The following is a 67,647-nucleotide window of genomic DNA, read 5'->3' on the forward strand; positions in this document are numbered from 1 at the left end:
ATTTTCTATTCTCGAACTATAAAAGTATTAATTTTGAAGTTTTCATGTTTAGAAAGAGAGTTCAGTCATTCAAAAATACATTTTTTTGACATGATTTAACCATCTTCACGCTGTAATAACGTCATTATCGTTTCAGTTTGTACCAGCTAGACACGAATCCTTGTTAATTACGGATAATTAATAGATTTTTTTTAATTACGCTTTTAAACGATGTCTTGATTAATAATTTTGTTTATAATCGTAATGGATCAATATTTTATATTATATGAAATTTTCATGACACTCATACGCGCACGCACGCACACATATGCACGTTCACACATGCATATACGCTCGTACATATGCACGCGCGCGCACACACACACACTTCTGGATATTCCATACGCGACATTCATACACTTTTCATCTTATCCTGTTTAACATGATCATATACTTTTTAGATTTCTAAGAATTGTACAAGGTAGAATATTGAGCACTACCACGCCAGTTATAGACGTACCTTCTCTTTGTTACGTACAGGTATATTCATTTCTTTTCTTTACATAGAACGAGGTTTAATAGTGAGAGATAAATAACATTCAACATGGTATAAGTAGTCTAGTGTATTTCCAGGAAATTCTCTGGTCAAAACAAAAACAGTGGAATGTTTTGATTTCCCTCAAGGATAGGAAAGAGGTCTTCATTCGTATACAGCATTTCGGCGAGTACAAATCTACGATAGCATTGGTTAATATTGATTTAATTACGCATTTTATTACCGAACATTTTTATTCTAATTTTACCAAGATTAATATTATAAGAAGTTTACTATTACATAGAATAATATAAAAATCTATATACTTTCTAGGTTATTCACCATTGCATTTATTCTTCTCGTCATTGTTTCATTTTAGAAAATGTATTAGATTTTTGTTAATAATTGGCTCTTGGTATTCAGCTACCTCCGAATGATAAGAACTTGAATCGATAATATTTGGAATATATCAAAATATGTATGGGAAATATCTATGAATAATATATCAAAATAAGTAATGCGATGCAAGTACTACATATACAAGCGAATATAACACAACATATCAATCGGTCGCAACTATTAATACAAAATTATTGATCGGATTTTATTTTTACGAATATCTTTTAAATGCAATGATACACAGATTTGCGAAGGCGGCCTCTTAAAAATCGCACATTTATTTATGGATTGGAAAAGGGTGTATGTTAGAAAAAATCTACTAATTATCTTTAATTTCTATTTACAGAAAATGTACATTTTTCTTTATAGAAGTTTCGTTTGTCATTCGGAATATGTATTGACTTCTATTGATTTTATACCAATAGTTCTGTAAACATTGATGATGATCATATGTTGTCCGATGCCACATTATCAGTTCAGTTTTTCAATTCACGCACACCGATACAAGCGCACATATACTTACATACGCATATGTAATTTATATAAGTATACGCAATGTAATTTGTACTTAATATAACCATACGCACTGATAAGATGAATCGAGAGAAGAGACAGGGTTTCCTAACACGCTTTTGGTTCATTTTTTTTCCGTATTCGTCTGTGAAGTCACAAGCGATACATTTTGAGCGATATTGAATGAACAGTTTTAACCTGAGCACTGTTAAAACACAAAATTAGTTACGTGATTAAGATTAATTATACAACTAAGAGATTACATAAATAGTCTTTAATTAATAATTATCGCTGGATATCGATTCGAAGAAGCGAGATCCACATGTGTGAGGAAAATATATACATATAATAGTTGGACTGTTTCAAAGAGAATGTTTTTGTATAACTATCTTTATAGAGAGCGCGTTTTATTTTTCCAAAAATTTGGAAAAAATCGGTATGCTATTCGCATCTAATCGTCAATTTTTCGACAGGGTATATTTACGTCGTTCGGAGCGAGAGAGTTAATCCGTAGCTCAACGATTGCACCACTTTTAATTACGGCTATTGGTCTTATTTTTTCTCCTTCTCTCTCTCTCTCTCTCTCTCTCTCTCTCTCTCCCTCCCTCTCTCCCTCCCTCTCTCTTCCTCTCTCTTTCCCTCTCTCCCCCTTTCCCCCTCCCTCCCTTCCTCTCTGCCATTAGTTTATTTTTATAGCTTGCGATTATTTATCATAAATTTGTTTTGTAAGCATTAATGAAGCTGGTTTAATCGATAGGCAATGTTCTTTGAGAAATGCAATTATTCTCGATTTTCGCAGGCAAAACAAGTCCGATGCAGAAAATATCTTGATTTATTCGTTTCCTTTGTCGAAACGTAATCGATAGTATCATAGAATAGCAATGGAGAAACCGCTGTTACAATTACATATATATAAGAGTACTTTGTGAATACCTATAAAGTACATATAAGAATAGACCGTGATGTCCAATTATTGAAATGATTATTCCTAAACAAAAAAAGTCAATATTTAAAAATTATTGAAATTATTTCAAATAAGAAAATGATCTAAGTTAGTAATATAATGATGATACAATAGTCGCAAATTTTTATCGAATATCTTGTCGAAAGTATGATGTTAGATCAAAAGAGAAAGTCAAAATGTCAAATCGACTATCTCGTATATGCCTAATTCATTCTTATTTCGAAATATCAAGATATTATGCATATAAGAGCAAGGTTAGCCTAAAAAAGTTTTCTTCTTCATTCGCAAAGAATTATCCATTTCGAAGAATGTAAAGATCCGAGGGAAAAACAAATCCTTTTCACGAATGATCGTAGATTTAAGATAATTTCATGAATGTCGCGCAACAAGAGTAACTACAAAAATCAATTAAAGGTAGATAGTAAATATAGATATATATACATTGTACACACGTATACATATATATACAGACAAATTTTAACAAAGGAACGACATACATTTTTTATATAAAAAATATGTAAGAAATTCATGAAAAATGAAGCGACAATTAAATGAATTTATAGTTATTGCGAGTGACTCGAAAAGAGAATCCGCAGCTTACGTAGAGTGACACCCTTGTCGTTCTTTTCGTAGGGGTTGCTATCGGTTCTCCTCCTGCAACGACGTCGGCGCGAACCAGCTCCTCCATAAGCGCAGGGGGTTACCGCGTTATCATCCCTCTCTCGGAGCTTCTCCAATGTATTTCTCTCTCCCTCTCTCTCTCTCTCTTTCTTTTTCATGTCCTTTACGTCGTCTATCTCCATCATTTTCTTTCCCTCTCTTCTCTTCTCTCTCTCCCTCTCTCACTCACTAACTCACTCCCTCCCTCCCTCCCTCTCTCTCCCTCTCTCTCCCTCTCCCCCCCCCTCTCTCTCTCTCTCTCTCTCGGCGCAAAACGCCGGAAAACGTAACGTGTTTTATCGATTTCGTCGTACGTGGGTCGGCCATGTTCGCGTTTGCCATCGGTCAGGCGCACTCGCGTCCTACCTACCTCCTCTGTAGAAGAGCCGTGCCACGGATAGATTTTCCACCGTTCTACCATCGTCGTGGATGTCGCAAGGGCGTTCGACGACAAAGACGAAGACGAGGTGGATGAGAACGATGCGTCTCTAAACGCGAAATAACATTTGTGCGAGTTATCAATCTTCTCCAATACCATCGTTTATAGTTTTTTCCTTCTTTCTCTGTCCGTCTATTTCTCTATCCATCTATCTCGGTCCGTCTACGTCGAGAGAGAATACAACGACGAAGTATCCACTACTACGATCTTTTCTTTTAACGTCATTTCGAATCGTGCGGCACAACGACGGGGTGGATCCTTGGGCTGGTGGAGATAACGCACTAAATAAAAAATCACGTTTGATAAGGAATATTAAATTACGTGAGTACATTTATTTTTATATCTATCTTTTCTCTCTTTTTATTTATTTAAGCCTTAAGTCTTTTAAACGAATCTTTTATTAATGTATTTTTTTGTATATCGGTTTATTTGTATAAGCGGCTATTGAAATGGTGACACGCCACGCTCCCTAGAATCGATTTCTCTCTTTCCCTACCTCTTCCTCTCCAACTCTCCCTGATTTTTCGACCCAAATTCGAGATCCGATTTCTATTCATTTTACACGAATAAAGTTTGATCAACCATGATCTCTCTCTCCCTCTCTCTTTCTCTCTCACTCCCTTTCCTTACTTTCCATCTATATACCTGAAGTATCAATATCCATTTCATTCGTAATTTTCGTTAGGATCGTGTATTTCGTGTACGAGCACAGTTGGCAACATTAGGCAGTTTCGAGAGTCTACCTCGGAACGATTTAGAAGCCCGCTACGAGGCTCTCCTTTTTTAGAGGATGAGACAAACTTCTCTACGATCTTTCTCTTCCTCTTCCTCCATTTTTCTCCATTTGTCTTCAAGTCGCGTAGTCTCAAATTTCTGAGGCTTCCATGGATCATTACCCCTTTGTCGTTCGATTCTTTCATGCAATATATCCAACCAACTTTATATTAACCGATTTAAAGAGGGCAAAGCAATAAGATATTTTTTGTACGATATAGTTACGCGATCTAGACGTGATTTCATATCCAACACGTGATTTTATCAAAGAGAGATCATCTTTTCTGAATGCTTCTTTGTAAGAAGATGGAGGGGGTGGTTTATTCATTCATGGTAGAAGGGCGTTGGATGTCTCCTGCGTGACGATCGTGACGAGGACGTCCTTGAGAAAAGGATGTGGGACAGTCGATAGTGTTAACGAATGACCGTTATCGTAAAAGGGGGGAACGCCGAGAGTTGGCGGAAGTATCAACGAAAAGAAAGACCGAGTGTTGTTGGAATTGAATCAAATCTTTTTTTTTTTTTTTCTTTTTTTTTCTTTTTTTACCAATCATCGTAATCTTTCGCTTCGAAAATCAACGCCATTTAAATGGCAGTTTTTAATCTCGCATATTTAATACGATACACGTGATATGTTTTGACTGCTCTAATAATCAATGGACGATATCATAAATGTTTTTCTTATCATTCAAATGTTAATCACTTTCATTTTGTAGGGATCAGTTAAATTCGCCTCGCGAGCTCGACGTTCGAGGAGCCTTTGAAAACGCGTGTAGACGGAAGTGTCGTTGGTAATATTATTGGACCGGCAGAGTCTATAACTATCCGCTTGGTATCGATTTACCTTCCAAGTATACTCATGGATGGGTACATACGTAGACACATACTAACGTAAGCGTACATAATACCGGGATGGACTCTGGTTAGTTCGCGCGAATTCAATCCCAATATCATTGTACGTTCGGCCAACGATCGTTACGTTCTTATTTTAAACTAGATCAAACGGTACATTTAGATAAAAAAAAAATTTATCGAAATAAAAATTGAAAATGTTTTTTCTCACATATATAAGATTCTTTAAATACTTATACATCGGCTTATGAACGCTCCGAGAAGTGAAGCTCAGAGAAATATTATATTTTATATATAAATTCGATCCTTAACATTTTATGGTTATTATCGGTCGCAGAAAAGAAGCACGAACCTGTAGATATAGGATAACCTTTGGCAGCGGTCGTAGCGTCAGCGGTCAGAGCGTTATGAACAAGTTCACCGGGCGGTGAAATAATCCTATTGAAAGACGTCCGTATCGATTTTACATATATTACGTGCCGCACAAGTAAGATGCTGTGCTGCTGCCTTTGGGATTTGAAAAAAAAAGAAAGAAAGAAAAAAAAAGAATATGTCAACGTTCACTTTGATTTAATCTTGTCTAAATGTAAAAGAGCTATTACTTAAACGTGACGGATAATGTCCTGCTCGATGGGGAGGGGAAGGGGACGGTGATACTCGGAGAAAGAAGGTTCGAAAAGAGAAAAAATAGTTCGACCGACTCTACCTATCCTAACGAAATGGGAAAGCTTATCAACGTCATGCTTGTCACTCATATCGTCGCGACGAGTGTTCCCCGTCGTGTTGTCGAATCATTACGCTCTCGCCACTCTCCTTCGCCACCTCTCAGCTTTTTAACCAAAGTGCTTTAACCATGCATGTATGTACACATACCTGTGTATACGTGTAGATATATATCGGCAACTATTCTAACGATACGGATTTATCTCATGAAAGAGACAACGTAGGACGATAATTCATCGGAAAAAAAAAAAAAAAAAAAGCTATGCTGCAGGGAGTCAGCTATAAGATGATTTTACACCGGACATCTATACTAGTGGGTACCTGGAAAAGAAATAGAAATCAATAATTTCGAAGGTCCTCGCCAGACTCAAAGAGTCCAGACGGAAGAATGGTTACTCTCCAACTTCTCTTTCTCTTTTTTTCTCTTCTCCCTTGTCGTTCTAACTGCTTTTGTGGAATAAGTGTATAGGATAGGAAAAAAAAAATGAACAGAAAGGTACTTGAAGTAGAACTCACGATATTACCGAGACATTGTACGAACGACGAGCGAAACGTAAGAAAAAAATATTGACTCCTCTCGATAAGTCTTGGCACCGTACCTAAATAATGATTTTCCTTTTTCTCTTTTTCGCAATAGATACTTCCTGCTTTTTCTCTATTCTACGATCCTTCTACTTCCTTTCTTTGTACCTTTCTCCAGTTTGCTCAACGTTTCCTCATGGATGGTGTACACCGACTCCCACGCATTGATCGATAACGTATTGTCGTGCGTGCTCGACTCTGAATTTCTCTTTCGCATCATCGTTCCTCCTTCTACGTACCGTCATTCGATCTTTTACTCTTTCATCCACTATCATTTGACATTTTTGTTTGGAACTTTCCATCGAAATATATGATGCTTTTACTCGATGTAATTGCTCGATTTGTAAGAGCGCGACTTTGGCCTCGAAATGCATTTTAACCACGATAAAAGAAAAAATTTATTTATCAGGACTCGCTGCGCGAGCGATACGCATACGAGTTTTGAATGCAGTGCCTTCCGCGGAAGCGGACAACAGATTAGGGAGAAGAACGAACGCGTACGAGCACGAGATTATTTCGAGTCGAGATATTATTTCCAGTTAAGAAGCAATGAAAGCTACTTGCTCATATTGTCGTTTTCTCTTTATTGATCTTTTCCAAACTTTCCGGACTGACGTAGACGTAGCTCGTATGATGTACGTGATAAAAAATATACATAGAACTATCTAATGGATAGTTTTGAATCGTCTAGAAAATGCCACCTGTTAAAAGAGAAGCACCATCAGAACCGGCGCCTGCAGCAGCTACCTCAGAAAATGTGGAAACGCAAGAGGAAACGTCGAACCTTCCGCAATTGACGTTGAAGGCGATGACGAGTACCGAGGAAGCAGTAAGAAGCGGTGAGTTTTCAAAATCCTCTATCTATTCGATTCCATTATTCTTGCCCTAACATTATTTAGAGAATCTTTCATTTTCTTTTTCCTTTCACCCAGAGACAGAATCGGAAGTCACGACGGAAAGTACGATGAAAAATTTAAAGGATCAACTCGGAACGTTATCGAAAGATTTGGCCGAAGAAATGGGAATACCAACGTGGGGCTTGGTCGCGATTTTAATAGGTATGGATAATAAATTTAGAGTTAAATGGTTTGCATTAAAATGTTGCCGGACTCTGATAGGACGAAACCTTTCTTGATGAAATTATTTCGGAAAACTGCTCGTATTTGCTCGTAATCGCATAAACTTTTTCACGTAAAAATGTAGAGGAAAGAGCCCGGCTTTGCATAGGCTATTATACATATTATATGTAGACATTTATTGCACTCGTATATAATCGGTGATCGAATTATTTATTTATCATGTCGAACGCAGCCGTCGGCGTAGTCGTTCTTGGAATTTGTTTCTGCTGTATAAGAAGATGCTGTCGCAAGAGACGTTCCAAGGATGGCAAAAAGGGCCTAAAAGGAGCGGTAGATTTAAAATCAGTTCAGTTACTTGGAAGTACGTATAAGGATAAGGTACGTAGTCGGTGTGCCGTGGTTATCTGTAGATATTAGAAATACATTCTACCCTCGTGGAATCCACTTCGATGTCCTTAGGTACAGCCGGATATGGAAGAACTCACGGATAATGCGGAAGAGCCCGACGAGGCTGAAAGCAAGCAGAGCGAAGTCAAACTCGGAAAGCTTCAATACAAGGTAGAAAAAAGAAAGAAAAATGAATAAATAACAACGGTACTCGATACCATCGTGTCGTGTATATACGTTTTTTTAGAAAACTAGAGTTACGTCTCGTCGTTAAAATTGCTCAATATTTCTATTAAATTCCTTATATCTTAGTTGCGTCGACTCGATCGCATCGATCAAAGTATTGAATTTTCAGCTCGAGTATGACTTCAATTCAAACAGTTTGGCAGTGACGGTGATACAGGCCGAAGAATTGCCAGCTTTAGATATGGGCGGCACTTCGGATCCTTACGTAAAGGTATACTTGTTGCCCGATAAGAAAAAGAAATTCGAAACGAAGGTCCACAGAAAGACGCTGAGCCCAGTCTTCGAGGAGACGTTCGTTTTTAAGGTCCGTTTGATTTTCATTTGATTCTTACATTTGGCATCGATCGATCATTGACCATTTTTCATTTCTCGTATTTTTATCGTTACAGAATGTACCGTACGCGGAGGCCATGAACAAGACTCTGGTATTCGCGATTTTTGACTTTGATAGATTCTCGAAGCACGATCAAATCGGTGAGGTGAAGGTACCGTTGTGTCAGGTCGATCTCGCACAGACCATCGAGGAATGGCGAGAATTGCAGAGCGTCGAAGGAGAGGGTGGACAGGTGAGCTCGGCTTTCCTTTCTCAAGGAAAAATAATTAATTATACTACAATTGTCGCACAAGACCTAAGAAAGAAAGCTGCCATTTTCATTTTTTTGTTTTTTCAATCGTTTCAAGAAAAAAAATTTTTCTAATTGTCTATTGCAGGATAACAAATTGGGTGATATTTGTTTCTCCCTGAGATATGTACCAACGGCTGGTAAACTCACGGTAGTCATCCTCGAAGCTAAGAATTTAAAGAAAATGGACGTTGGTGGCCTCTCGGATCCTTATGTCAAGATCGCACTCATGCAAAATGGCAAGAGGCTGAAGAAGAAAAAAACATCCATAAAGAAGTGCACTCTTAATCCCTATTACAACGAATCGTTCACTTTTGAAGTTCCCTTCGAGCAGATCCAAGTAAGGAATATAACATTTGACGATTCAGTTCTGCATTTCTTGCAATATCATATAATTTTAATATGTAGAGAAAGGGAGAACGAAAGAAATTGAAAGAGAGAGAGAGAGAGAGAGAGAAATCATATAACTTGTATTTTACAGAAAGTGCAATTGGTCGTAACAGTAGTGGACTATGATCGCATTGGTACTTCGGAACCGATCGGCAAGGTCGTATTGGGATACAACGCGAGTGGAACGGAATTGAGACATTGGTCGGATATGTTGGCATCTCCGAGGCGTCCAATTGCCCAATGGCATACCCTCAAGGATCCCGAGGACGGAGATAAGAAGGATTAAATTGATTAAAAGAATATCCAATCGAGGTAACGTCCTTCCTCTGCTACACCTAACCAAAGACATACCAAAACTTTCTATAAGATGGACTCAAGAGATATAGACGGCGCCTACACGCATACCACATCCACATTATAATTTCTTTCGAAACGAGATCCGAGAAAGCGTTCGAGAGATGCGAGAACTCTGACTGTCGAGAGAATTCGTTGGCAATAACTGATCGTTTCTTTGCAGGAATATATCGCACGAGAGAGACAGAATAAAAGGAAACAAAAATGTGTGAGAGTGAGAGAGAGAGAGAGAGAGAGAGAGAGAGAGAGAGAAAATTATGCAGAAGAAAATAACATGATTAAAAGAGAGAGAGAGAGAGAGAGAGAGAGAGAGAGAGAGAGAGAGAGAGAGAGAGAGAGAGAGAGAGAGAGAGAGAGAGAGAGAGAGAGAGAGAGAGAGAGATAGGAAGTAAGAAAAAAATACTTAGCAGATATTAAACGATCTATGATTAAACTAAATAACAATAAATACCACCAAGGATTTAGAATTAACGATATGTTCTCATGGAGTGTAGTGTCTTGTATATATACATGCATACATACATACATATATCTACTATACTTCTCTCCGTAGTTGTACACATTTGAATAATAATTTCCCGAATGAACACGCGTTCTCTTCAACTACGAGAAGCATTTTGAAAAAGGAAAGGAAAAGCACACGCAACATATATGTGTATATATGTGTGATGTGTGTGTATGCTACATGTATATATATATATATATTCGCACACACATACATTCATTCATACATACATATACAGACGTATATATTTATCCAGTTATCCCGAATAGAATTCTTTATAAAGCTAAAATAAGAAAGATAATAAGAAAAAGACTATTCTAAGGCTCTCACGGTCCCTTTGACGTTCCAGCGCAGATTTAATAAGACTCTTTGTAAAGTAATCGATATTGTTCGTGTTAAATACGTTGAACTGAATGAGAAGACACATAAACAACTGACATTATATACACGCATATGTACGTACAACACGCGTGTCACGAAAGGCGTGCACGTTGGGTAACCAATGTGTGAACATTTCTCGGGAGAATATAAGTAAATCGTAAAATATAATAAAAAGAACAAAAAGAAAAAAAAAGACATAGCGAGCTTCGTGCGTAATTAAGTAAAGTAATTAAGTAAGTAATCACAAGATAGTTGTCTTTTTGTGTACAAAATAACGAGAGAAAGAGAGAGAGAGAAAGAGCGAACGTGCAGAAGTGCGAACGTGCGAACGTGCGAACGAGCGAACGAGCAAACGAGCGAAAGAGAGAGAGAGAAAGAGATGAATAAACAAAATATAGAAAAGTAATATTTAAAAGGATGACAACGAAGCTTCCGTCGATCTTTCGACGCTTTTAATTCGCCACGTACCATCGACGCCTATGACATGTGGAGAGACCAAAAAGAAAGAATACGTAAAAAGGATAAGAAAGAAAGCATCGAGCGACGGCTTCCAGTTGTGGCTAAAGATTCTCGAAGAAAGATGTTAAACACAATGATTCAGAAAAAAAACAAAAGAAAGAAAAGAGAAAAAAGACGGCTATATCCGTCACAGAGAAGACGCGTTATCAAAGCAGACCAGAAGTGAAAGAGCTATGGAAGAAAAGGAAAACAAATTTAGAGAGACCTGGAGATGACATTTTTTGCTAGGTTGTCAAGATCGAAAGCATGCAAGGGTTGTTTCATGTGAAGGACTCGTGAAAACTTTTTCCTTCATTGAAGGAATGTCTGCTTTGATGAATGTCTTCCAAACTTTGTAAAGAGGATGCGACGAAGCACATATATATATGTGTATATATATATATATACACACACACATATAACATACACACGTATACATATATGCATATGTATATATACACATCCTACATAGCATAGTATACGTATAAGTAGCAACGCGCTCGCTCGTTCGCTCGCACTACGCATACTCATATGTGATACACTTACGATTTTCTTTCTTTCTGTACGTCACGTATGAAACGAGTGGGAAATAATTACAGAAAAAGAAAAGAGCGTAAGTCGTTTCTATGTTGTATACACGTGCAACGCGAAGGTGAGCGCGCATACGTATACGTACATACGAGTGTATATCACGTAACACATACACAAACACACAGAGATACAAATACCATAAGCTATATCCGCAGATATTGTTATTATTGTTTTACAAAAAACAAGAAACTATGAACAGGCCTATCCTATTGTATGTACGTGCTTGTCACACACATTTCGCCCAATAAATTATCTCGATCGAACGCGGACTTGAAAACAATAAAGAAGACAAAATGGCGAAGATAATAAAAAAATAATTGATTTAAAAAAATTTTAAAAAATATCAGTGACATGAAGAAAAAACGGATAATAAAGAGAAGAAATGGAAAGAGAAGGGGGGAGAGAGAGAGAGAGAGAGAGAGAGAGAGAGAGAGAGAGAGAGAGAGAGAGAGAAATACAACCTACATTCTACGCATTAAAAAATATTTTTAAATATTTTATGAATTATAAGGGTAGAACCGTATCGCCGTGATATCCGTCTTAAATGATCGTAATAGAATTTTATGGAAGAGGAGGAAAGTTGAAGGATTGAAAAGACAGTGAAGACAAAGAAAAAATAAAATAGAAAAAAGACAAGAATTTGTCTGACGTATGTTATCGGAATGTTGCAACTCCTCGACCATCCACAAAGAAAATTAAGACAAAACCGTCGTTTGGTTCTATCGTTTTCCATTCAGGACCAATTATCTCGCTAGCGCGTTTCAGATGAAGTACTCATTACTATTATTATGCAGCATTGTACTTAAATGAAAAGCAAAAAAAAAAAGAATCTTTAAAGCGAGTTCGTAAGTTTAACTGTTAAAAAGCGTCGCGGTTAGGACGATGACATCGATGAAACGACGACGAGAAAAAGAATATCAAATCGAGCTCCTCGTCGATTAATTCTCGTTAATTAGCATCCTTCTATCTTTTTCTTTCTCTTTCATACGAGCGAGAATAAGACGACGTTACGCTAAGGCATTATAACAATACAAGCAGTAGACATTTTGTTAAGACGTGGAGAAATTATACGTACTCGTTGCATGTTTAGAAGCTAGATTTTGGTAATATTCGAAATTATGGTAGGTACAGTGTGCGGTATAGCATAGGTCGGAAGTTGTGGCTCACACGGCGACAGTTTATTATTATCTTCATTATAGCCTTTTCTCCTCGTTTCGAAAATCTCTGTCTCGACGGAATTTCACAATTGCGGTTTTTCCGCGTGCGTGCTTTTTAGTAATATGTGACGTAACGTCTTTCTTGCGACAGAAATATTTAATGAAGGATAGGGCAAGAGGGAGGGAGGGAGGGAGAGAGAGAGAGAGAGAGAGAGAGAGAGAGAGAGAGAGAGAGAAAAGCGATTTTAAATAAAAGCGTACGCACCGGTTACCCCTATAATTTACGATGGTGGCGTGGACACATTAGCTATGCAATAAACGGCCGCCTTTCATTCCTTTCGAAATGATTTCCGCGCATTCGTATTGCGTATTCGCTATGTTATCGCAACCGATGATGATGCTGGTAATGGTTCATCAATGTCATCGACCACGTTTTTTCGCGACGTTACTTCAAATATTTAATTGAAGATTAGGGCGATGAGAATAAAAAATGAAAAAAGGAGGACGCGTTACAGGCGAAGTTTGTTGGTTTTGTGGTTAGTTTTCGCAAGGGAGGAAAATTGTCCATTTTTTACAGTAGATCCTGTGCGTTCTTTACATATAAGATAGGAGGATGCTTGTTTCTTGTTGTATAATATCTAAATTAAACGAATGGTGAAAAAGTGAAAAATCTACAAAAGCAACAAAAAAAAAGCAACTTTCCTGCGTTTTAAGGGGCCGATGCTTGATTTCGTCCGCAGGATCTACTTCTCTTTTTCAACGTAGACGCTCGCAGATTTCTTCAGATCTCCATTTAAGAAACTAAACAATTAATGAAAAAGAAAGGTAGAAAGAAAGAAAAAAAGAAAGAGTACGTCTTGAAAAGTGGGAGGAAGAAAAGGAAATAGTGATCCTGGCGGCAAGCATCTTTTTGAAGCGTCCCATCTGAAAAGAGAAATAATATATAAATATAGATATATATCCCAGATGCATATATATCTTCGAAGTAACGTGGACTTTTAGAACAGATAGAAAATGAGAAAGAAAGCAAGAGAGCGATAAAGAAACAGTTGAAACTCGTATACTTTGTTGTCTCGTGCAAATGAAATCTTTAAAAGAAAAAAAAAGGAAGAGATAGAAGAAGAGGAGAGGAGAGGAGAGGAGAGGAGAGAAGAAAAGAGAAAAGAAAGAAATGCATAAATGAAGTCATCAATTGAAACGAGGATTGTATCGGGAACTTGTAATCATTCCATTGCATATTATACATATTAAGGTTTAGTGCGACAATGTACTGTAAATCCATAGAAGTTATTATTATGTCCTTAATTATTATGTAATAAATATTGTTGTTAACATAAAATCATACGAGCATGTTCTCTGGTAACCAGGAACGATGTGAAATAAGGTAAGTGGGTTTTATATGAGAAATGCAATAAAACATTGTATAAAGCGCACATCACGCACGGATAAGTAAATATATTTGTTCGATCGTATTTCTTGAAAAATGTGAAAGACGTTAAATTCGAGCAATCGATCGATCGAACTTACGCAATATCGTTCGAAAGGTATCTTCATCGAATTGATTAATATTATAATGAAGCCGCACGACGCGACGTTAAAATAATCAATGAATAATTCATTAAGACGATTTCATAGATCGGCTTAAGAAAAAGAAATTACATCGTATTTATCATATCGTATCGTATCTCTGAAAAAAAAAAATATTAAAATTAAAAAAGTGAGAACAGTCTCGCGTGATTATTTTTCTTTTTATTTTAGCCAGCAGAGAAAAAAACTTAACGGAGCCATGGATCAAAAGAAAAGTATCGGATGTGAAACGCTATAAAAAGATGTTACGTCTTTATTATCGTACAACTAATTGACGAACGTGAGAAACTGAAGAGAGAGGAGAAACATAGAAGAAGGAGCGTAGTAACAGAGCGTCGTTCATCGGGCCGATGAACGCTCAGGCGATTAATGATATTAATGAATTAATTAATAAGTAGGTACACAGATTCGCTATTCTATAATTATATTGATAAGCTGCTTAAGCAAGCTTAATACTGGCGGTAGGACGATTGCTTCCGACTTGTCTGTCGCTGCTTTTTTGCGGGAAGTCCTCGGGCGTACGGTCTGTGTGCGTTTGTTGACAGATAGAAGATGCCTCGTGCTCTTTTCGAATGCAATCGATGAAACAAAAGAAAGACGATTAGATAAGAAATAATTTAGTGAAGGGACGTTCTAATAGAGAAAGGATTTATTTATCAAGAATTTCTAAACGATCTTCTGACAATCGCGTCGTTTAAATGGACCATCTTGAGAAATGTTTGTTTCTTTTTTTCAAGTATACTTTTCCAAAATCCCAAAGATTTCTTTACATTTTTAACGGTAATAAGATTTTTAAATAGCAATAGGATTAAGTTTCTTTTTTCTATTTTCTGTTTTCTTTTTTTTTTCCTCTCCAAAACAGAGATCGTCCGACGACACGACCGAGGTAACAGAAAAAGAGGCGTAAAAGCTCAGATCAATTGTGAAAACTAACGTATGTGGCGTGTCCTCTCCCATGAGAATGTACTTCTCCAACGGCGGATTGCACCAGCCGATCAGGTAAGAGAAAAGATTGCCGCAGGGTGCTGCCCAAAATCCTTTCTTCGTTATGATCGACTCGATGTAATACGGGGTCACTTTGGTGTGGTCGCAGGAGAGCGTTTCTAAGAGGTGAAACTTTTATTCGGCTCGTAATACCGATGGGTATAGTATGACGAATAATGAGGAATAATAATATATCGCGAGACAGACGGACTCTTTCTATTCTTTAAAATGATCTTTCTAAAAGATCTAATTATTTTTCCAATAAATGAAACGACTCGAATGACGTAAAGAAGCTGGCGATCGTACTCACGGAGCAGAGAAGAGGTCGCGCATCCGGGTTGGCTCGATCCGCCGTTAACGTAGAAATCCGCGTGTCCGTTCGGTCCCCATTGGCCTAAAATCCCTGCGCCGGTGTGTATAACGTCGACGAAATGGGCGTCCGTCTCGTCTAAATCCATCGAACGATTCCCGTTCATGTAGAAGAATATCGTCGGATCGAGGCCTATCCCACAAAAGACATAGACGGTTAGACGATTCTCGATTTCTCGAAACGAGATACTTTTCGACTTTGTCATTCGATTTTGTTCCTTTTCAATAGATTTTTCTTTCCGTTGAGTTCGACACGTGTTCTTTTAAACAAGTTTTCGTTTGGTAGAAACACTTTCCCAAATAAATGAACGGCCAAGTCCAATAACGAGATTCATATTGTATAAAGGGGACGCGAATGAACCAAGTGAAAGTAAATGCCGACGCGAATTTATACACGAAGAGATAGGAAAGCTCGAGTGAATCTCTCTTTCTGCCTTCTTCGAAAGCGTGCCGGACAACGATCGAAAGTGAAACGAATATATTCGAGGCGCAAATTTATCGCGTGGGAGAAAGGTTGGTTAGAAATGACATGCGAAATAACTACGGCGCGAGTAAAAGACTATAAGAAACAAAAAGAAAACGTATGTAATATTGGCGTATAGGAATAAATACTACATAGAGAAAAATAATGACGAAGAAGAATAGATAAGAATATTGGAAAATTTACCCGTTATCCTGCCGAGCTTATCATCGGGCAAATAATTGGCGATCAGTCCGGCGATGTGGGCGCCGACGCTGTATCCAAGGACATGAATATTCTCCGGCCTTGTGCCTCGAGGATGATCCCTCAAGTACCTCACCAATTGCGCGATACATCGCGAACAGAAATCTGGTCCCCATTGTATTTGAGAGAGACAGGGTTCGCGTACCAGCGTGCCGTAATCAACGATGATGATATTATAATCGCCTCGAGTGAAGTACGCTAAAACGTACGAGGAGTTTTATAACGAAGATCCCTTGTAATCCTAATAAATCAAGGGATTAATCGAATCGAAACTCGATTGGCATTGACTTGCATTTATACAAGGTGATATCAATTTTTTTCTTTCTTTTATCTATTTATTTATCTTTTTTCTTTTTTTTTTCTTTTTTTTTTTTTTTTTACCACGTCTAAGATCCGTACTAGGGGCCAAGTTTCTACCGCCACCGAAACCGTGAATAATGATTTTGGTTGTATGGGATTTATTGAATCTGGAATAGTAAAGCGACTCGAAGCTTCGGACGTCCAAGAGTAAAGGATCCTTTTGCGTCTCCCTGAAAGTTTTCAGACTTAAGTTAACCCGATCAAGTTCTCGATTACGATTTATTTAATTAATCATCGTTCGATTAAAAGTACAATCAGAGATTACATCTACGTTTAATTTATATCGCAAATATGCGTGTATTTTCTCATGCGTTTCACCGTAGTCAAGGTGACTGTGACGTAAGCAGGGTCAATGGTAAGTATTCGTATTAGTGTAGCGAACGTTGTTGTTCGTACAGAGCATAGCGTTCGTGTTTACACGAACGTAGATATCGGAGAAAGGTGAGCTACGAAAGGAGGACACTTTCGTTACGAGAGATGAGAAACGGTCGTGATCTTGAAAACGAGAGGAGTCTCTTTATCCGCGATAGCAAAGCTTCCTCGCGAGGCTTTTCAATACGAATACGAGAAGCTCCTTAATAATTTTCGCCTTCGCAATTTTTTCATAAACTTAGTAATTAGCGAATAACAAATTAGTGAATAACAAAACTTAGTAATAGCGAATAACAAAGGATCGCGAGAGGGAAGGAAGACGATATGCACGTTTATAAAGAATATAACAAGTTTACCTGGTGTACAGATAAAATTCGATTTGAGGATGTGGACACTCGAAGGGCGGCTTAGCGCAGGACGTGCTGTTGAAGAGATCCTTCAGGGTTTTGTTATCTGCGCCTACGTAGTCTGCGAACAAAATGGATAACGCGATAGGATGGAAGTGATAAAGGATTAAGTGACGGACGTATCAACGGAGTTATAAGTCTGAAAACTTAATCAAGTAACGGAATACGTACTTAATATCCAATGAATCGCGCAACCATTATTATTATTATATCTCTCGTTTTTATCGGATCGTTGAAGAACAGGAAAGAAAAAAAACGAGGCAAGTGGGTGAAGGTCGAGCAATCGTAGCCGAGCACGATCGACCTTTCGGATTTTTTCACGATTTTTTTGCCAAGATGTTACCAATCGATATCCTTGCAAGAGAGAAGAAGAAAGAAAAAAAGGAGAAAAAAGAAAAAAGCCAATTACAGGATCTATTAGAAAGAAGTTCACCTTTATCTCTCTCGTTATAACAGTTGTAATAAATTTGTTTAATATCAACGTGCGTTTTTGTAGATCGGTATATCGTAGAAATGCAAAGCCACGTGTAACGTCGCTATTACCGCGAATCAAAATATCCATTCGTTATCTCACATATAAGAAACGGGCAATTAGAGGAAGACGTGTAACGGATCATCGATTCGAAACTTTGTCTTCGCTTTCACGCTTTTCAAATACGTACGTACGTACGTTCGACTTAAGACGAATGGTAATCGTTCGGCTCGTGAAAACGCTTCTGGCGCCGATCCAAGATCGAGAGATATAGGTATTCAACCGAATCGATTCGGAAGTGAATTTTGATTTTACTCACGTTGACGGACGAAGATCGAGGAGAAGAGGACGAGAAGAAAAAGGTATCTCTCGAGACTGACCGCCATCTCCCGCGCTCCTTTGGTTCGTGATATAACATTCAGGCACGTAGGTGATTGAAAAAGAAAAACAATGTTGAATTTGTTTTACCAAAGAAAAAAGGTGCACAGTGTCAACGAAGTTGGCGGCTTCTTCATTCGAAGAAGGAGAAAGGAATAAGGAAGACGGAAGAGGGGAGAAGTGTTCGAAATTAATAGAACGTTCTCTGCGAGACGAAACGCGCAATGAGCTAAGTGTAAGAAAGATGCGTGCCGGGCCTCCGAGTGGCCGAGAGCGCTGCTATGAGCGCAGCGCGGCTGCGCCTACGGACGAAAGAACTCGAATGTGCTCGCGTGCCGGCGAACACGTGGAGGACCCACTTTCCCCTACCATTCTTTTACCTTTTTTTCCCTCCTCAACGATTCTCGCCAGAGATCCACCACGTTGCTCCGGTTTTATGCAAATAGTCGTTGTTTTATCTCGACCAATTGGAAAATAATGCTAATACTCCTATTTTATATTTTGAAGTATATTTGAAGTATTAAACAAGAATTAGAGATTAAGTGGAACGATCGAAAGGGATTTTTGCTTTTAGATTTGTCCACGATAAATTCATTTTTTCTTTTGCCTTCTTTCACTTTGCGACAGACATACGTAGAATGACAGCTACGTATGTGGCACGTGTGTATAATGGCCCGAGGAAGATGTATTTCTAATCAGTCTTCTATCTCCGATTGAAAGATCTCTCATTTTTCTTTGGGTCGTTACTTGATACGTAAATAATGGAATATACGGCCGCACTGACGTCGTCGTATCTTTCCTCGCACTATCGAATAAAATATTACATAACTGTGATGCATCATTGATCTTATTATCCGAATAATTGTGAAAAATTAAAATTTTATCGTTTGTGATTTATATTATTCTTTATCCCAATGAAAAGTTGCCAGCGCTGATCGTTTTGTGACAAGTGCAACAGAAACGTGTCAAGGAACGTTTCTTCCACGTTTCGAATGGCAGCTGAAAAGGAAAGAGGAACAGGAAGAGGAAGCTACGTCGAAAACGAGCGATCTCCTTAAACGTCACACGAGAAATTCAAACGCGAAAATGATCTTTACTATTATCGAGCTCGGTAATTGCTCGAACGTTCCGACGATCTTTTCTTTTTTCTTTCTAATTAAAACGTTGGATCGTTAAACCGTATGTACGTAAGTACGTACATACATACGAAGGGCTAATTATCCTCCCTCGTGTGCGTAAAACCGCGTATCACGTACTTATGTATTGTAAGTACATCCGTCGACGATTTTGCATGACGTGCTGTTGCAACGATTTTCCAAAATGAACAAAAATTAAAGGTATTAGCTCGTAGAAAGTGAGAGTCGATTATCGATCGGTTATTTAAAAAAAAAAAAAAAAAAAAAAAAAATCAATAAATTGTATCAACGATCATAATACCATTTAACAAGCTCAAGGCTTAATGAGTCTTGAAAAGATCGGCTTGCACTTTATTGTCAATAGCCGTCAATAGCAGTGTTTCTCGGTTTAATTACACAATACACTCACATTACAATATACATACATATCTTACATAATTGTCGAGATAGTAATTATCAAGAAACCAGATGATATCGGCGTGTAACAAGAATTTGATCGCTTCTAAATTTTGCAGCTATGGTTATAGAATTCGACTTTTTAACGTTTTTATCTTCTTTTTGGCATTTTCTTTTCTTTTGGAGATATAGCAGGTATATCGATCGAACGTACGTTACTTCCTCGACTTTTATATTTTTTCTTTTGTATACGTCACTTGAATTACACACACACACACACACTTGAGAAGTTTATACATATATGAGAAAAAGAGAGGGGGAGAGAGACAGAGAGAGAGAGAGAGAGAGAGAGAGAGAGTGAGAGAGAGAGGGAGGGAGGGGGAGAGAGAGAGGGATGAAGGGAAAAAGTAAAAACATCGAAGAAATAATAAATTTCAATTGCGGGATATAATCGATCTTTTTTCCATTGAGAAGGAAGAATAATAACAAGTTTCCATCTAATTGCAAATCGAACGAACACTACTGTATCTACGGATTCTCTTCTACGGCATACAAGAATAACCATCTTTCAACATTAGGAATGGAAAAACGCGTAATATGTGAGATCGGAGTTGTTTTCACCACAGCACGTAAGAGCAAAAGATTTATTTTGGCCCACGGCGCGTCTTTCTACTTTATAAACGCGAAACGTATTAATAGAGAATAATTTATGCATATTTATTGTACGCGAAAGAGTGAACCATTTCTCGGACGACGTGCATATATCCTTGGAATATTAGGATGAATCCTACGATCGATCTACATATAGATACACAATCAAATATTCTCTTCAGATTTAATTTATCAATTTAAGTAAATAATTAGTATACGCCGCGTCAGAAAGTTTTCTTCGCGTGTTAAATTTAATAAAAATTTTTTATCAATTTGACGATGAATTCTCAATCAAAAATGAAAATTCCTTATTCCGTTATTATTAGCGAGTTCGCCTCATCGATGTAATTTTATCCAAAAATCTGATAGAAGCTACAATATATTGTCATCGAGCGGGTTGAAATGTTCGTACCGAACGAATCGCACAGGAAACGGTCTAGCTACTATTCCTCGGTGCAGGAAGCAGACGAAATGACAAAACGGTTCGCGTGACGCAAAACGCTCTCTCTCTTTTCTGACGAGGCTCGTCGTTTGTAACGCGGAGGCTTATAATTTTAAACTTTCACGAAAAAACAGAAATACAAATACGATATAACAATAAGAGATTGTGAATGTCTATCTTTATCTATGCGTGTCCTATGCGTGTGCGTGTATGTATGCTTTCATTTATTTATATATTTCTGTTTTCGAAATTTAATATACATATAACTAACGGCGAGCCATCGAAAGCTTAAAATTGTAATAATTTCATCACGCCTATCTCGTCAGTGCAATCGTCGATACAGTCGATTGGTGTGAAATTTCAATTAACGCCAAACGACTTTAAGAAAACTTTTCGTTCAAACAAAACGATCGGAAGAGAAAGAGAAAAAGAGTGGTGTATCGCCAGCAAAACTCGACGATGCTTTTCAAAAACCATCGATTGAATTGAAAACATATAATCTAGCAAAAAAGAAAATATCTACCGATTGCGATAAGACGATCGCAGGACGAAAGAGAATTGATTCTTTTTTATTTATCACCTTATTGTCATTATAACGTATTACTTTATCCATTAACTTTGTCCGTTATTGTCTATTATGATAATAATGACAATAACAATAACAACAACAATAATAATAATAATATTAATAATAATAACAATAATAATAATAATATTAATGATGATGATGATAATAATAATAATAATAATAATAATAATAATAGTAATAATAATAAAAATAATATTAATCCATTATGAATTCTCGAACGATCATGCATACTTAAGTACATCCTTACATATGTATATGTCACGAAATGTATACGAAAGAAAAATTCAACTATAAGTAGATAAACGCTTATGATTGCTTGTCTGACAATGCCATACGATGTCATTGTTATATATTAATTTTTGTTTATTATTAATTTTATTATTATTATTATTGTTGTTGTTGTTGTTGTTGTTGTTGTTGTTATTATTATTATTATTACTACTATTATTATTATTATTATTTTCATTATCATTATCATTATTACTTTTATTAGTATCGTTAATATTATTGGTTTCTTGGGGAGAAGTGTCTTGGCAAACTTTATCATTTTTCTGTTCAATATCTTTTATCTTTTCGATCAATGATCTTTCCCCATTTTTCTTTTTTATCATTTTCGCTAATGATTTCAAAGTAACATATAGCATTACATGTGTATACAAGTATTATGTCATGTATACGTAGGTACTTAGGTATATGTAAAGCTAACTATTATAAAGCGTTCTCTACCGAGTGTACCGATTAAAATAGAACACAAAAATGAAGATTATTGAATTAACATCGATGTATACGTATATTATCCATACCTATCTTTATAGTGAAACATAATGGAACATATTGTGTAGCGTATTGTCTCTGAAAATATTGTCCTCTCGAATACACATTTATCTAATATATTCTAAATGCTTTTCTATTCGTCGAGCGAACGACATAATATATTCGCAAGGCGATCGTTCGCAGCACATCTGCGTCGGTACACTCTGTATTGTTTATACATACATATGTATATTGTCTCGTTAAATTATTATCATTTTTCGAGCTATATTCGTATTACGTATGTACGTATATGTATACATATGTGTATATATATATATATATGTATATATATGTATATATATGTATATATATATAAATGTATCAGTATTATTGTTCGAACAGCATTAGAACTTATCCTAGATATTTCGTGTAATAATTCTTACAATCAACGTCACCTTACAGTACAATCTCATTATATCTTCGTTTCCAATTTCCCATATTCCATCAACGATGAAACCGCGTGTTATCTTTAGGCCGGTCACTACTCCGATGTATAATGGTGAATATTACATATAGTACACTCTTAACGAAATAATATAATAATTTTATTTTTTCTTTTCACATTAGGACGAGCCACGATTACGATTTATTTACAATTATAAAATAACCTTGTTAACATCGAGTATTTGCGAATAAAATCGTAAATTGGTACGTACGAAAATGGTTCGCATTGGTAGTTAGTATTCGATATAAGACGACTTCTTTCAACTCGAATTTTACTCGAAAAATACAAATGTAGCATTTTATTGTGGAATATTAGTGAACATTATTGAATATTATTGTCAGAAAGAAGACGACGTAATCGTGGCTCCAATTATTATCAGCACAGTCTCTATTGTCGAAAAGGTTTTTAGATCGAAGCGATATATATATATATATATATATATGTATATATATGTATATATATATATGTATATATATATATATATATATATATATGCATATATACCTGTATAGGTGTATATACTTAACGCGCGAACGATATACACATGTATAATAATTTATTCTCATAATCAAAAGGCGCGAAATAGGCGAGTTAAACGTGTAACGTTGAATATAAATATTTCATTAAAATCGATTTAACGACTTGATATAATAGATTGATAATGATGCAAGAAACGAATGACTTATAATAATAACGATTCGAGTAGTCATAACCGCCTTCGCACTTTTTTCTTCTCGTAGAAAGGGAATAAATTGCCCAAAGGACCCATAACGAGCGCTAATCTCTCGATTGTGGCCCTTACTACTCTCTCGATGCCGGTATTGTCATAAGTAGAAATAACGAATATCGCACAACAAATCCTAATCTACTCTCCAAGTGTTGCTCTGTTCGTCAACACGTATAAACGATTACAAGTGAATTCGTCATTATTGTCGACACATTGCGAATCTTATAAGAAAATCAATTAATACACCAACAATTTCTCAATCGTAATTCTAAATTTCTGCTTTTTTTTACATTTTGTTTTTTGTTTTTGTGTTTTTTTTTCGTTTCTTTTTTGTTTTTTTTTGTGCTTTTTTTTTTTTGAGAGACAGAGATTCTCCTCAATATAAATATCTACCCACATGTACCTTGTTTTATTTTTAATTTTTAATTAAACGCACGTTCAAAACAAACCTTTCAAAATCATCCTAATCTACGATGGATATAGACGTAACATTTGCAAGTAGATACGCGCTGAAAAAGAGTCACAATCAAAATGTAGAAATCACACGACATTTATCTTATTAAATGCTTACACATAGCTATGTAACCGGGTATGCAACGTTTCTCGTAAAGCTCTTGTCAACTTTAATTAACGTTCCTAACACGATTATTATCTTTGCTCGCCCATACGTATTGCCCCCGATTTAATATAATTATTATAGTCATCGTTACTCACAATAATTATTACGTAACGATGCGTATTCTTCTATAAACTCGTTCGCGTACATTTCCTCTCTTTTCTTTAAATACGAATTACGAACAGTAATAATAATAACAATAATTGTAACAATGGGTGTATATATGTGTTTGTGTATATGCGTATGTAACACGAATTTTTCATTTCATTAGATTTACACGTATATCAATATCTATATCAATATCTGTCATCTTAAAAAGGTCTCGCATAAATTGACTAATTCTTTGGATGTTCGGGCAACGAAAAAGATGCTGCTCGATAATTGGTTTCGCACACCTCCCTTTCTTTCTTAATATAGACACATATCTGAATTAATACGATTCACTCCGCGAAACTATGCAAATAGGTGATCCATTCATTTTCCCACATAATCTCATAATTTCTCTCAACTTGTGGTGAAAAACGATCATAACATGCTCTACGTATATGTGCATACGTTGTATACGTGTGTAGGTAAGTACACTGCAGTAAATTCAGAACGTGACACAAATGACATCATTTTAAGGGAGGAAAAAAGAGAAAAAGTATCGTCGGTATCAATAAAATGACTACGTCAATTTTGTTAAGTAACGATTGAAAGAAGGATCTTTTTTATCTCAGGAATTAACGCGATAAACTTACGTCGGAAATTCAATACAGGTACTTAGTAAACACCCTGCATATATACACGTATTATAGTTACGATCTCGTGTATATGTGTATAAGTAGAAGAGGACAATTTACATATCCATATACCTATAATATCAATAGATAATAGAAATACATCTAAACCATGTATAATGTAATATATTTTTTCTTAATTATTTCACGATTAAAACTTTCAATTCACTTTCATCGATTTCATTTTGTTTTCTTTCGTATCTTCTTTGTCTTTTTTTCTTTGTTTTAATTAATAATACTTTCATCGTGTTTTACTTTACGACGCTAATACTTTCAATAATATTATCACTTCCTTGTGAATACTTTCATTCGAATTTCGCAATTCACGCGTTGAGCTTTCTCGCGTGATTTTCGACGGGAAAATTCTCCTAATATCCATATCGACGAAATAAATCTTTCTCTAGTTTATTGCTATATTTCTACCGTCACGAGACGACTTTGATTCGTCGGCTTTTAGAGAAATTGATAGATAGATAGATAGATGGATAGATAGAAAGAGAGAGAGAGGGGGAGAGAGAGAGAGAGAGAGAGAGAGAGACAGAGAACTAAATAAACTAGATAAATAACGTAGCTAAAGATATCAGCCGCATTCGTAGGAAATTCCGACTTTCTTCCTTTCGTGTTTTCTTAAAGATTTGCCGAATTAAATGCATCTAGGCCTTTTTTTTCACGTAATCACTAGCGCATACCTATGGGTATGTTCTCTATTCGATTATTGTCGTCAAAAAGATTCTTATTGTCGGCAAAAAGATTCTTATTGTCTTCGCTTTGATTTAAAAGCGTTTGCCTATACATAGGTACACAAGTACTTATACCCGTCCTCTAGATTTTCAATAACTAACGAAAAGAGATCGTTTCTCTTTTTCTCGATATTCTTTACCATTAACGGCTTCTTATCTCGTAATGGTTCGAGATCAAACTCTTCGTAAAATCTTTCTAAGCTAACAAAAGTTTCTAATATTGTCACGATTATTTTCATTAATTATTTCTTGTTGCATCCGCAATAGCGAACGACTTTCCGGACAAAAGTTTCCTTCTTAGATCGGATTAATTCGGATTAATTCGAATTGATTCGCACGCACCGAATTCTCCACTTTTCCGTAGAGCATCGTTCTCTCGATCGTTTATGCATCGCGATGTTTATTGAAAACGAATACGCGTCTCTGCCGACGGCTGAACGCAAGTTGAAGAAATTCAAGTGAGTATTAACAAACGAATAAAGTAAACTTTCGAAAGTGGAAGGAATACTTTCCTCGCTCAACTCCGTCCTCCCATTTCTTTTTCTCTACTCGTAATCAGCTTCGAGAATCAGCGCGAAGAAATCAACTTCAATTCCATTGATTCTGCGTAAGGTCGTGCGTATAATCGTCTCTGGCCGGTGGCTGAACCAAAATCGCGTTTAGATCCGTCGCGAACGGATTCGTCGAGTGGAAAGGATTGTTACTGTTTGTCTCCGTCGAACCGTAATTTATAACGGGCGTCTTCTCTTGTGGTTGACCGTACGTATGATCGGCGGTCGTCGTCGGTTGAGCATAATTGTTCCAATCATCGGCGGTGGAGCCATCGCCGAGGGACGGCTGTTTCTGAAATATACATGATATCGTAAAGAGAGCATTCGGAAAGATTTACGATACGTATATGTCGATGGTGTTAAAACTCACAATAAATTCTGACTGCATCGTCGCCGGGGGCGGAGGTACAGGTGGTTTCGTCTGACTAAGTTCGTCCATGGGATTCCAGTTCTTCTGTTCCTCGACCGTGGAATCGGCCCAGGGTTGCAACTCTCCGGAACAAAATATTCCATAAAATACGACACCGAAAAAATGAACGCAAGCGGCAATGATGAATACGTTTCTCCACTCTTCGGAAGCCTAAAAGGTTGTTTCTAAATTAGATTCTAGATCTCTTTCTCTTCGTCTCCGCCCGTGTAAATGTTGCATTTTGTGAAATTGCATCGATAAGGAATTTCTTCAGATTCGATCGATCGAGCGAGCTTACTCACCTTATTTTTCGTGATGTAGTCGACAAAAAACGGTACCAGAAGGCCGGCTACCGTACCTATACCATTTGACATGCCCATCAGGATGCTCGCGTATTTCGGTGCGATGTCCAAATGATTAACGTTGAAGCCGGAAATGGCGAAGCCACTGCAGGCGACACCAAAAATGAGAGCAAAATTCGCCGTCGTAGCGTCCCTGTGCATGGTCGCGTTCGCGACTAACAAGAAGGAGATTGCCTCCATGCCGAAGCCACCGCAATTAAAGAGCTTTCTAACGTTCGTCGTCGACATGATGCCACGTCTACGAAGATAATCAGCCAACAAACCTCCGCACGGGACGATAATCGTCATCATCAAGTGGGGGAGCGAACCGACCATGCCAGTCTGATGAAAAAAGAAAGAAATATCTTCGATCAGCCGATATCTTTGTTTTGGAGTAACGAAAAAAAAAAAAAAAATTCAAATGCGACGACGACGACGACGACGACGACGACGACGACGGCTTTGCACAATTCGGCTTGTTCCAATTACAACATAGGTTTACTCTTTTTTAGGTACTAATTAAAGGAATAAATGGATATTGTGCTACGTATAACTACATATAACTTCGAAAATAGAGAAAAGCGTTAATAATAACTCGTAGGTACTTCGACGAGAGGAATATTGAAGGCCTCGTGCAGGAAGCGAGCTTGGAAGAGAACCAAGAGGTAAAAGTTCCAGGATCTGCAAAAGTTGGCGACGATGATCGCGTAGACCGGCATCGACGTTAAAAATTTCTTCCATGGTGTTGTGGCGAACGTAAGTATCGGTGCTGGAACTTGTCCTTGACCCAACGAATCCTCGATATATCGTAGCTCCTTCGCGGAAATCGAAGGATGCTTCGATGGTTTCTCAAAAGCCAGCCAAAGCCACAAACAGAACCAAATTAAACCGGCGATACCTAAAATGTGAAAATTATGAAAATATTTCGCGTATGCTACGTCGATAGGATTCTTCGTCAACGTTCGAACTTTATTATCGGAAAATTTACCGTAAAAGTAAAAGGACGCCGTCCAACCGAATCCGTCGCTCAAGAGACCGGAAAGCGGCATTCCTATCACCATCGCGGCATAGGATCCGCAAAATGCCAAGGTAGCCAATCGTGATCTTTCCAGCGGGGGCGCCCAAAATTTCCAGATCCCGTGACAGGCTGGATATGTAACGCCCTAAAGAAAATTAAAAAAAAAAAACTTGATGCGTCCGTCAAGCATCTAAATACGTCCGCATATGTACGACATGAACTCGGAAGGATATCGTACCTCGACAAAACCTTTCAATACTTGAACGAACATTTCGACTACCGGATGGACCGTGAGAGCAATAGGCACGAGAAGATTCAGGAACGAAGACATCGCTATAGCCATACCAAATATTTTATTTGCGGGATAACGGGAGGCCAGAAATCCACCCGGGATTTGAGTTATAAGATAACCCCAAAAGAAGGACGAATCCATGGCACTTTCCGTAGCGACCGTCCAGTTGAACTTCATCGGTTCGCCTTTCTCGGTCGAGTTCATCATCGCAAGTTTTGCCATTCCCATGTTACACCTCATACCAAACGAGATAACGAATCCTACAATCCGATCGTTTCCCTCTGTGATCTCTGCCGGCGATACTTTTCGACGGAGAAAACACTATTTCTCCCATTCGGAGTGAGAGGTACTAGAAGAGATAAGAAAAAACTCACCTCCACAAGCCATTACGGCGATGGTATATCTCTTGGACAAACAGGGACATTCCGGTTTGCAATAAGTATCGATATGTCGTAACGGTGGTCTTTCTGGTTCCGGAAGCGAATCGTAAGACGCTTGTCTACTGTATCCACGCTCGTCCTCGAATCCTCTGTTGTCTTTGCTTGCCTCTGGAGGCATTTCAAACTCCTCGTAGCCGGCATTACTCCTTCTGAATCTGTATTCGTTACGTTAGAAAGAAACGTTAACGACGACGTCGAACGCAACGCGTTTCATACAAAATCCACAAACAGAAAATGATTAAATTTTTCGATAAACGTTAGAACGATGCTGATGCATTACCTAGAAAGTTTCTCCGATGCTTTAGACTTCAAGGTATTGAAGGCCACAAGACTCGCCGCCGCGAATTCAGACATTTTCCAATTATTGGGCTTGCTTCGGGACTTTTTGTCGTTGCGTTGTTATTCGGCAGTCCCTTGAGTAGGCCAAGTCACATGATTTTTCATTTACGAAATCCCCTGAAAGGATTAGCAACAACTCGTTACGCATGGACTAAAAATTCTCTTCTTTTTCTCACCGTCCAAGATTTTTTAATCTACTTTGCCTAGGTACGTGCATCTATCGAATAGAGAGGAATAAGAAGAACTGGAACAGGAAAAACTAGATGGTCGACAGTTTTATAATTACTTGGAGAAAACAGATCGGGAAGAGGACTTTGGAGGATTATATCCTGTTTAATACCTTCTTTTACTCTATCGAGCTACGTGCTTATATACGTATGTACATAGGTACATATATATATATATAAGGGTGGAAAAGTACGGGAGTGTAGGGGTGTTTATTTGGAGTGGCAGTCTCTCCATCCCTAATCCCTGAACTCTCCGGGGAATCTCTATCTCGAAGGGAGCAGGATCGTGAAGAGAGAGACAGAGAGAGAAAGAGAGAGAGAGAGAGAGAGAGAGAGAGAAAGAGAGAGATAAAACTCAGCCTTGTCTTACCGCTCGTATTTTTCACTTCAACTCTCAAAGTTTCGTCCGCCCTATTTTCATTCTATCGCCATGCTTTGAACAATTTCTACTTTCGTCTTATTCGTAGAATATCAATTTGGAGATATTATATGATTCCTCCAAAGCGTACGTAGATAATGTGCAAGAGAAATAAAGTATCGATTTTCACGTGAGAAATTACGTAATGGCTTCCTCGCGCGCGTATTAAATCGATGTATACGTTTTGTAAATCGAGACTACGTCGTTCTGCTTTTGATAAGAGCTGCAAAAAGAAGAATGTGGAAGAGAAAGAGAGAGAGAGAGAAAGTCACGTGAAGCGATGATCGAGGAACGATCTTTGAAATGGAAGTGTAAAGATTAGAAGGGTGTGCCAAGATGAGGAGATAAAGAAAGTTATAAAGGACATCGAACACGAAGAAATGACAGTCGGATATTAAAACGGCACGTGACGAACAAAAGGCACAAAATGCACAGCACGTGTTAACGAATTAGGGTGGAACGACGTCGATGGGAAACGCTGACTCAACTCTTAAATGGACACTGAGCATCCTCCATGTCGATAACTACTCCCCAAAATCTTTTCTTCTCGCTTAGATCGATTTTATCGATCTCTCTCGAAAGGACCTTTTGTTCGTTCGTTCTTTAATAGTCTTTTTTACTTTCATCTTTCCCAGTTAATTAACATAGTTATCATCTTGTTCTTCTTTCAACGAATTTTCGACGTAAATCGTACAATCTACCGTAACTTTCAGCCTCGCAACCCCGATACAAACCCCGATATATAGAATTTTTATCAGAGAGAGAGAGAGAGAGAGAGAAAGTACACTAATGATTATTCTTGACTGAAGAGAAAAGAGAAGAACGAATAAACGTACCGATCGATAGTCTTTCCAGGGGACGACTTTGTCTGATCTTAAAAACTTTCGGAAAATTCACTGAAGAAAATCACTTCACTAGAAACGTATCACCACTCATATGTAACTTGCAATGCACGAAGACGTAATTCAAGAAGAAACAAGATTCCTGATCCCTGACGGACGAAACATGTTCGACTCCACAAAATAATGGAAAATAAAAAGCAAGAATATCGTGAAAAGTTAAAATGAAGATTGGAAAGGGGCGTAAAAATTTAATTCGAGAGAAAAATAAAAGAGAAAGACTCACCAATAATGAAATCCGGATATGATTACGAGCAGGACGATGCGGGGTCTGACGCTTAGGTCGCCGCCGCCGCCGTCGTCGTCCTGGTCGTCGTCGTCGTTGTCGTCGTCGTCGTCGTTGTCGTTGTCGTCGTCGTCGTCGTAGTCGTCGTCGTAGTCGTCGTCGTCGTCGTCGTCGTCGTCGTCGTCGTCGTCGTCGTCGTCGTTGTCGTTGTCGTGGTCGTCGTGGTCGTCGTAGTCGTCCTCGGCGTCCTCGAGGAGTCGAGTTGGAAAGACGTCGTCGGCGCATCACGACGAGGTTGATCGCTCCCATTGGCCAACGAGCTCGACGCATCGATATCACTGGCCAATAGAGTTTATCCAACGACCCCACTCGTGGCCACCCCAGGCGGAGCTTCTTCCACCCCACCTGCCCTTCCACCACCCACACTGCCATGGGAAAACCGTTTGCAACAACAAAACGGTACGCGCAAACAACCATGGTAATGGTATTAAGGACGTTCAACGATCGTACCTTGGATCGAACTCCGATCGAACGATCCACCTCTCTTCCTTCGTTCCTTAATCGATATAATAACAAGTTTGATCAATTTCAATCGAGGCTCGCGATTTCTTCGATGTTTCAACGAACCGTCGATAATTAATCCTCATCGCGGGCGATTAGCTTTTTGCAAGATATTTCTTCAAATATAACTTTTTAAGCGATAAGCTCGAGACGATAGCTTTCCTACAAAATATACCTTATCAAACATGCGATATTATTATAGGTATTTCTTTCTTTCGCTTCTCAAACTTATTACTTGAAATATCGCTTGCTTCGAAAAGTGATTCAAGAGGTTCCACAAAAGGATATCATTAACTACGAGTTGAGACGAGATCGTCTTATTCCGATGAAGTAGCAAGCTCGTTGTCATCGACAAAAATGGCAAATCCTCGGCAATTAATTTCGACGTTTGTTATGTTAATATCGTACGTTTCTAAAAGGAAGTCGATGTATTTTAATGAAAATATACACGTAGCTCGTTTCTTAGACCATCTTCTCTGCGAAACGTAAAAATTTCTTTCGAACGGATTTATTTCGGGTCGTATCGACTTCGGTTCTTGGACGACTCGCAAAAGCGAATACTCCTCTCTGATCGATCTTTATTATCTCGTTGTTAATATTAAAAGAATTAATATCGGCGAAGGAGGAAGGACGTTTGAAGTCAACGCTCGACGATATAATACGATATAAGGTCGAGCGATAGAAAGGCTCGAGAGGGAAAAAGCGATATATCTTTGGCGAGCGAGGAAATTAAGACGAGTCTTGTCCGTCGGTGCGCCGGCTCGAATCCATCGCTAGACGTTAGGAGGCGACTCGCATTGTTACAAACAGAGGGTAAAGCGGCCGCGGCGTGGGCACCCTCTCCACGGTTGCCAGGAAATATCGATCTGCTCCAGAGGCTGCCTGCTATTCTCCGAATGGTAGCTCTGTCATTCTTTATCCTCGCATCGGCAGTCCTATGACCCGAATATAACTCGAATTTCACTATCGTCTCGTCCTCCTCCGAGCTAATATCCGCCTATTCCTTACCGGCGTGTCTTACCATTGGTTTTAATCCTTCCTCGATAGGTACGTACTATCAATCGATCGTTTTTAAACATATAAGATAGGATTTGATTGGGAAAACGAGATTTCAAGTGCCGAGCAAGCGCGAGATATAAACGCTACGACTAGATTCTCCTCGTACGTACACTCGCTTACTTATCCACGTACGCTACTTGCTCTCGTTAAGAAATTTCCTTCCGCTCTCTTGTTTTAACGAATAAGAGCGAGCATCAACCTCGTTCGTGCGAGGTCAAATAAGAATTTATTGTTTGGTCATAACGCGACTGACATCCTCCCCTTTCCCGTTACCCAACAAAGAATATTTAATGTTCTTGCAGAGCGCCACGTATTGTTCCAACTTGGATCGAAAATCTAAACCGAGATCGCTGATAGATTTCTCGTAATCGTTCGTTCGAAATCGTTCGTTCGAAAGAACATCTTTTCCATCTTCGCACGATAATCGTTCATAAATGTGTTCGAACCGTTTCCCGTTGATCCAAGTTCCGTCGATGGTCTTTCGATCGTTTAGTATCTGCTTCGATTTTTTTACACTCTCTCCGTCCGTGAAATTTCTTTTCGAAAGGAGATCGCAATTACGAGAACGAGATCTAGATCCGTCGACGAGTTTAATACTTTCTTCGTTCGATCGTCGAACGGCAGTCGGTAGAAAGCTATCCCGGCGAGTCGACGATCCCTCCCGGATTTTCGATAGGGAATAGGTGGTCGCTCGACGATCTATCGGGGATCGATCGTCGAGGGACGATCGTAAATCGTAAACCGTAATACGATCGAAATGCTTTTCCAGAGTTTTTCGTGAATCTTTCGCTTCCGTTCCTTTCCGATCTCTTCCATTTTCTCTTCCTCGATGAGGGAGAGGTTTCTTGCTCGACGGTCCTCCGGAGGAGCGCCTATCGTCGGCGGTCTCCTCGACGTTCCCCTCGTCCCTTTGTATCAATCTTCGTAAATTCGCACGTACCATACTCCTCAGTCGACCAATGGACCTCCTTCCACCGTAGAAGGAACTCAGACAGAAATTCTTTGAAACCAAGTTCGAGCCTCGAAAGCCAATGTAATGTTCTATTCTCGACGTCCACGACTCGTCGCTCGAAAGCTTCCTTCGCTTTCGATCGTAGGAACATTTCCAAGTGTCGCAGGTACAAACGTAGGGCAAACGATTTTTGCATTTTCCCACGAGGAATCGTTTCTCGTAATCGGTTTCCACGAATGGACGCCTCGACTCCTTCTTCCTCCCCGGCGTTTTCATTCTCGATGACTCTTTATCGCGAAATCTCCCTTCTCTTAGCTTTTCCTTCGATCGCGTTCTCCTCTCCCTTCGATCGCCGACGGCGACGGCGACGGCGACGGCGGTAACGGTCGAACTTGCGTTCGCGTACCTTGACGACGTTCGCGTTCTCGACGTTTGAATCGACGACGATACAAGGTCCCTGTTATCCTCCCTATGACTTTCTCTCAATACCGGACAGAGGACGCGATCTTGATCCTTTGGAATATCCTTATGGAACGAAGCACCGATCGTGGATGCATTTTGCGCTCGTTCGATCTCTTCTCCCAACGCGCTTCGAAGCTTTTCCTCCTTTTTCGAAACGACGCTCGATGCAGCAGCACTTTTTCGTCCCACGTAAGACGTGGAAGAAACTTTCGAACCGCAGGAACACCTCGAGTCGCAATCGATCGTCGCTTCTCCCTTAGAAAAGACTTTCCTCGTCGTTGAACGATCCGTGCTCATCGAAGAAGAGTCGCAACTGCTAACGATTTCTTCGTTCTCGTCTCTCGTATCGAGCGGACTGCTAACGATTTCTTCGCTTTCCAAACTGCATAGCCTTCGAGTACAAACGTCTCCGATAATCTTCGAATCCTCGCTCGTTTTCTCTTCCCTCGGTAACTCCGTCAAATTCGACGTGTCATCCTTGTTCTTGGAGATACTCGACGAAGAAGAGTTCATCTCCTTCAAAATATTCGCGTTCTCGTCGATCCACGGATGGGACAGGACGATCGGAGTTTCGCAAGAAGGAAGACAGGAGCACTCGGTGGTTCGATCGAATAGAATTTCTTCGTTTGAAAGACACGTAGGGTCAACATCGAGTCGTTCGCCTGTCGTTGAACGCATCAACGACGAATCGTCGCTGATATTCCCTATTAACGATTCACGTCTTACACGTACGGAGAGATCCTTCTTTTCCTCCTCTTCCTCTTCTTCTTTTTCTTCCTCTTGCTCTTGCTCTTCTTCTTCTTCTTCTCCTTCTCCTCCTTCGTTTCCCTTTGCTTCGATCGATAAATCATTCGTTTCGTTAGTTTTCAAAAAAACTGTACCTTCGTCGATCGGGCCAAGCTCGCCTTTGCTAACAACGCCTACGTCACGCCCGTGCACGCTCCGACGGATCGGTACTCGGACTCGATTGGAAAAGAACAGAGAGGCCCTCGTCTCGTCACTTTTTCTACCTGTCAATTTGAAGTTGACGTAACCTGTACGAATGTCCAAAATCAAACGTAGCTCCACGATAGTAGTTTGGCTGAATGTTTTTCGAACGACGTCGTTAAGGCAGGAGCATAGATTCAAGATTCCCATTTCGAATTTTCTTTTAGTCGCGATCAGGCACGATTCGCGGAGGAGGGTCGGATCGACCTTGAAAATCTCCCTCGTCACGTCGTCGGCTTTAAAGGGCAAAGACAAACGACGTTGTCTTCTTATCCTTGGCTTTAAAGAGATCGAGCAACGGCAACGACGACGACGACGACGAGGACGTCGACGACGACAATCCCAGGTTGAATTTGGCACGAATGAACTTTGACATTTGTTCCCTTTGTCTTTCCCATCGTCTCGAGAAGATACGTTCGAGGATCTTTCGGCATTATCGCTTCCATACTGCGGCATTATCGTCCAGCATACTGCATCGGGCAAGTCGGAAGAATTTTTCAATCGACGAGAATACTCCTCGTTCGATCCAAAGATGCCCCGCGATTCCGTACGTTCGGTACGATCGATTTTTTCGTTGCTAGGAGAATCGTAAGTAGCTGCTCTTTTGCAAGCGCTTCCGTTCGACGGATGGATGGATGCTGCGGATGCTTTCATACTTCCTAAAACAACTTCTGCTCTGTGATCGCGAGAGAAATCTTCTCGACTCTTTCCCGTGTCTTTTTTTCTCGTTTTTTCCCTTCTTCTTCTTTTCTCCGATAACCTGCCAATGAAGGAAGAACTCCGTTGAGATTGGTAAGCGTATTTTCGGAGAGAACTTTAATCATAGACGATAATGTCATCCGAACAAGCCTCTTTCCTAATTTGCTTTTTTATGCTTCTTGAAACGATACGTTATTCGTTAATTCTATTAAGCGTTTCGTCTACTCACAAGCGATCTTTCTCGCGGTCTTCCCTCGACAGATTGAGATTGCTAAAGACGTTCGAATCGAAACCCAAGGCGTCCAATTCTCGGCATATCTTGATCAATCTGTTGTTCAAAACGATCGAATTGACGAAGCAGCCAAGCAGTCCGTCGTTGAGCAAACATTTGCTCGTGTACTTGATGATCTCCTCCATCGCGTCGATCTCCCAGTACCTGCCACGAATCATTCCCAAAGGTACGAGCACGTCCAAACGTTTCTTCGCCCATGAACATCGCTTCGCCAAATCGGAGCCCCATGAATTCATCGAATTCCTTTGATCCACGTTCGATGCTACGATCTGAGAGCCGAAACGGGATGTTTAACGTACGTCTATGATGTACAGGACGAACCATCTTTATTCAGTTTGAAATTTTAACAATTATCGTAACACGTACTCGTAGAGATCGAAATCGAAATCGTTTTCGGGCTTCCCAGGGATCCTCAATTTTTTATCGGGTAAAAAAAAAGAGAAAGCCATTTATGGAAAAAGTGATTTTCTAACTTTTTTAACGACGAAAGAGAAGATCCTTTCGTCGGACGTCAATAATTAGATAATTGCGAGGAAAGGTTATCTTTTGCTCCTCCTTGCAGCCTAAATATCTTTCTACCGCCAAAATTATTTCTCTGTCGTTGGAGAGGTGGTATGTACGTACGATTGATCTTTCGCCATGATTCGATCCGATCGAGGAACATGCGGTGCTCCGGAACTTGCACCGTAACCGTTACGAGATTAAAACGTCCGATTAAACGTAATCGATACTCGTTGTCGGATATCGATTGAAAGTAGATTGGCACGATCCGATGAAACTACTTTATTATTTTACTATTCGTCAAAAAAAATCGTACCCGTACACCGTGAGATCAAAGGGAATACACGCATAATACGAGTATAATAAACTAGTTTCGGTCGAACCACCTGACTTCGTTAACTCGGTGACCTGCAGCGACAGCAAAATTCAGGGTCCACCGAATATGCTAATGTGTTTTACGTTAAGTGCCCCAACGCATTGGTGCGAGACCCTTGACGCGGCGAGATTCCAATAGGGGAGAGACATAGAGATGGAGAGAAGGGGAGAAAGGAACGAGGAAGGGACGACGAAAGCGAGGAATAAATAAACGAAAAGAGAATTTGAAATGGTTCGAAATGCGAAAGAAAGCCAGTGAAAGGGTCCAGTTCGGACCGAACTAACTAACAGGACTACGAAACGTTCTACGAGTCGAAGGATTTTTGCGATTTTACAATAGGATTAAAATCTCAAGAAAATTAAAAAGTGATATAAACTTTTCGGAGAAGAAAAGAGAAAGGTCGCACGATCTAATTCGTGAAAAAACGTGACAAAGCGAGGGCGGAATAAATACCCAGTTGAAGAAAGGAAGGAAGAATGAACGAGAGAGATAGGAATCTATTTCCGAAATTTTTCGGAGAGGCGGGTATACTCCATTCGCACAGCCGCTCCGTGGGGATCAATACTCGTGACGCCGAGACAAAGCGTAACAACCCCTCAACGCAGAAATCATTAAACGATGTATTTATACATGTTGCGATTTAGTACATATTCTATTTCTCTCGATTTTTCGCTCATCCGATCTCTTTCTCATTCGCGTAGATAGCAGAGAAAAAGGAAAGGAATAATTCAAAGAAAAGAAAAAAAGAGAGAAGACGAGCCAATCGAAAGAATTCTACGGCAATTTTACAGACGCGATCTCTGGCCTTTCGCCATGCGAGAAATCGGACGAGCTATGTCTAACGATGATTTTCCACATTTGACCTCTCCTCTGCTGACCCGTATTTTACACGCTAACGATGGATCGAGGAATTTACAGGGAGCTATAAACCTCTCGGACGAGATTGAAATCTCTCTCTCTCTTGCTCCCATATCGAGAGCTACACACACCACACAAACATATATCCTTGGAATCTTGCAAAATGATTTCATACAACGAGAGAGAGAGAGAGAGAGAGAGAGAGGGAGAGAGAGGGAGAGAGAGAGGGAGAGGGAGAGAGAGGGAGAGAGAGAGGGAGAGGGAGAGAGAGAGGGAGAGAGAGGTCCATCGATTTCCATCGGTATACCAAACTAGGAATTAAATTTGAAGAATTGCATTTGAAAGTTCGTAAACGCGGGACAACGACTAATAGACGTTTATACACCGACCGTAATGAGGAAGGGTCCTTTGATATCTTCCCCTTTTATCTCTGGCAAAAATGATCCCTTCCACTCTCCATTTATATTTGATAAAAGCACGGAACTCCCTCGAAATTTCAGCCGTGATTACCGAAGTAATTATCATATTATTTCGATCGAACATGAACGATAATGTACGATAACTACGAAAAAAATTAAAAAGAAATTCTTTGGGCTTTTCTATGATACAAGTGGAATAAGTTACCACTAACGTAGATTCGACTGCTCTAAAGACATCTTTGAATGCGATAAGAAAAAAATTATTTTGCAAGTAATTGCAAAAAAACTGTCCAAGTACGAACAAATATGAAATTTAATATGTTATAGACATATGTATTCATCCCGCTCACAATCTTCGCTCGTAATTCGGTTTCACGAATGTGGGTTGCCAGAAACGTAGTGGAGCAGCGAGTGGGAGGTTCGAAGGTTCTCTTTTTGCTCCCGTAAAATCGAAAGGATCAATACTTTGATACTAGCTAAGACCACCAACGGCGCTCTCTTCTCGAGGATTCCGAGAGTGCGATTGACGCGAATACCGGCAGCCATCGGAGAAAAAATCTCGTCAAGGATCCGTTCGTTTGTTCCGTTCTTCTACTTGGATCAATCACCTATCGTATCCCGGTAATTAAGAAAACGTTATTGTCTCGTTTCAGACCAGTCTGAAAACGAATTTTTCTTCCCTTCTCGATGACCTTTTTCCTAGATTCTGTGCGTGCGCGCGCGTGTGTCAATCAAAAAATTGGCATGTTTCATTGTCGTACCAATAATCATTTTCTCCTCTTAATTACAGCCATAATTCACTCCTCTCGCTATGCCGTACTGTATTCTACTTCTCTTGATAGCCGTTGCTACCCAGGCATCGTTATATTTACCACCTACGATTCAGGTAAAATTAATCGAGCGCTCTTGATTGTCACTAACGAACAAATCGATTTCAATTAGTCAATCTATCGCTTTTTAGGAAGAACATTTCCTGGAGAAAAGACATCATCAAAATACCATCGATACGTTGAATGATTTTATCGACGCTGTCAACTCCTACGCCAAATATTTTGGCAATTCTCGATTGTCCGATGACTTTGACAAGGCCAAGGAAATACCGATAGATTTACCGGCTGATTACGAAACCGTTGATACGTTCAACCCCAATCCAAGTATTCGCGATCAAGAATACCTGCAACACAGTACTTTGTGGAGTCATCAGCATGCGAATGATTATTACAGGGGTAACGATAGACATAGGATACAGGCTGCTAGTTTAAAAAGTGGAAAAGATGAGAAAACTGAAAATGCATTACCTGCTTATTGCACACCACCGAATCCTTGCCCAATAGGATATACCAGTGAGTTATATTTTCTCGTATCTTGCACGTATTTTCCGTTTAAAGTAGGTCACCCGTCGTATCAATCTTTTTTTTCTTCTTCTTTATCTCAAGCGTTCTTCTTATACAAGCAAACAATTAGCTGCCTTGCAAAACCTTATATAACATATATATATATATATATAATATCATAGAAAAAACCGTACTTGATTTCAATCAGGTGAAAACAACTGTCTTGTCGATTTTGAGAACACGGCGGCGTTTAGTCGTCATTATCAAAGCATACAGGATTGCATGTGCGATACCGAGCACATGGCAGATTGTTCGTCTAATTCTATTAGCAATAGTGGACTTCCTGGTATGCGTATTTCAAATTCCGATTTTGATCAGATCGTCGAATTTCAGGTAAGTCGACGAACCTGAACTTTGAATCTGAACTTTTTAGCTTATTCATACGATTTTCTTTTTAGGAAGAGAACCCGTTCTTCCAAGGAGAAAAATTACCGATAGCTGCGAAAAAAGGTACAAATGTGGTTTACTAAAAAGGCAAAGATATAGAAATGTTATCTATCGAGTATTTACAATCAAGTCACGTTGAATACTATGCACTATGCTCGATGGAAAAATATTATATGTGTGTTAAATAAAAGGATTCTAATACATGCTTATGTCATAGATATATACACATACATACGTGTGTATGTATGTGTATATATGTATATGTATATATATATATATATATATATATATATATATATATAGAGAGAGAGAGAGAGAGAGAGAGAGAGAGAGAGAGAGAGAGAGAGAGAAAGTTACATACACATAAAAATTTGTTCTACATAAATTATTTAAGATTTTTTGAATATATTATACATTAAAATAATCGTCGTCGCAGCAAAAAATGCTATTATTAAAAGGAACCATTTAGTTTATGGATGTAAACAAATGTAATACATATATATATACATACAGACACACACGCGCGCTCACGAAGCAGACAGACGGACACAGACACACGCACAAATTATACGTATCTTAACATTTATCGTTCAATTTTATCCGAAAATCCATGAAAAAAATGAATTTGATACAATTACGTACAAGATATCTCACATTTCGTTTCATTGCATTGTTTAACATTTGCTACCGATAAGATTCAATAATTAATCATTATTTATTATATATATGATGTATAAAGGGCATCGGGTCGCGAGGGATTGCACCTTATTAAGTACATCTCTATATTCGAAATGTAATATCTCTAGCAAAGTTACCGTATAACAATTGATAAATTAGGAGAAATATTATTTTATAAAGATATAACGCGAGCGTAGAAAATGACGATACCGTTTTACTGCTTTCTGAAACTTTTCAATATCGGATAAATGTTATTTAATGCGTCCTGTAATTCGGACCGTTTCTTTGCACCTGCAACATAAGGTAATCTTAATATTTACATCTACGGACAACTTAATGGGAGGATAATCCCTTGAATCGCGTACACACGCAAACTATTATTATATCGATTTAACATTATTCGATCTTACCAGTTAATACAATCTTTCCATTTACAAATATGAGTAATACCACTCTTGGTAAAACCATCCTATATATTAAACCTGAATAGAGCTCTGGTTCGTAACTAGAAAACTGACCATGCATTTGATTTAAATTTTCCAATTTAATAGGAAATTTAAGATCGCACGTGGCAACTATATTTTGTACTTTAAAATTATAAAATTTGGCCTGCAACGAACGAGCCGTTATAGTAAGAATATAAGTAAAAGATCAATTTTTTGAAAGATATCAAGTGACATCTTACTGGGAAACCCAATTTTTGTATAATCCTAGCAAACTTTCTTGCTGCCAAACAAGAATCTGCTTCGCTTCTAGCACCGGTACAGACTAATTTTCCAGAACGAAAAATTAAAGCCGTCGTCGTGGGATTACGTATTCTCATTATTAAACCGGTGAATCTTGCTGGATTGTATTCCGAATTCCTAGTTCTTGTATTAATGTACATCAGTCTTAATTCCGTACCTAAGTTAACGGTAGAAACGACGTTTCTGAAAAATAATAATAAAGACGAGTAATCGTTTAATAAAATTGGACGTTAAGGATATGGCGAGGGTAAGCGGACGAAGATGGGTAAAGATAAATTTATTCTATGCCTTAGAGGTCTAGGACGGTTTTCTTACTGTACACAAGCCTCTGGAATTTCTTTTGTACTATTGGCCGTATTGGGTACCATTGGATTCATGGTAGTAGACGGATTAACATTTTGAGATGTACTGGGCCGTGGCACGTTAGTCTGTAATCGAGCATGTAATCAATCTGATTTCTTAAACATCATAGAAAACGAACAAAAGCGAATGGATTCGTATTTAATAACCTACCGATAACGGCGGAGCCATACATATATCCTCGGTAATATTTCTCACAGGAGCGTTCAATAATTGTTTCAACTCTTCGTTATCGTCTTGCTCGAGAGTTGCCATTCCTCCTTCTTTCCTTCGAACTGAGTTTGTAAATTTGTTAAAAACAAACAGAGTTGTCTGAACACGTGGCTGCACCGGTTGACAACCGTTACGCCTGAAGTTGGCCCAAAATGATCCAAGTAAGATGGAAAGAGTCGAAACCATCTTGAAACGCATGCGTGATACTTTATCGATTGGCCCAATTCAAATAAAGGCGGCAACTTCGGATAGATGCGTATATCGGTTAACATTAGCAGGTATTATCGTCATAATTCAAAATATCATATTATCGTTGCAAGCCAAATCGAATTCCATAGGCAATGAATAGTTTTTATGCGAATAGATATTTATGCGTAACTCTCTCCTTAATGCTATTGGCTGTTAACAAGCCTATCGTTTAGCCAGGTTTTGATGTCAATTCGTTGCCGTTGACAACGCGACGTAGCGTTAAGGTTACGGAGCAAGTGCTCGCGGAGTCGGAATAAACGGACGATAGGAAAACACCGTTTTCTTCTTTTTTTGAGTGGACGAGTGTAATGCCACGAGAGTGAATTTTTAACTCGATACCTTGAAGTAAGTACCTTCGTCGATCTATCTCTCTACCTCCCCCCCCCCCCCCCCCTCTCTCTCTCTCTCTCTCTCTAAAGAAAAAAGGAAGATGAGTTCGATCTTTGGTGGGGGGAGTAGCGACAATAATGTTAACGTTGTCATCTTCGATACGTCAAAGAATGAAAGAAAATTGAACGAGGAGTTCAAAGTGTTGCAGAGAAAGTTAAAACCAAAATGGAAATTGGTCGAGTAAGTAACTTTCCTCGATCGTTTTGTGCGAACGCTGTGCCGTTCGATCTTCCATGGAATTTCTTTCAGAAACAACGATACCATCACCGAGGAGTCACTGACAAGTGGAAGGGTCTTTGTACTCCCGGGACCGAGAAATAAGTTCACCGAAATCGAAATGAACACTATCCGTAATTTTGTCAACAACGGCGGCAACGTTCTGGTGATGTTGGGCGAAGGTGGCGAAAACAAATCGAACACTAATATTAATTTCTTGATCGAGGAATACGGGGTGATGGTGAACAATGGTAGAGTTATATATCGATCGACTTTTCTTTTCGATAGTAAATGCAAATGTTTCGTAATATTTCAGACAGCGTTGTACGTATGGGTTACAATCAAACGTTGCACCCGAAGGAATGTCTCGTCTCTCAAGGCTTGTCCAACAAATCGACGTTTTTGAAGAATCACAACGAATACTCGTAAGAACATCCAATGGGATAAACAAACGATCGTTGTCATTAATGTTATATTCCTTAATCGATTAGAGACATCAATTTCCTATATCCATACGGTGCAACATTGAACGTTGTGCAACCATCGGTGGTCGCGTTGTCAAGCGGCTCGATTGCTATTCCAATGAACAGACCTATCTGTGCTTACTATTCGGGTAAAAACGGATCTGGTAAATTGGTTGTTTTGGGCTCGGCCAGGATGTTTACGGATCCCTATATCGAGAGGGAGAAGAATAGTGCCTTGCAAGAAATGATTTTCGATTTCTTCGATTCGAACGATACGGCCGAGAAAGATTTTCAATCGGACGACGTCGATGTAAGTCTACAAAAAAAAAAAAAAAAGAAAAAAAAAAGAAAAGAAAAATCAAAGATTCACGATCTATGACTTTACGATTTATGACTATTCGTCTTTGGGGTATTATGAATTTTTTAGTTTTGGGAGTACAACTTTGTACCCGATATAACGCAGCAAGCGGACAATCCAAAAGTTTGTACGCAAGATCTCGACAATATCGAGGTTCCGCGAGAATATACGAAATTGTTTAAACATCACTTTTATTCGATAAACTTGAATATGGTACCGGCTGCTATAAAGGCATACGAAACTTTGGGAGTAAAGCACGAATCGTTGAGCTTGATACCACCTCATTTCGAGGCACCTCTACCGCCGACCCAAGCATCGGTAAAAATTCTACGGAGAGATCAATTCAATTTAGGAATTCGTTTGAAAATAATCATTCTCGTTGTTAATATATAATCATTCTCAGGTGTTTCCACCGAGCTTTCAGGAATTACCACCACCAGCATTAGAGTTATTTGACCTGGACGAAGCATTCAGTTCTGACTTATTAAAGTTATCCCAATTGACGAATAAATATATGTCGACTAAGAATTTATCGAGCGACACCGAATTAGATCATTATATTAGAGAATTTGGCGGTATATTAAGGATCAGCAGTTCCGATACTCATACGGCCAGCGAAGTATTGAATCGTGTTTTTCAAAAGATATCCAGCTATAAGACCATGCAAGAAAGAAACGAATACACCTGAGGATATACGAATACGAAACCAAAATTTTCTAAGATTCCTTGTATATAATTATCTTTTTTATTGTAAATGTTACAAAGTGAAAAATAAAAATTTGTATGACGTTGAGAAAAAATATCACAATATATATAATTTTGAAGAAAGGAACAGAAAATGTGTCTTTCAGCGCCATCTCGCGTAGCGGCGGTGAACTTTCGTGTGATGCGAAAAAATATTTGACAAAAGATGGCAGCAACATTTCCATTACAAACATTGGATCTGTTGTGCATTTTCTCTGATAAAAAACACTGTTGTCTGTTTTAGATCGTTAGATGAAAATTTTCAAAGATTAAAATGTTTTGTTTAATGTAAAAATTAATGATTTGTTCAAACGTGTATATAGTGAAGACAGAATGTCGGTATTCTTCGTGAATACGTAAGTATACGTATCACGCGCACACGCGCGCGTGCACGCACGCACGCACGCACGCACACACACACAAGTACGTGTATATATATATATATGCATATACGGACGTGTATATAAAGATGGTGTTTTAATATGTTGAGGTTATATTTAAAATTATGCCTTTTTCCCAATAAATATTGCACCTTATCGCGCGTATCTGTGCGACATGTGAATTCCTATAATAAAGAATTTATAACAATTTAATCGTACTCATTGTTAAATATATTCTATATTTGTCATGATAGTAACCAGGACAGCGAAGTTGAAGGGGATTCGAACGGGGATTTACAAATTGCATCACCTGGCAGTTCGGAAGCCCAACAAAACTTAATTCAATTTTGGCCAAAGGTTACGGAAGAAATAAAAAAAATTAGGACCGTAAGGAAAACTTGTTTTGATTTGATCGTTAAATACGCTTAAATAAGATAAGGAATAAGTAAGTTTTTTGACGTAATTTTATTGATCCATAGATAGATCAAAAAACTCAATCTCTACCACTAGCTAGGATAAAAAAGATCATGAAGTTGGATGGCGATGTTAAAATGATAAGCGCGGAGGCTCCAATGTTATTTTCTAAAGCTGCAGAAATCTTTATTCACGAGCTTACTCTCAGAGCATGGGTTCACACCGAAGATAATAAAAGGCGTACACTTCAGAGGAACGACATAGCGATGGCAATAACGAAATACGATCAGTTTGATTTTCTTATCGATATTGTTCCTAGAGACGAATTGAAGCAAAGCAAAGCACAAACAGAAAGCACAGTGCGCACGTCCATGAACTCGGATCAAGTTCATTATTACTTTCAGTTAGCGCAGCAACAAGCTTCGGCTAATCAAAACGTACAAAATAATGGCACGGCCACGCAACCTATACAAATTGTACAACCTTCGACGGGACAAATACAAACGATTAACATTGGTAGTCCTGTGGAACAGGTAATCTCTTTCACGTCTTTATATTAAATGCCGTAAGAAAAAATCTTTATTAATGATAACAAATTCTTATCGCTGAATGATTTCTTATTTTCTTATTTTTTTTTTTTCTTTTTTTTTCTTCAAGGAAACATCTAACGCGAGTACAACTCAAACCGTCACTGTGCAAAGTCCGCAGCAATCGTCGGGCCAACAAATAATTCAGTTACAACAGGCGCAACAAACTCCATCTTCAACTCAGACTGGAGGAATTCAAATTGTACAACAAATTGTAACTCCCACTGGGGAGATACAACAGATACCTGTAACTATACTATAAAAACAGATACACGATTATTATACAGCAAATTTTAAATGAAATATTATTAAATTATTCGTTATTTTCTTCTATTCATATTCGTGTATTCTACAGATCCAGTTGACTCCTCAGCAACTACAAATGATACGCATGCAGGTTCAAGGAGGTAGCAATCAGCCTATCATAATCCAGACTGCTCCCATTCAAACTCAACCACAACTCATACAAGTCGCGCAGGGTGCACAGGCGCCAGTTTTCTTACAGACCAGTGCCGCCGATAACGAGTAACAGTAACATATAGTTTTAACTAATATTTAACTCTTTGCGCTGAAACCCCGAGATATTTCTGGTACGAGTGAACAGGTAAGCTGTATTTAACAAGTGAACTCTATTTCTGAACGCAACTTACTCGTTACTGTTGTGCTACATACAAGTTCTCTTATAAGCTGTGCATATGAAGTATGTATAAAGAAAGAGAGAGAGAAAGAGAGAGAGAGAGAGAGAGAGAGAGAGAGAGAGAGAAAAAAAGAGAGAGAGAGATAGAGAGATAAATGTTTGGGAGATGCTTAATCGATAGGAGGAGCAAAGTTTCTGGGCAATAATCGATCGAAAGTACGTTACTCGCTGTACGAGCGAAGATCATTGCGAGCAACAGGATAGCCAGAGGAAAAAGTATTAATGACAGCAAAGAGTTAATTATTACTCAAAGTATCAGGTTAAATGGTTAATATAAGATTGTATGATAACGAATAAAATCTTTTGTAAATTATTCCTAATATTCTAGAGAGATCCTTTTACCGTATATCCTGGCTTAATAAAAGAAAAACATATGTATGTCAGACGACGTGGCCAAATCATCGACGTGGGAAGCATTTAAAAAGGGCGGATTATCAAGATTGAAAAGGCCTATCTATAAAACGGTCTACGCGCGGATTCGAATCATTCGTAATCGCCTATTGAATATTTCTCCAAGGACGATCGAATATCGCGAGCACGTTATAAGACGCCTCTCGAAGGGTTGTCACTGAAGTGAAATGAGGTGAATTGAAGCGAGGTAAGGCGAAGAATAAAGATAAGCAGCGAACGCAAGATGTAATCTGATTCGTGCGTCGCGTTTCTTGGCCGCTGGCTGCTTCGCATGGTTGAGCTTAGGACTGGCTGGTGCAACTTGTATTATGTTTCACGTTACTGTGGTTCTTGTCTGGTAAATCTCGAGACTCCTTGCTGCCTTCGACGATCTCGAAATATCGCGCAGCGATAAAATAATAACATATGAAAGCTTATAAATCCGGTTAACTTGCATACATACATGTATACGTACGTACTACATACGTCCGCCTTAACGTACATTGGTCGGAAAATGCATAGGTCGAAAAAAGAGATGGATCTCGCGAGAAATAGATATATGCGCGTATACGTACGATACGTCGATACGATATCGAGGAGAGAAGGAAAATTCAAAGAAGATGGCAAGGACGACAGTTTTTAATGGGAAAAATTCGGAAAGGACGAACGAGATAACGGAGAAGATCGATGATGGCTTGCTTGAACGTGGTTTACTACTGTAGTCGTTGACCCTCTGAGTTAACGAAAAAGAGAAGAAAGGAAAAAAAAGAAGCTTCTATTAGTACGGAACAAAGATGTACTCCATTTAGTGACGTTTCTCGAGCATAGTCCTCGGGGTCGTCAAGGATACCAACGAAATGCGCACGCAACATTGCGGTCTCTCTCTCTCTCTCCCTCTCTCTCTCTCTCTCTCTCTCTCTCTCTCTCTCTCTCTCTCTCTCTCTCTCTATCTTTATGAGAAAAGAGACAGAGAGAGGGTGAGAGAACGAAAAATGGAGAGGGGAAGTGGGAAGGCGAAGAGGGCCGAGGAGGATCTTGGAGGCGTCTGGAATACGCGCCTTAGCTCTTACATTAGAGCACCAAGAGATATATATCCCAACCAGGCCACAATCCTACGCCACTGCCTGGATACTCGGATTTCACGACATGTTTACAAAGATCCTAGAGATAAGTTGAGAATGGCCGCCGCGCAGCCCCATGCCTTCTCCAGCATGGGTGTAAGGTGACAGCTGCCTGCGCCTGCGTTATGCTTGCACACAGGGTGTCCGAAAATTAGCCGGCCCGGGGGCCCTCGTAAATCACGAGTTCGCGCCACGCGATTGACCCGTTGCAGTAACGCCTCGTAACTTTCGCCGAATTGAAATTTCCTCCGTGATCCATCCTCTTCCTTCCTCTTACTTCCTACCTCTATCTTTCTCTAGCTTCGCAGATGACATTCGAATTTCGTTTTAATATTCGGATATATGTATATTACCGCGATCGTTTCGTCCTTCCTTACGTTTCACTCGATTCGAATCGAGACACCGAGATTTTCTACGAAACCGAGGGAAGAGTTAAAAAACTGGTTTGGCGATTAACAGACCGATAACCGACGCAATCGTTTTAATCCGTTCCCTCGACGGGGGAACGCGTAAAAAGCGTTGATAAATTTCTACGATAGCCATCGATGGATTTCGGCGATTATTCTTTTATCTATTACCTTGCTCTTAATAGATAAAAAGAAAAAAAATAAATTATATTAAAATATCACAAGCGTCCAACGTCGCATTTCTTTCTCTCGTACGTGTACACCAAAATGGAGGACGGTGGTCGCGGTTGAAGCTAAATGCGCGAATGCCATAAAAAAGATACGTGTACGTTTCTTAACAAGCCGAGACACCCCGTATAACGTGGCGAACGCGCGCGTTCCCGTGTTCGTCTACTCTCGTCGACGTTCTCCAAAGTGTTCTCATGTGAGAGTATGTCCCCCAATCCGCTCTCCCACACAAGGAAACAAGAAAGGGAGAGAGAGAGAGAGAAAGAGATAGATGTCGTTTACTTAGTACCCTACGAGCCCACCTTCGTACCACAGCTCTGTGCATCTGTACGTACACGCAATCTTTCTTGCGTGTACGTACATGCGTGCGTTTGATACTTTTGCGAGTAAAATGTATACAATGTTATCGAAATTATAATCTTTTTTGTTTTGTTTCGATACGATATCGTTGATTGCTGATAATGCGAATAATAATTTTACATTATAATTCTAATTCTCATATTACATCTTTTATTGCACAACGTTATAAATGTTGTGCGCAGAATCGTTAATTACGTTTCTTCCACGTACCAACGAGAACTTGACCGATAGTTTGTGCATTATCCTAAGTTCACTTATCGGGGCCGTCCGCGCGCTCGAGCGACTCTCACGAGCATCGAACTTTGTTGAACATTTGAATCCATTCACGTACGATAGCTCTATGAAAATTGTTCGAATCGTGAGCTTTTTTCTATCAATTTCGAGTAACTCGGACGGAGCTACGAGTTTACGTCTCCGATCTGCAACGTTCGGAGGACTCCTGGGACAGGCGTGAAACGTGCATCCATAGGAAGACGTGCCCAGAATTCCCCTTTTCTTTTCGTTTCTTCCTCTTTAGAAGGATGCTCGTCCAACTTCCATCAGAGCTCGCAAATTCAACGGCACTCGACGTCTTATCGTTACAAGAGGACGTATTACTTCGATTATCACGATCATTGCAATCGTTATTAGACTAAGAACTTTGGGAACACGCTTGAAAATTTCTTATCGTAGTTCTACCTAGTTAGTTTTCGAGGGCTCGTATCGTTGTAGCCATACGAAACCTTATCTCTCGATATGTTCGGCGTGTACGCGCGCACGCATACGAACAAATTTGCACGTGCGTTCCTACGAGTTAGACGTGCAACAACGCCGCGGGCACCGGTCGATAATACGAAAATTTCTGACGCGCCTTTGGAGGAAAGAGAGAAAGAGAAAGAGAGCGAGCACGTGCTGCCCTTTTGCAGCACGACAAATAGGAATTATCCGAGGGATGGGAAAGCGAGCCGCGTTGGGGGTTGCTTCGTTGCGAATATTCTACAAAGGGGATTAGTACGTTCGCATAATGAGGGATAAGTGCAAGGAGGGTAGTCGGAAGAATCATCCACCGACTATAATCTCTTTCTCTCGAGCCTTTTCCTTCGTTTTACTCGAAGGATCCCTACCGCTGGATCGTACCGAGAAGAATCTTTCCTTGCGTCGGGATTGCATCTCCGATGAAAAACGAACATTCGAGGCTATATCGAGAGGAGAGTTTTGCGATTTTCTTATCATAATGTTACGTTGGACATATCTGATATGTACAATATTTCCTCGTTATTCATAAAGCGTCGTGCCAAACAAGGGCACGTCATAACTCGTAATATAGTAGAAACTTGCGTAAGAAGAAAGTTAGATGCTGAACTATATGCATTGCAAATTAGGAGTATGTTAGCTCACGTTGTCCTTGGGAACTTTATGTAAAGTTTTCAGGGAAATTTGAGAATCCATCTAACGGAGAACGCAACAACCCACGACGATGGGGACGATGTAAGTGATGGAAGCGCTGAAACAAACTTCCTACCCCTATTTCGCTTCCTCTTCATTAGCATAATCGAAAGACGCAAGTACAAGTTTCTTATCTTGTCTCTCTTAAACTTTTTCTCCTTTCGAGGAAGCTTCATTTTTAAATAGCTTAACATCTCGTATGAACGATAACGGAGTTTTTCACAAAAACGTCCAATTCCATTGATCAAATTTACATCGTCGTTTTGGTCGCGTCCAATTATCAGAATATTTCACATTGTTATAAAAAAAAAAAAAAAGAGAGAAAACGGTACGCGTACCGCATTATTTTGTTAACGAGATAGCTAAAATAAATTACATTATTATCGCTCGATATTTCGTTATCGGATAGCATTGCGAAAGGGAAGAAAGCCGAGAGTTTATTTTGACGTTAGGACAAACGGAAGAAGCTAACGCATCTCGACTCGAAGGCTCGCTTATCGTACACCGTGATCGATAATAAACGAGAAAAGAGAAGACAGTCTTCTTTCTCTCTTTCCCTCCGCAGTTCCGAGAAATCGAACGTTATGACGCACCGACGCGGACGGCGGACCTCCCGTCAAGAGGAACGTGTCCATTTACGAACTTTGACCTCTCTTCTATAGACGTGGAAGAAAAATAACACGTAATGGTGTCCAGACGGAGCTCCAAATTTCTCGCTGCACTTTCGACAATAACAATGCTTTCCGTTGTTTTTTTCTGAAAGTATCTACATACGTACCGTTCGTACGTCGTATTGAGAAAAAAATATGAAGGAACTACCAAACCTGACATAAACTATGACTATAACAATTGATTGAACAAACGAGCGTGTCTTGAAACGTCAGTTGAGTTATGTGATTTTCACTTGAATTACGATAGATCGCAAATGATACGGGATTGTCCGGATCTTACCACGCAAGGCCGTTGTCGCGAAAATTTTTTGCTCATGAAAATCCTGTTTAAAGATGAATCAGGAATGTGTGCAGATAAAAATTGTAGGGAAAGAAACGAATTCAGGCAGGTCCCATCCCAGGAGGAGAAACCGTTTGTCCTATCGAGTACCACGTTTAGATAAAACAATAACGAGTGTTTTTCTCGGCTGAAGGCCAAGAGCGCGACCGTCTACCGTTTTGTTTAGATGCCCTCTTGTTTCGCTCCAAGCCTTCTCTTCCACGCACTCTTTCTCTCTCAATGCAATGACAGTATACGGTGTAAGCCTACAATCAAATTCGATTTTCTTATATTTTTTAAACGGATACATACTCTCGAATATTCTCCGATAATGGCCTATAGAATGAATATAGAATGAAGTTTTCTCGATTCGACGATTGCATTATTATTCATACTCATCGAAACGGTACGATATGCACATATACATAGGTACGCTTTAATCGAATACTAATTGTAAGATGCTGATTGGTTTCTAGCGGAAGTAGAATGAAGTAGAATGAAAAATAAGTAGATAAAGAAGGAGAAAAATATTTGTAATCGATCTATCACACGAGAAGGAAATAAGAGAAATCGTGATAAGAGAAGAACGAGGATGACAAATAGGAGGAAAAAATAAAAGACCACCCTGAGAAGGGACGCGTCGTCGCTAATTCAGCAACTATCGAAATTTACATTCCACCGGCCTTATCAAGATCGTCCCTGAATCGTTTCCCTTAATTACTCCTTCCTTTCCCTTCTTCTTTTCGCTCTTCCAGACACTTTTACCATTCCTCTCCAGTTCACCTAAAAAAACCTGTCCTTAAAAGCCGAAAATGCGACGATCTAACCGACTCTCGCCGACGAGCAGAAACGTCTATGAGTCGCGTTAGAAAATTTCGCCAAGATTCCTTTTTTCCTTTTTGATTTTTTACTAAAACGTAAATTAGAAGTTCGCTTAAGACACGTCATTTTAAAGAGTGAAACTCGAAACGAATAAAAAATTTGTCTGTACCACGTATCCACTCTTTGCTTCCTAGTTTTGATTCGATTCGGGATATTTTCTTTTCTCCAGATCGACGACGCGTGCGAAAAGACAAACAAACGGACGACGGATAAAAGCGCTTTTCCATTTTCTCTCTCCCTCTCCTCCCCCCCCTCTCTCTTCCCCTTGGGATCCCTTCCCCTTGGTGTTTATTGCGTTCACGTTCTCGAAGAAATTTCAAGCGATAAAAGTAAATACGATCTAATCGATTCTATAACAAAGAAACTCCAAATATTGTGGTATTAGTCAACATGTTTTAACCATTACTGAGAACAAATGTATTTTAATTTATTTAACCCTTTGATAATAATCTATAGAAATTGCATATCCGAGTAGACAAATAAACACAGTCGGATGAATAGAGGAAAAAATTGGCCGAAAGGTTGTGATTTTGAGCTAATATTTATCATTTTTGAAAAAATTGCACGTACGAGCGCGCACCAACATATTCGAATACTTTGGAGAGATGAAGAGAGAAGGACCGAATACATAGCAAGAAATCAACGTAGACAGAGTGAGAAAGATAAAGAGATGGGGTAGTAGGAGAGGGGGTAGTAGGGAGATGGAGGGAGTCGGACGACCACGTGACCACCGGGCGGGGGTGGCCAGGCGACATTTCGCATGCTCAGAACACGCCAGGCTGCGGCGTATCGCACATTGAGGGACGCAAACAGAGGGAAAAAGAGAAAAAAGGAGATTAAAAAGAGAAGAAAAAGAGGGAGAACAAAAGGGAAAAGATAAAGAGAGTGAGTTCGCCGATTGCACACCTCGTGAAAAGTTGTGCTCAACGTCGTTCGGAAAATTCGTTACAAAATCGCTATAAAATAATATCTCGTACGAGAGGGAGAGAGAGACAGAGAGAGACAGACAGACAGAGAGAGAGAGAGAGAGAGAGAGAGAGAGAGAGAGAGAGAGAGAGAACAAAGTGCGAAATAAATTGTCGAGGAAGAAAGAAGGTGGTTACGTTCGTGTCGCGCGTGTCATATTCGTTTGTTTCGTTTGAAAAAGAAGAAAGAAATCAAAAAGCAGAAAGAGGAGAGTGAAAGGGTTGTTTGGAAAGATTCCTTTTTCATTCGAGAACTGTGCATCGTTCTTTCTCTTTGTAATTGATTCTTTCTCCGATTTTTTTCTTCGATCGACGACTGAGAAGAACAAAGAAGAACACAACAAGTTTTATTCATTGAGGAACGTGCTTGCAACATCGTTCTGGACGCAAGTCCTTCGTTGGCGAGATGCTACTATGGATGTGGAAAGTGCGAGAAAAGTGAGATAACGAGAGACAAAGAGAGAAACAAAGGAGATCTCTCTCGCAGGAAAGAGGAAGGGAGAGAGAGAGAGAGAGAGAGAGAGAGAGAGAGAGAGAGAGAGAAAGAGAGAGAGAGAGAGAGAGAAAGAAAGATTTAGACAGAGGAAGAAGGTATACCGTGAAAGTACGTAATTGCGCTTCTGCCAGGTAGGATACTTATTTGTTATTTCAATTTTAAAAAGATTCTTAGATGTTTCTTTCTTTTTTCTTTCTTTTGTTCTTCTCTCACCATGTCAAAATCACATGGCCCGTCAACTTCGAAAAATATCCTTTATGGAGGCAGCCTCTTGTTTCTTTAAGAAAAAAAATTTCAAAATATAAATATATAAAATTAAAAAAAAAAAAAAAAAAATAGCAAGCCGAATGTGTTCCTCGAGATTTCGTATTCCGTAGAATTTAGGAAATACGAGAAAAACTAGAATACACAGACTGATGATATTTTGTAAGAAATTGTTATTGGGTTTTTCGCCTTACTCTGTTATTTATATTGACAATTAGTAACAACACTCGGAAGGCACGTAGACGAGCATGTATAAATGTTAACGCGTACAAGCTAACAGCTGTTGAAAACCGTCATTATCAATTGAGCATGCGTAACATATGCATCTAATTCGGCTCGTTACCAGTAATGTATTTTAATTGGCCGTACGCGCTCGCAGCATCAAGGAACGCGAGCGTTTACTAAAAGTTCTTCCGTGCTAAGGATAATCTCCTAATCCCGTTTAGTAGAAAGCCGCCGCGTTGCTTTGCGAAAGAATGAAGGATTGATTTTTGCTAAACGAAATTTTGGGATAATTGTTGTTCGGATGTATGCGAATTAGCGAATCAAGTTGAAAGAGAGACGTAGCATTTCGAGAATATTTAATCGATTAAATAATTCATTGGTATTAAAAATCAATTGGAGATGTTTCTTTTGTCAAATAAATGATATAATTGTAAACTGCTTTTTTTTTTTCACTATCAATATCCTTAGAGTATAACAAGGAGTTACGACTTCGTCAATTTATTTAATTATTTATATTTGTTTTTTTAAATAAATAAATTTTCATGGTATTGTTGGGTCGAGCGATAAGAAAAGAACAAAAGGAAGACAACGATATCGCGGAAAGGGAAAAGTGTTTTTGGAAAATCGACGAACACGCTTTGGTAGGCACGTCGAGTCGAATCCATCGAAAAGCAAGCATCTTAAAAGCGGTTGGTCTCTCGAATTTCTTCTCTCTATCCCTTACACACTGGTAAGGTCTGCCAGAGGACCCGTACCAAAGCCCCTGGGTCCTTTCGGACAAGAACCTTTTGTCTTGCCCGGCTGCAACTATTCCATCTCTCTCTCTCTCTCTCTCTCTCTCTCTCTCTCTCTCTCTCTCTCTCTCTCTCTCTCTCTCTCTTTCTCTCCTTATTTTTCTTTCCCTTCTTTCGAGCGCGTAAACGGAGAAGGAGCTAGAAGGATCGAACGTGTGTCACGGCCAAGAAGGAAGCTGCGAGTCGCACGCGTTTTCGTCTTTTCCTTTTGAGAAGAGAAAGGATCTTAATAAGGACTGACGAAGAGATTAGGTATAATACGTTATTACGTACACGTGTGTGTGAATAGCTTCATAGAAGCAGTTTGTATGCTTGAAATAAAAAATTAGATAAGTATATATCCTAATTACAATAGAACTGTCAAAGTGTGATAACGATATACGTACACATGCTTTCGCGTCTTCGGTTATTATAGTATGTGCGAACTAAGCAGTTTCTTCCTACGACGGATACATTGCTGGTAACGTCTGTCTGACTGTCTGTCCGTCCGTCCGTCCGTCCGTCCGTTGTCTCTCCGTGTCCGTGTGTTCGTGTGCGTACGCACACCGGTAGATAGTCCGTTTAGATAAGCGGAATTCCGTTCATCTCGTTTCTCTTGCTTATCGTTCTAGCGAAACTTGCAACGCGACTCGCAAATCTTTCGGCCGAATCAGCGACTATTATTCTTTTTTCTTTTCTTTTCTTTTTCCTTTCTTCTTGCTCTTGCGAAACTCTCCTTCGTCGTTCCTTCTCGATCGTAAAAAGATTACAAGCGATTAGAGAAAAAATATGAAATATTAATACGCACGCGCACGCGCACGCACACACGCCTAACTCAAGTAGTGAAATTGAAAAGGAATTTCTGAGCGTACCAATAAAGAATATGCAATAACGTCTATACTCGAAAACGTATTAGAACGTAGTAGTTTCGGTCGCCTCTACCCTCGTTACCTCCGCTCTGAAGATTCTCGACTTAACGAGAGAAAAGCTGACTCCGTTCTTTCTCCTTCGTTTTACTTCTTTTCTTAAAGCAAAGTCGTGGAGCTCTCGCGCTTGATAGAGTTACGAGTTGCGTTCCGAGACTCGTCCGTGGTGTGAAAGGGCCCTTACGCAAGAGTCTCTTTCAGCCACAACGATGGAGCTCTAGCGATGGAGCTAACGACGGAGCCGGCGGCGAAGGTCGGAGGTGGTCGGAGGTAGTCGGACTTGGAGGTAGACTCACGCACAAGGGCGGAGCACGCTGAGAAAAAGAGAAAGAGAGAAAGATAGTGACTTGGCAACATAAAGAATACGTAATGCAAAACGACGCGAAAAGAGATTTCATTGGCCGACTCCAAAGGTGTTCCTCGTGCACGCCTACCGATCCACCGTTCTCTCCACCTCCTCTTCTTCGACACGCAATTGGCAGGGCTTAATGACGTTCTTCGTACTAAGGCCGAGACCCTTTAAACGTCCTTCCTATGTCCTCCCCATCGGAACCATCGGCGACTTCGAAATCGAGTAGTCAAAGACTTTGACCACTACTTGGTCCTGACGGAATTCGAAGATAAAATCGTTCGGCTATTCTACGACTGATCTACGAGTTTTATTGTTAACCCTTAAAAGTTCAATACGTAAAGAAATCATGTTAATGCCATCGTGGGTGAAATTTCACCCCACAGTATTATCTTTCATTTTACATAGCAATAGGAAAAATGTGAATGCGATTAAAAGTTTTTATTTTATTATTTAATATCGGATGAAAGTATGGAGATTAATTATTGGGCTGAAATTTCACCCACGATAGCTTTTAAGGGTTAACGAAGTAATTCATTTATTTATCAGATTTTTCATCCTACATGGAGATCCACGTATTGCACAACAAATTACATAAAAAAATATTCACGGAATTATTGTACGAACGTCCCGCAGAACCGCGCCGCGTCTCCATTATAGAAGCTATTTCTCTTTCCTTTGTGCAATTATAGATCGAATACTTTTGAAAGAATGATCTTCGAAAGTAAAATTTTCAATCGGCTCGTGTGCGTTCGTGTTTTAGGTAGAGTGATATGTTAACCGAAGACAATGACCCGACGAAACCAGCAGGCGTTTTAGACAATGCTGGCAACGTGTCTTCCTCGACGGAGGCCTCGGTACAGCACCCTCGCAGCACAAACAATGGTGGGCAATATTTCTCTAACTTCATTGGCGTAGAACCCGAGCGAAAATGACATGATAACGTTTCGAGTATCGATATGATCACATGCGATTGTCCAATTGCTTATCGTTTCATTCATTATTTTCATTTAATTCCATGGTGTTCGATCGGTTATGGACGAAAGAGCGCTCTGATGAATTTCGCTTGGAATAGAAATATCTGGTTGACTGTGTTATATATTTGCTTGTTCGTACGGGCAGAAACCGAAGTTAAAAACGAAGTCCAGGACTGTCCGGAGAACGAAAGTGTGCCGGGTAGCGAATTGTACATCGACGAGAACGCCGAGGAAAAGGAACAGGAGTATCCGGATTCTATGGAAAAGGCTGACTACGGTACTCTCTATGGCGCCAATCAATACTATAACAGGTATGCGATTGATTATCGCCGATGGAATAGTATGCCTCTAGATAGTTCCATTATTTCCTGGTCGCGTTGTGATTATGCGATTAATGATGACGACGGCGAAGACGCCGATAGAACGTTCCCTAATCCGTTCGAGTTTCGAGTGTCAAGAATATTGCGTTTTGTATTTTACATAGAAACAGCCCGCGGTGATTCAGGCTTTCATTTTGCTTGGATGTTTCTACGTATGTACATACGTCACGTAATTTGAACTCTGTGGTTAAACTTGGTTTTAATCAATGGCGGATGATCGTTTATACTTTATGTTATTCGTAACTTTATTCGAAGCCCATAAGGAACGTCCGCTAAAAAAGTGGTTACTTTTGATTTTTATTCGAACTCGACAGATCGATAGAACAAACGTTTTACAACTATCTCATAAACCGCTGGAGATAATCGAAGATACTAAATAAAAAAGATGACGTGTTTTTTTTCTTTTTATGGCTGATCGATACGATAAAAAAGGTCTTGTACGCGAACGCACTTTTTTATCGTTCCTCCTTCGATTAATTGAGATTAGCATCTATTAATTCGATTTTAGCATATACAATTCGCCTACTTACGGATCGACGACGGGCACCAAGAACACGTCGAGCTTGCAAAGCTCTTATCTAACTTCGTACACAACCCCAAGCACGATGACGCAGTATTCGTCGTATGCCGGCTACAATAGTGGTACCACGACGTTCCCTAACGTAGGACAAAATATATCCTCGGCTTCCCAGGTGAAAAGCAACAGAAAACAAATATCTATGTCCGTGCGCGCGTGTACACGTTTCAAACGTTGCGATGAAAAATAGACTCGAACCATCTGTTTGTTTAAAAACGAACGAAAGCATTTATCTTCCTTCTCAGAAGCTGGACTATACCGCTTATGGTAGCAGTTTGTACGGAAACGACAGGGTACCCCTTCAATATTCTGGCTATTATCCGATGCCTGGTTACCACACGACTCATACGTCCTTCAACATAGGAAATCTCAACTTTGCTGGTAAATTAAATCATCGCGTGCATGCGTTACACGGCTCCAAAAAATAAGTCTGAATAATTATTCCTATCGTTTCATTCGTACGATCATTTTTCGGAGTCATTGTATTCTTAAAATTGATTTATTGCATCTTATTAATTGTCTTTCTTACGCACAAAAAAAAAACAAGATTCGACGAAGACAGCACTCACGCTGGACGCGAGCGCTCATGATGCGAGTGACCCGACCGCACGAGAGACCACAAACGTCGAAGGTAATACGAGTCATTTCGGATCGATCGTATCGCTTTATCGCTGGTATTTTCGATAAACGTCAACACCGGTTCGGAGGATCGAGCGCACGAGTCTGTAAACTTACTTTAAATACTTACGATAGTACGATCGCATCGATTTGAATCACGAGCATAGGCTCTAATTCAAAGTTTATCTGCAAAAGTAACAATTTTAATTAATCGTTCGTGATCATCGAGAAAAACTATTGAATCCTTTGAAGAGCGATTGAAAGATCGATTAAATCGAACGATATTTTTTCCATAGGGACTACAGCGAAGCCCTGCAGGCGCGGTAGGCGGCAGAGCGGAAGCGGAAACAGTATCGGTTCCGCGGACACGACGGAAGCCGGCCCCGATCGTATATTCATTTGGGATCTCGACGAAACCATAGTCGTGTTTCATTCGCTTCTCACTGGTCAATTCGCTACGAAGCACCGAAAAGATCCTACCTTGCTCGCACAGGTAGCCTACAGGATGGAGGAAATGATATTTAATTTGGCCGACACACACTTTTTCTTCAACGACATTGAGGTCAGTCGAGAGGTCTCGAATATCGTTATCTCTCTCTCTCCCTCCCTCCCTCCCTCTCTCTCTCTCTCTCTCTCTCTCTCTCTCTCTCTCTCTCTCTCTTCTAGATCTCGATCGAAATACGTTTGATGTCCTCAAATACGTCCGGACACATCTTACCCAACGACGTGTCTTGTTGTTATCAGGATTGCGATCAAGTACACATAGACGACGTATCGTCCGACGACAACGGACAGGACCTATCCTCGTACAATTTCGCAACGGACGGCTTTCAATGTGCTTCGGCGAACAACGGTATATGCTTAGCCTCCGGGGTACGCGGTGGCGTAGATTGGATGAGAAAGCTCGCCTTCCGTTATCGCAAGATAAAGGAGATCTACTGTAATTATCGCAACAACGTTGGCGGTCTGCTCGGAGCGGCGAAACGCGAACAATGGGTCCAGCTGCGTTCAGAGATCGAAGTTCTCACCGATAATTGGCTGACGTCGGCCGTCAAGTGTCTCAGTTTGATCAACAAGAGAAGCCATTGCATCAACATTCTCGTAACCACCACTCAACTTGTGCCGGCCCTCTCCAAGGTCCTTCTATTCGGTATCGGTGGAATATTTCCCATTGAGAATATTTATTCCGCATCTAAAATAGGTCGGTGTACTACTTCAATTCGTAACAAGTTGTTGTCGAAAAAATACGCATAATTTTGTTTCCTCTTTGCTTCAGGAAAAGAGAGTTGCTTCGGAAGGGTGGTGGCTCGTTTCGGTCGTAGATGTACGTACGTCGTGATAGGGGATGATTCCGACGAGGAGACGGCAGCGAGAGCGCACAACTTTCCTTTCTGGCGAATAAACAGTCACTCGGATACTCAGGCGCTTTATAACGCTTTGGAAATGGGATTCCTTTAACCTGCTTCCCTGATAAAAAGACAAAGGCGAGAGAAAAAGAGAAAGAAGAACGAGGACGTTTCTTTAAAGAGGAGTTCTCTTTTGTGAAAAAGAGTGAAAAGCTTATAGCAAAAAATCAACGATAAGGATGAAATGAAAAAAATGGGTCCAGGGTCCACAAGTGATATATAATAAACGAATGAAAGTATAACGAGCGGAGATAATTAAAAAGGGGTGAAAAAAGGATGAAAGTATATAAAAACAGGGTGTTTTCTGAGTAACTGCGATAAATTTCTATCATAAATATATAACGAATTTATCATTTGAACGAAAAAAAAAAAAAAAAAAAAAAAAAACTAATATATCGCTGAAAGCTTCGAAAATATGTATATCTCGGCAGGATCACTTTCAATCCTGAAGAAATAATAAACTCGTGTGTTAAGATACGGTTCGCAAAAAATGGGTACGCACATACATATCTGAAAAGTATTCAAATAAAAATTGAACCTTTTCGTTAAGCGTTTGACTCCAATCGTCCGAGATCCTTGAATAGATCTAATTTGTCGCGTACGATCAGTAAACACCCTGTAAAAGTGACAGTCGAACGAGCTTATTTTCAGTCGATCGTTCAAGATCTTTTCGAGAAGAAATTTTCTTTTTTTCTTCTTTTCCCTATTAATTACGACAAACAATTCATCCTTTCTGTGTACTTAAAACAAAAAACGGAGCACGGTACATACCGGCTTTTTTCTCTTCTTCTTCTTTTGTCTATTCATTTCCTTTTTTTCTTGCCTCGTTTGTCGATACTCGCGTAAAAAACAAAACTAGCAAAATCTAAAACGTCGTCGTACGTCTCTCGGTTCGAATTCATTTTACTGTTTTAATTGTTCCTTTCATTGTTTCCGTTTATTTTCAAATGTAAAATCGCCGATAAGAACGAACAAACTTATATTGATTTTAAAGTTATATTTTAGTATTAAAAGGACGATGTATAAACTTTCTCCTCTAGTACATACAATACGCGCGTAGTACATACACTCGACGTACGTTGCAAAGAAGTTAACAAACACGTGAATTTTATTTTTGCCGTGGAAGCGATCGACGTGAACAAGCGTGAGATTAAAAAACGATAGGAGATTAATAATTATTAAGAAAACAGAAATTAATAAATATAAATATGTGTGTATATGTACACTATAATGGAGAGAGAAATTGAGAGCGGGAGGGAAGGAGAGAGAACAGAAACAAGTGCGAGAGTGATCAAAATTAATTAGATAATCTTATTAAAGCGTAGGATGGGACACGATTAGCGCAAAGTTAAAGACGTTGAACGACTGTGAAAGTAATTTAATGTAAGTTTCATGAAATATAAGCTCGTTAGGGGGAGACTGTAATTCGAAATATAATCAAGTTACATTGTACAGCGGCATTTTATGTTTTATCGATCATCGAGAGAGTTAACGAAGGGAGAAAGAAGCAAGACGAGAAAGAAGAGACGAAACGAAAGTAAAATAACGAAATAGATATTTCTTCCTGTTGAGATCGTATGTACATGCAACGTATACGAGCGAATCGCTATCCGTTTCAATTCGCCAAATAGTTTGTTTTTCTCTTTCCTTTTTTAAATTCTATTTAAAGGAAAAGAAAGTAAAAGTATATTGTTGCAAGTTCGACGATCGTAAAAATGTATGTATGTACGTATGTAGATACTTCGAAATAAGTATGTACTTTACTCTTTTCCTTCTTACGGACAAGCGCACAAACGGCATACAATTACATCTCTCTAATTTTTATCATTAATAGGAATAATTAAGTGTCTTTTAACAATTAGAACAAGTCGAAAGGTAAAGATCGTGTATCAACATTCCAAAATTTTGTTTAATGCATGTTACCTCTTTGTCGCTGGTTGTGATGTAGCCATTATTGACCCATAAGAACCGTTTATAAGAAAATATTTATGAAATCAAACGTAATTACTTTGTTACAATAGATTCTTATCGTTAGAAAATTTTTAGCAATTTTTATAGCGATAGCGTATTTTTATAAAACGCTTTCATCAATGTCTGATAGATCTTTTCTTACTTATGGTATGGCTGCATCACCATTCGCCGCTTACGAAGCGTGCGTGCATCGAGTAAAAGATGCGACACAAATCAATTTACCTGTACTTACGTCAATCTTCTAATACACATACGATACCATATCATACCACGCCATACGTCAGATAATTTGCATTTCTTTCTGGTAATATATCCCGACCGATCAAAACGAATTAGAGGCTACTTCTTTGCTCGAATAAACAGCACATTTTAATTTTCAAATTACATAAGCATAGATTAATCGAGTCTCTTCAAATATTTGACTCTACGATTAAAGATATACAGAAAACAAAAAAAAAAAAAAAAGAATCTCACGAGAAAGCGATATCGAGTAATATAAATGTTAAAAATATTTTTTTAATTTCCTTAATCCTTTTCTTCCCTTCTTCTTCGTCTTTTTTTTTTTTTGCATTCTTCAATAAAAAAGTAACATGCTACTAAGAGAATATGAACTATCAAGTTCGTACATCGTGATACGCGCGCACGCACACACACCGCACACACAGACAGACATCTATAGAGCGTGTAGTTTACCGCATAGAGAGAGAGCTAAGATCGTTCGTTTAGACAAATCTATTCTCCGTAAGAAGAAGAAAAAAATAATAAATCCCTGTTATATCGTAACATACGTCGGTGCGGTCAAAACGCCGCAATTGTTATCCTGTTGCGCCATAAGTATGTAACCGTCGTTACCCCAGTAATTTGACCATGAATTCTTTATTAGCCAATAAGCCTTTCCTTTCAGTATACCATAGCCAACAGCTAAGACGGCGTGATCCAACTTGTCCTCCGTATTACCTAAATCACAAAAACTCAATGCATGCAAGACTTATAACTACTAGAGTTAGAAGTTAAAGATAAAGAGTACTTACCGCACGCGGCTTCGTAATAGACACCATGCGAATAAAAGGAAAATGTTTTGTGAGATGCGTCGATAGCGACAGAAATTGGACCATGGTTCGCTAGAGCTATCTTTAAAGCGTCCACGTTTCCCGGTGTGACATTAACGTATCCCGAAATCTTAGCTGCCATAGTAACATTGTTAACATGACAAAATCCATCCTAAAAGATATCGCAAAATGTTTTACATTTCTGAAGAATAACGACGAACGAAGTTGCACCAGGACAAAACTTATAGATAAGAAGACTTTCTCAAACTTTTCTCACCTGGCCTAAATAACCGCCATATTCATCTTCGGATGGTAATCCGCCATGCTTCATAATCCACTGATAGGATCGAAAATCCTCACCGCCATCGCATCCGTTATTACCAAAGCCCCATGAACAGTCGATGAGGGCCTTGTAAATAAAAGAGAAAAAAAAAAGAAGAAAAAAAAAAAGATCGTAATTCGGTACAGTGAAAGGAAGATTTCTTTTGTCATCAAATTGTCGTACCTGTTGAGATAAGCGTACTAATTTTCCATATCTCATATAATACGCCCCTTCCACCGCACCGGTTGTGCCAAAACTCCAACAGGATCCGCATACAGATTGATCTGCGATACAGACGATTTCGTTATACGAAATCTTTTCTCTCATTTTTATATACGCGATCTTTATCATCTACATTTATACCAATATACGTCACCTTTAACGGGTGTCACAGCACCATACAGCCTCCAATCCAAATTGTCGGGAACGCTGGCTATCTCTCTTTCGATATCATGAGGAAATGGTTCACCGCCATTGTAACCTTTTGTATACTGTTTGCCACGCAAAGCTTTCATTTCAAGAGCAGAACGATCGGCCAGATGATTCACATCCAGTTGATATCCCAAGTTCGCACGGTTGATCGAATGAATGAATCTGCAAGATTTCACATATGTTCGACTTTGATCTTTTGCCCTATTATCGTAAAATTTAATATGGAAGAAAAGGAAGCGAAAAAAGAAACGAAGAGAAAACGATATAGACCTCATATTCTGTCGAAATAATTCCTTGCGTTTAATATGTTCGGTTTCGTTCTTGTAATATTTTTGATGTGTTTTCTTAAACTTCTTAAATGCTACATTTACGTGCTCGTCATAATTATGAATAAATTCCTGCATAGGATTGAACGTATATATATGTTTATCTCCAGGTCCAGGGAAACTAATGCACGTAGAATCTAAAATTGCATATCATATATATTTTTGTATGGTAATCCATTAGATTTAGATTTATTAATATCATGAGAAAAAATAAGACAAGTACTTTCCGTAACTTTGAACACATCTGGACTGGGAGCATCAAAGGAGTACCAATCGTAATCCAGATAATAATGATCGTAATGAGAACCGAGCAAGCTGTTAAAACCGATCATTTCGTATCTCACTGGTATAGGTTCCTTCTTTTGCGGTAGATATGGAGATTTCTGTGGTGCAGTAGATTCGTATGTTAAAAAGGACAAACGAACGAACAAAGCAAGAAACTTATCGACTAAGCTCCATTATCTCATCTTATCATTTCAATACCTTATAACGTATCCACAACGTATACTTATTCTGTTTGTCACCAAAGTTTTCAACAAGCCTCCATTTTTCACACGACAAACCATTTAAAACATCCTCTCCGATACACTAAATATCAATTTTTTATTATATTACTATATTCCATTAACGTATAAATTGTCAAGGGTAACGAGAGAGAAATAATCGTATACCTCCATTCCAGTTGTATCAGGAATAATACTCTGCGGATGAATTTTAAAATCACTAGAACCATTTACTTGAAGACACGTTTCTTCATTCGTGACAGATTCCGTAGTAATAGGTGCAACTTTGATACTAGTACCATACAATCCTTTACTGGCAAGTTGGAAAGTCTTAACTATTCCTGGAGAAACGAATTAAGCTTGTTCGCATAAATCTAACAAAACCAACATTGATATGGGTTCATTTGAACCGTTAAAAATCCATCGATTACCTCCATAATAATCAATTCGACTAGATCCACTTTTCCCATCGTACCATGCATAAAAAGGTTCGCGTATTTCGGCGTACGGAATATACAATGTACCTTTTGCGGTGTAAGCTTTACTAAATGTTGGAGATCTTAACTTCTCAGCATAAACAATACCTGAAATAATATAATTGGAGAGTACAAATTTTATAAACGTTTAAGGAGCGTCTTATATTCTATTAGAACAAAGTAATTGAATTAAACTTACCGAGAAGTATTAGAACCAAAGCACATCTAACGTGAATCATTGCTACCGTCTGTCTATAACAGAAATAATAGTTTCCACAAGAGTCGAGTTCACTCGATTGTTGCTCGAAAGATAACAAGGTGACCTATGTAATTTATTTTATTGTTACGTATCATAATCTGTGATGATATGAAAATACTTAATACAATATAACAAACAAGTTAAATAATGTTTAAACGTAACGAAACGTAACGTTTATAAAACACATTTTTAATTTAGTTCTTTTTTTTTTTTCTTTTAATAAGAATTATCAGAAAGTACCTTGAAATAAGTAAATAAATTTTTTTCTCGATTTGAAACTCCTTATTCTCTAAATGCGTAATTCATTTTCTTCTAACTTGTTATCACCTTCTCTTCAATTTTTTTATTCTTATACTTTGATCTTTTTGGCTTATAGTGACTTATCTGTAATAAGTAAGAAAAGAAAGAGGCAAAAAAGAGCAATAACAAGTAATCATCTTTCTCTCTCTCCCTCTCTCCCTCTTTCCCCTCTCCCCCTCGCTCCCTCTCTTCCTCTCTTTCAATTCAATTAATGTCAACACGCGCGTCATATATACATTAGACATACACAAGTATGTCGATCAGTATTACCAAGCATTCGATATTGAAAATCCCCAAACAAAAACCTATTAGTATTTACTTAGATAAAAGTATAAACATAAAACTTACTATTCGTTATTTATAACAGATTACGAGTTAATGCTACTAGTGCTGGCATGAATTTAAGGAGAAACGGTTGACGTGATACGTATTACGAGTATCGGATTCTTAAAAATATAAAACTTTTGTTTAAATGGCGAAAGTAATAAACGACGAGTTTTCAGACACTTCCGTTTCCTTTTCATTATCTCGGTATTTCTACGAAATTAAAGAAATGCAGTTATCGCTAGTTACATCGTTGTCCATGCATATTTGACGTTGTTAACAACGACTACGTACTTACGACATATGCGTATATGTTTGTCGTACGTATATTGCGTATTATTTACAACTTGCTACCGTCGAATTTTTATAATCCTCAGAAAGGTGAAAAAAAATAGTGAAAGTATTGGACCGTAAGATTTATTCGACATTGAGATATAAAGGAAGTATTTTTTATCGAAAGAGAAATTGTCAATGGTGTTATATTTACGGTATTATATTTCCTTTTTTTCTTTTTTCTTTAAATTAATCACATTACCAAACGTGTTTTACTAATCGTACATCTTTAAATTTATCAACGAATAATTAATGCGATATAATATCATCAACGATGTCGTTGGTCTCCGATGCGATTCCTCGTATGGATGTAGAAACAAATATGGCAAAAAAAAATATAAATTTAGATATCTTAGAAAAGATCGAAAACGATCTTGACATAGACGATATAATTTCTATATTATTTCTAATGGCTAGCGATTATAAGAATGTATTTCCAAAAGTTTTCGAACTTTATTGCAAAGCTAAGGAATATGGAACGTTTGTGATAGTAGAAGTTGTCAAAGATAATCAAGAAAATTGGGAGGACAAATTATTAGAATCTATTTGTATTTGTAACAATAGAAAAGTTATAAAAAAATTGGGACTACGATATGAAGATTTGAAGAAATACTACCTGTCAAATTGTGGGTTGTATACGAAACAATTAAATCCGATTGCAAAGTGTTTATACATATTATGCGAATCGTTAACCGTGGAAGAAACAAAAGCGTTGTTGCATTCCGTCAAAGAGGATAAAATCTTTCTTTCCATCGACAAGGATAAAAAGTACGAAGCAATGCTGGAAGAAATAGATCAATTGGAATTACATTTATTATATTGGATGGACATAGGATATATCTCTATTTTTTCAGGTACATTATCCTTCGATTCTTTCCTAATATTTCTTTAACTTAAAAATATTTTCTTTTTTTAAATTTTTTTGTATCTCATACAAAACTAATCGATCTACAGCCAAGGAAGGGAATTTAAAGGATTTGTTAAAACATTTGAACGCCTTTGACGATATAAAACCAATAATTAGAGATTTAAAGTGCTACGACAGGAATCGAAATATATCGAGCGCGGGTACGTTCGAAGAAGCAACTTCTTTCTGTCAGACTAATGTAATAGAACCTGGCTACAGTGACAAGAGGATACGTAAGATAAAAAAGGGATTGTGCGTAATTATAAATGAAATAAATTTCCGTGGACTGCAGGTAGTATGAAATGTTTTGGGAAACGTTATATATAACTTAAAATCTTCCCTTACGATTAACTGCTGTCATTAAAAATTTTAGTACGAAACCCGTTTTGGAACAACGGTAGATGCCGATGCATTATTGAAAACGTTCAAAGGATTTGGATTTACCGTCGATATCGTCGAAAATTT

The 67,647-nt window shown here is 38.9% G+C and overlaps 10 protein-coding genes across 18 annotated transcripts in view; 6 read left to right on the top strand and 4 right to left on the bottom strand.

The window, feature by feature from the left end:
* The first annotated feature begins 3,326 nt into the window (after window positions 1-3,326).
* LOC122635865 (synaptotagmin 1) lies at window positions 3,327-9,777 on the top strand. 4 transcript variants are annotated; one of them, XM_043826545.1, is made up of 10 exons: window positions 3,329-3,810; window positions 7,112-7,259; window positions 7,353-7,478; window positions 7,732-7,877; window positions 7,959-8,057; window positions 8,242-8,436; window positions 8,522-8,698; window positions 8,844-9,095; window positions 9,237-9,457; window positions 9,663-9,777. In XM_043826545.1, exons 2-9 carry the CDS (start codon window positions 7,115-7,117, stop codon window positions 9,429-9,431), a joined length of 1,335 nt encoding a protein of 444 aa, XP_043682480.1. In that variant the 5' UTR covers window positions 3,329-3,810; window positions 7,112-7,114; the 3' UTR covers window positions 9,432-9,457; window positions 9,663-9,777. The 4 variants fall into 4 exon arrangements, with proteins under 4 accessions (XP_043682481.1, XP_043682482.1, XP_043682480.1 ...); XM_043826546.1 differs by having other exon boundaries at window positions 3,327-3,810; window positions 7,097-7,259; window positions 9,237-9,777; XM_043826547.1 differs by having other exon boundaries at window positions 3,328-3,810; window positions 7,965-8,057; window positions 9,237-9,777.
* A 4,666-nt stretch (window positions 9,778-14,443) lies between these two features.
* LOC122635867 (pancreatic lipase-related protein 2-like) lies at window positions 14,444-18,662 on the bottom strand. Of its 2 annotated transcripts, none has more exons than XM_043826551.1 (7): window positions 18,226-18,662; window positions 17,384-17,495; window positions 16,677-16,825; window positions 16,239-16,493; window positions 15,509-15,704; window positions 15,153-15,321; window positions 14,444-14,782 (listed from the first exon to the last, which is right to left on the bottom strand). In XM_043826551.1, exons 1-7 carry the CDS (start codon window positions 18,290-18,292, stop codon window positions 14,630-14,632), a joined length of 1,101 nt encoding a protein of 366 aa, XP_043682486.1. In that variant the 5' UTR covers window positions 18,293-18,662; the 3' UTR covers window positions 14,444-14,629. The 2 variants fall into 2 exon arrangements, with proteins under 2 accessions (XP_043682486.1, XP_043682487.1); XM_043826552.1 differs by having other exon boundaries at window positions 15,513-15,704; window positions 18,226-18,659.
* Window positions 18,663-25,962: 7,300 nt separating this feature from the next.
* On the bottom strand, window positions 25,963-30,676 carry LOC122635864 (vesicular glutamate transporter 1). The gene is made up of 9 exons (XM_043826543.1): window positions 30,490-30,676; window positions 28,950-29,125; window positions 28,604-28,824; window positions 28,176-28,489; window positions 27,908-28,082; window positions 27,525-27,817; window positions 26,881-27,261; window positions 26,540-26,749; window positions 25,963-26,461 (listed from the first exon to the last, which is right to left on the bottom strand). The coding sequence occupies exons 2-9, from the start codon at window positions 29,021-29,023 to the stop codon at window positions 26,207-26,209; spliced, it is 1,923 nt and encodes a 640-aa protein (XP_043682478.1). The 5' UTR covers window positions 29,024-29,125; window positions 30,490-30,676; the 3' UTR covers window positions 25,963-26,206.
* A 7,660-nt stretch (window positions 30,677-38,336) lies between these two features.
* LOC122635870 lies at window positions 38,337-40,841 on the top strand. Its single transcript, XM_043826555.1, has 6 exons — window positions 38,337-38,565; window positions 38,735-38,830; window positions 38,906-39,287; window positions 39,487-39,671; window positions 39,737-39,988; window positions 40,047-40,841. Exons 2-5 carry the CDS (start codon window positions 38,756-38,758, stop codon window positions 39,806-39,808), a joined length of 714 nt encoding a protein of 237 aa, XP_043682490.1. The 5' UTR covers window positions 38,337-38,565; window positions 38,735-38,755; the 3' UTR covers window positions 39,809-39,988; window positions 40,047-40,841.
* LOC122635869 (TATA-box-binding protein-like) lies at window positions 40,096-42,027 on the bottom strand. The gene is made up of 5 exons (XM_043826554.1): window positions 41,663-42,027; window positions 41,465-41,577; window positions 41,089-41,332; window positions 40,814-41,012; window positions 40,096-40,694 (listed from the first exon to the last, which is right to left on the bottom strand). Exons 1-5 carry the CDS (start codon window positions 41,918-41,920, stop codon window positions 40,618-40,620), a joined length of 891 nt encoding a protein of 296 aa, XP_043682489.1. The 5' UTR covers window positions 41,921-42,027; the 3' UTR covers window positions 40,096-40,617.
* Window positions 42,028-42,370: 343 nt separating this feature from the next.
* Window positions 42,371-44,201, top strand: LOC122635866 (intraflagellar transport protein 52 homolog). 2 transcript variants are annotated; one of them, XM_043826548.1, is made up of 6 exons: window positions 42,371-42,541; window positions 42,611-42,828; window positions 42,894-43,002; window positions 43,069-43,351; window positions 43,469-43,717; window positions 43,803-44,201. In XM_043826548.1, the coding sequence occupies exons 1-6, from the start codon at window positions 42,402-42,404 to the stop codon at window positions 44,085-44,087; spliced, it is 1,284 nt and encodes a 427-aa protein (XP_043682483.1). In that variant the 5' UTR covers window positions 42,371-42,401; the 3' UTR covers window positions 44,088-44,201. The 2 variants fall into 2 exon arrangements, with proteins under 2 accessions (XP_043682483.1, XP_043682485.1); XM_043826550.1 differs by lacking the exon at window positions 43,469-43,717.
* A 129-nt stretch (window positions 44,202-44,330) lies between these two features.
* On the top strand, window positions 44,331-46,534 carry LOC122635868 (nuclear transcription factor Y subunit gamma-like). The gene is made up of 5 exons (XM_043826553.1): window positions 44,331-44,499; window positions 44,778-44,910; window positions 45,003-45,470; window positions 45,595-45,771; window positions 45,880-46,534. Exons 1-5 carry the CDS (start codon window positions 44,477-44,479, stop codon window positions 46,051-46,053), a joined length of 975 nt encoding a protein of 324 aa, XP_043682488.1. The 5' UTR covers window positions 44,331-44,476; the 3' UTR covers window positions 46,054-46,534.
* Window positions 46,535-52,772: 6,238 nt separating this feature from the next.
* Window positions 52,773-62,394, top strand: LOC122635677 (eyes absent homolog 4). Of its 4 annotated transcripts, none has more exons than XM_043826159.1 (10): window positions 52,773-53,489; window positions 53,534-53,593; window positions 56,786-56,907; window positions 57,145-57,310; window positions 57,888-58,071; window positions 58,202-58,337; window positions 58,504-58,587; window positions 58,871-59,136; window positions 59,319-59,775; window positions 59,851-62,394. In XM_043826159.1, the coding sequence occupies exons 3-10, from the start codon at window positions 56,796-56,798 to the stop codon at window positions 60,030-60,032; spliced, it is 1,587 nt and encodes a 528-aa protein (XP_043682094.1). In that variant the 5' UTR covers window positions 52,773-53,489; window positions 53,534-53,593; window positions 56,786-56,795; the 3' UTR covers window positions 60,033-62,394. The 4 variants fall into 4 exon arrangements, with proteins under 4 accessions (XP_043682094.1, XP_043682095.1, XP_043682097.1 ...); XM_043826160.1 differs by having other exon boundaries at window positions 52,773-53,488; window positions 53,537-53,593; XM_043826162.1 differs by lacking the exon at window positions 52,773-53,489 and having other exon boundaries at window positions 53,534-53,616.
* On the bottom strand, window positions 61,344-65,775 carry LOC122635676 (digestive cysteine proteinase 1). The gene is made up of 12 exons (XM_043826157.1): window positions 65,559-65,775; window positions 65,259-65,382; window positions 65,015-65,167; window positions 64,752-64,924; window positions 64,564-64,668; window positions 64,304-64,463; window positions 64,025-64,217; window positions 63,699-63,916; window positions 63,506-63,606; window positions 63,278-63,409; window positions 62,983-63,172; window positions 61,344-62,908 (listed from the first exon to the last, which is right to left on the bottom strand). Exons 2-12 carry the CDS (start codon window positions 65,296-65,298, stop codon window positions 62,724-62,726), a joined length of 1,650 nt encoding a protein of 549 aa, XP_043682092.1. The 5' UTR covers window positions 65,299-65,382; window positions 65,559-65,775; the 3' UTR covers window positions 61,344-62,723.
* Window positions 65,776-65,972: 197 nt separating this feature from the next.
* The window catches only part of LOC122635758 (caspase-8-like), a 2,505-nt gene continuing 830 nt past the window's right edge, over window positions 65,973-67,647 (top strand). Inside the window, exons 1-3 of the mRNA XM_043826339.1 lie at window positions 65,973-67,129; window positions 67,230-67,474; window positions 67,556-67,647. The exon at window positions 67,556-67,647 is cut by the window's right edge and continues 101 nt beyond it. Of these exons, the coding sequence (XP_043682274.1) occupies window positions 66,550-67,129; window positions 67,230-67,474; window positions 67,556-67,647 (917 nt within the window). The 5' untranslated portion in view covers window positions 65,973-66,549. The remainder of the gene's footprint in view (window positions 67,130-67,229; window positions 67,475-67,555) is intronic.

This window comes from Vespula pensylvanica, chromosome 19, assembly GCF_014466175.1.
Source record: "Vespula pensylvanica isolate Volc-1 chromosome 19, ASM1446617v1, whole genome shotgun sequence".
In the NCBI taxonomy this organism is placed as follows: Eukaryota; Metazoa; Arthropoda; class Insecta; order Hymenoptera; family Vespidae; genus Vespula; species Vespula pensylvanica.

Excerpts from the sequence above, each read along its gene's own strand:
- LOC122635865 (XM_043826546.1), top strand. The coding sequence starts at position 7,115 with ATGCCACCTGTTAAAAGAGAAGCACCATCAGAACCGGCGCCTGCAGCA. Across the intron at positions 7,260-7,352 it reads CGAGGAAGCAGTAAGAAGCG|AGACAGAATCGGAAGTCACG; the intron begins GTGAGTTTTCAA and ends CCTTTCACCCAG. Across the intron at positions 8,699-8,843 it reads TCGAAGGAGAGGGTGGACAG|GATAACAAATTGGGTGATAT; the intron begins GTGAGCTCGGCT and ends TGTCTATTGCAG.
- LOC122635867 (XM_043826551.1), bottom strand. The coding sequence starts at position 18,292 with ATGGCGGTCAGTCTCGAGAGATACCTTTTTCTTCTCGTCCTCTTCTCC. Across the intron at positions 15,705-16,238 it reads TAAGCTCGGCAGGATAACGG|GCCTCGATCCGACGATATTC; the intron begins GTAAATTTTCCA and ends TTTGTGGGATAG. Across the intron at positions 15,322-15,508 it reads ACCTCTTCTCTGCTCCGTGA|AAACGCTCTCCTGCGACCAC; the intron begins GTACGATCGCCA and ends TTCACCTCTTAG.
- LOC122635864 (XM_043826543.1), bottom strand. The coding sequence starts at position 29,023 with ATGTCTGAATTCGCGGCGGCGAGTCTTGTGGCCTTCAATACCTTGAAG. Across the intron at positions 28,825-28,949 it reads GCATCGGAGAAACTTTCTAG|ATTCAGAAGGAGTAATGCCG; the intron begins GTAATGCATCAG and ends TAACGAATACAG. Across the intron at positions 28,490-28,603 it reads CGCCGTAATGGCTTGTGGAG|GATTCGTTATCTCGTTTGGT; the intron begins GTGAGTTTTTTC and ends ATCGGATTGTAG.
- LOC122635870 (XM_043826555.1), top strand. The coding sequence starts at position 38,756 with ATGCCGTACTGTATTCTACTTCTCTTGATAGCCGTTGCTACCCAGGCA. Across the intron at positions 38,831-38,905 it reads ATTTACCACCTACGATTCAG|GAAGAACATTTCCTGGAGAA; the intron begins GTAAAATTAATC and ends ATCGCTTTTTAG. Across the intron at positions 39,288-39,486 it reads TTGCCCAATAGGATATACCA|GTGAAAACAACTGTCTTGTC; the intron begins GTGAGTTATATT and ends GATTTCAATCAG.
- LOC122635869 (XM_043826554.1), bottom strand. The coding sequence starts at position 41,920 with ATGCGTTTCAAGATGGTTTCGACTCTTTCCATCTTACTTGGATCATTT. Across the intron at positions 41,013-41,088 it reads TACAAAAATTGGGTTTCCCA|GCCAAATTTTATAATTTTAA; the intron begins GTAAGATGTCAC and ends CGTTCGTTGCAG. Across the intron at positions 40,695-40,813 it reads TGGAAAGATTGTATTAACTG|GTGCAAAGAAACGGTCCGAA; the intron begins GTAAGATCGAAT and ends CTTATGTTGCAG.
- LOC122635866 (XM_043826548.1), top strand. The coding sequence starts at position 42,402 with ATGAGTTCGATCTTTGGTGGGGGGAGTAGCGACAATAATGTTAACGTT. Across the intron at positions 42,542-42,610 it reads CCAAAATGGAAATTGGTCGA|AAACAACGATACCATCACCG; the intron begins GTAAGTAACTTT and ends AATTTCTTTCAG. Across the intron at positions 42,829-42,893 it reads CGGGGTGATGGTGAACAATG|ACAGCGTTGTACGTATGGGT; the intron begins GTAGAGTTATAT and ends GTAATATTTCAG.
- LOC122635868 (XM_043826553.1), top strand. The coding sequence starts at position 44,477 with ATGTCGGTATTCTTCGTGAATAC. Across the intron at positions 44,500-44,777 it reads TCGGTATTCTTCGTGAATAC|TAACCAGGACAGCGAAGTTG; the intron begins GTAAGTATACGT and ends TTGTCATGATAG. Across the intron at positions 45,772-45,879 it reads GGGAGATACAACAGATACCT|ATCCAGTTGACTCCTCAGCA; the intron begins GTAACTATACTA and ends TGTATTCTACAG.
- LOC122635677 (XM_043826158.1), top strand. The coding sequence starts at position 56,982 with ATGATCACATGCGATTGTCCAATTGCTTATCGTTTCATTCATTATTTT. Across the intron at positions 58,338-58,503 it reads AGGAAATCTCAACTTTGCTG|ATTCGACGAAGACAGCACTC; the intron begins GTAAATTAAATC and ends AAAAAAAACAAG. Across the intron at positions 58,588-58,870 it reads AGAGACCACAAACGTCGAAG|GGACTACAGCGAAGCCCTGC; the intron begins GTAATACGAGTC and ends TTTTTTCCATAG.
- LOC122635676 (XM_043826157.1), bottom strand. The coding sequence starts at position 65,298 with ATGATTCACGTTAGATGTGCTTTGGTTCTAATACTTCTCG. Across the intron at positions 64,464-64,563 it reads CGTTGTGGATACGTTATAAG|AAATCTCCATATCTACCGCA; the intron begins GTATTGAAATGA and ends ACTGCACCACAG. Across the intron at positions 62,909-62,982 it reads CTATTACGAAGCCGCGTGCG|GTAATACGGAGGACAAGTTG; the intron begins GTAAGTACTCTT and ends TTTGTGATTTAG.